This window comes from Carassius auratus, unplaced genomic scaffold (genome assembly GCF_003368295.1).
Source record: "Carassius auratus strain Wakin unplaced genomic scaffold, ASM336829v1 scaf_tig00011645, whole genome shotgun sequence".
Taxonomy (NCBI): Eukaryota; Metazoa; Chordata; class Actinopteri; order Cypriniformes; family Cyprinidae; genus Carassius; species Carassius auratus.
In genome coordinates this window covers 16,883-82,028 of record NW_020524229.1, presented here as the reverse complement: position 1 = coordinate 82,028, position 65,146 = coordinate 16,883, and the positions used below count along the sequence as shown (strand labels likewise).

The 65,146-nt window shown below is 35.7% G+C and overlaps 2 protein-coding genes across 2 annotated transcripts; one reads left to right on the top strand and one right to left on the bottom strand.

Moving 5' to 3' along the window:
* Positions 1-5,101: 5,101 nt before the first annotated feature.
* On the bottom strand, positions 5,102-46,936 carry LOC113073234 (exostosin-1a-like). The gene is made up of 11 exons (XM_026246114.1): positions 45,345-46,936; positions 15,097-15,190; positions 13,355-13,462; positions 11,473-11,592; positions 10,533-10,665; positions 10,336-10,454; positions 9,405-9,500; positions 9,118-9,207; positions 8,012-8,172; positions 7,629-7,800; positions 5,102-6,153 (listed from the first exon to the last, which is right to left on the bottom strand). The coding sequence occupies exons 1-11, from the start codon at positions 46,256-46,258 to the stop codon at positions 5,968-5,970; spliced, it is 2,193 nt and encodes a 730-aa protein (XP_026101899.1). The 5' UTR covers positions 46,259-46,936; the 3' UTR covers positions 5,102-5,967.
* Positions 46,937-55,797: 8,861 nt separating this feature from the next.
* On the top strand, positions 55,798-63,485 carry LOC113073233 (double-strand-break repair protein rad21 homolog). Its single transcript, XM_026246113.1, has 14 exons — positions 55,798-55,943; positions 57,219-57,407; positions 57,494-57,623; positions 57,722-57,821; positions 58,083-58,189; positions 58,541-58,738; positions 58,817-58,921; positions 59,504-59,635; positions 59,774-59,997; positions 61,227-61,380; positions 62,109-62,254; positions 62,328-62,510; positions 62,632-62,715; positions 62,802-63,485. Exons 2-14 carry the CDS (start codon positions 57,264-57,266, stop codon positions 62,991-62,993), a joined length of 1,899 nt encoding a protein of 632 aa, XP_026101898.1. The 5' UTR covers positions 55,798-55,943; positions 57,219-57,263; the 3' UTR covers positions 62,994-63,485.
* The last annotated feature ends 1,661 nt before the right edge of the window (positions 63,486-65,146 follow it).

The window sequence follows — 65,146 nt, the reverse complement described above, 5'->3', positions numbered from 1 at the left end:
AGTCTTATCTGCTCTTGTTCTGAACAAAAGGACTCGCTCTGCAGCCTCATCCAAACCCGCTGCACGTTACATTCAGCAGTCCGATTCATCTGAGCGTATCTTCTGAAACCAAAAATAACTGTGTGGATTGTGCTCACGGTTCAGGAGGCTTTGTCAGACTCTTACAGCTGCTTCATGTTGCCTCACATAAAAATAAAGAATCTGTTGCAGGAAGATTAGATGGCCCTGAATGTGAGCACGCTTTCTGACAAAGCTTGCCAGCGGCAGATGTGTTTCCTGAACCAAATGTGATTATGATTTATTGTTGTATTTGAGTGAGATGAGGAAACATTGACTCAATATGGTTTCTTCTAAACAATGTCATTCGTTTTTGCATAAACACGAGAGCAACTAGTGAAATCCGACTTTTTACTTTCTGGTATGTCACATCATTGAACCCTTCTATATTTTAAACAATTAACAATAAATACAAATATATTATGCATTATATTAAATATAAATATATTATAATTACATATTAAATATTTATAAATATATTTAAATTAACTGGCAAAGAAATAGTTATAACAAACATTTCATTAAATTTGCCTGGGGGTAAAATTAAATATGTTTCTCTTAATGTGTAAATAAATGTATATTATTATAAGTTATATTATAATTAACAATTATAAATATTTCTGATACAAGGCAGAATTGTCAAAGTCCAGCCATTCATCTGAGATTGATCAATGTATCAGAAATATGTTTATATTTTTATGATTATTTTTGTGAGCTTTTTGATTATATTTCCTGCTGATATCCAGTCAGATTGCAAGCTGTTTTTCCTGAAATCCTCAGTCTGGCGCTCTGATGTCTGCATGGCTGACGGTGGCTGTGGTTCGGGTTATTGTCGGCTCTCTGTGTCAAAGCCACACAGTAAATCTGCAGAAATGAAAGCTCTTGCTGCTTATTTACATGTCTCTGAACTGATCACAGGCAGATTTATGTCAACCCAGCTGCTGATTTATTGCAGCATGAACGCCCGAGATATTTTCTCTGCTGTAGTCTGAATGCAGCATAAACCAGCGGTGTGAGAATGACTTTAAAATCCCCATTCATTTTCTGAACTTGTGACATAAATTTATATAACTACATATTGTTAGTAATTTTGAATATATATATATATATATATATATATATATATATATATATATATATATATATATATATATATATATTAAAATACAACAAATGGCTTATTTAAAAATTATCAGAAGATATTAATATCTGAAATATAATTTTGTGTTTAACTTATAAACTTTTATTATACGGCTGAAATAATTTATCCCAAATATATTGCATATATATATATATATATATATATATATATATATATATATATATATATATATATATAAATATTGCATTTTTTTTACAATATTTATTAACATCTGTTGACGTGAGTTAATAATTGTTAGTTTAGGTACATTAAATAATACTGACAGGTAATTTTTTTTAAATTATTATAATAAAGTATTAGTAGATGTTGAAATTAACATGAACAAAGATTAATAAATGCTTTAGAATTTTTTTTTTTATCTTTGATAGTTTATGTAAGTGTTACCTAATAATATATATCAAATGTATTAAATGTAAACACATTATATTTAATTAACAAACATTTTATTGATCTAATTTAACCCATAATCTGCCTATATATATTAAATGTGACAATTTGTGCTCTATGGCAAAATTACATATCAGTTTAAAAATCTAATCTAATACTAAGCTAAGAGACGTATGTCTAATCTGTTGAGAAATGATTCTAAAAGAATAATGAGAGTATATAGGCATTATTAATGATGTATTTATCTTAATAAAATAACCATTTTAATAATTTTTTTTTTTTAAATTCAAACTCCACTTGAGTATCATGCAGCAACACCAATTTAACTCCAACAGCCTCAGGAATGGAAAGAAAGCCAGTTGTTAAATTCAGTAAGTATTATGTGTGTTTGAGGGGATGAAGCGCTCCAGAGATTCAGTGCTCCATGGAAGAAGAATCCAGCACAACGAGCGTCCCACTCGCCCGAGCTGTCAATGATTTATGAATGAGAAGCCTTCGCTTGGCTCTCTGTAATTCCCTCCAGAACGGCTGGAAGAGAACTGAGCTTTCATTACAGCAGCCGTCTGAGAACCATTTCAAAGTGAAAGGTGTCGTTTTTATGATGGTAAAGGAATCGTATACCCAAAATGTCCATTAATACACACTGCAAATTATTTTTAGAAGAACACTGGAGCACATTTGTTGAGAAAATACTATTTTCAGTCTTTCAGTCTACTTTAATTAATGTTTAATTCAGCGTGTTACTTGCCGTCTCTTTCAAATTATTTGGAAATTGGGAATTTCTGAGCAAAAATTTATTCTACACAATATTTCTCAGTACATCCTTATGGGATGTTAAGTTTAGATGGTGTTTTCTTTTGATCTTGCCTCTGTATGATGCATTAAAAGCAGTGTTTATAAAAACCTTAGTTTGTTTATATGAAGAGATTTATTTATATTGTTTATTTATTTGATTTGGGATTCGTTTTAAAATTTCTGTTTAGTTTTGTTATTTGACCTATTTCAGTTTTACAAAGAAATTTTGTACAAGACACAATAATACAACAATTCATGATTTGTTACATCCCTATATGACACAGTTTGATATCACTTGAGATAAACAAAACAGCACATACAGATTTATCAAATATCATTTATTTCGTTTTTATAAAATCACTTTTCATATCTTAAAAAAAATTCTACATTTATTTTATTGTTTGTAATGATGTAAAATAAAGTCAGAGGAGAAAAGAATCAAAACTGAAATACATGAATCCTCATGTGTGTTAAATACACATACAGACATGAGGCCGAGTGAAAGAGCGACTGAGATGTGTTTCCTACAAAACAGGAAGGAATGTCAGTACTGAACAAATCACAAAAACTCCAGTGTTTGACAGAGAAAACTAAACCGAGTGAACAAGACCAGAGAGATGCATGAAACCCATGTATGATCAACACTATAGAGGAGATTATGAGGCGAAGTGTCTTGAGAAAAGGCACATTTACTTGAGACAAAAAAAAAAGTGTGACTAGAACCTCATAATAACAATGTCTTATTTGGAGAGACGTTTGCCAGAGTTTTGGCCCAATTCATGCACATCATTCTACATTCCTAAATGTTTTTCCTCATCGTATAATATTTGGGACACATTCTGTTCTGTATTGTCACATTATTCCTTGTTTCTTTCTTGAGTAAAGAAAATAAAGCAGTCCAATCAGATGATCGCCATGCAAATATATTAACAGTCAAACAAAAGTTCACACATTTCTATCCTCACATGATCCAAACCATCAATAATATTAAACCCTTTTGTCTTTAAAAGAGAAAATACTCTTACAAAAGTACTCTACAAGGTACTTTTTTGTAATTGTATGGACATTAAACCTTAAATCTGTTTAGATTATTTTATTATAAATTATATTTAATTAACAGTTGGTTAAATACAGTAGATTGTACTGTCTTAAGGTGCCATATCACGTTTTGAAAACAATAGTTTTTTTTTGTTGTTATTTTTTGCAAAGACGTATTTTTATTGACAACAAAACCCATTGAACAAACTATAGGTCCGTCCCTCAAAGTCGTGTTTTCATTCATGCAACATTAAATATGGCATCTACTCTGACTTAGAGGGATAGTTCACTCAAAAAAATAAAAATTCTGTCAACATTTACTCCCCCTTTATGTCGTTCCAAACATATATGGGTTGCTTTTCTTTTGTTGAACATAAAAGAAGATATTTTGAAGACTCCTTGTAACCAAACAGTTGGTGGTTGGAAGTCAATGGTAATGAACCAACTGTTTGAAAACCAGCAATCTTCAAAATATCTTCTTTTGAGTTCAACATAAGAAAGCAACCAACTGTTTGGAACGACATAAAGGGGTGAGTAAATGATGACAGAATTAGTATTTTTGGGTGAACTACCCCTTTAAGACCATGTTTAAGTATATGGATTTCCATCAAATGTACTTTTGAATCGGTCTTCCACTGAGACAGTCAGCTCTATCCATCCCAATCTGAGAAAAACAGGATTGATAATGAGTTAATAGTTCTTTCTTAACAGAAAATCAATTGAAGACATTCTCAAAACTCAACCTGAAGCTCTAAATGAATGACGTCCTCTTGTAATCAAGCATTTCCAGACGTTTCATTGATTTGCGAGAGTAAAGCAAAACTAGTGTTAAATATCTCTTTACAACCACATATCCTGTGCTTAGAGCGAGTGATTCTAGAAACTTCTACATACTAGCCACGTACACACTGAAACAACATAGGGATTATTGAATGTAGTTTTCTGAAATGGAACAATGTTGAAGTTATAAATAGATTTAAATGGATAGATTGGAACATCCATATAAAGAAATATTAGCCATACAAAGATGTTTTCAGTCCCTCCATGTTTGCCATTAGACAAGTGATTTCTGCATAAACTATTTGTTATTATTAGGTTGTCACGATCTAATGTTTCCAGATGAAAAACACATTTGTCTCAAATTACCAGATAACAGCAAGTGGAGTGAAAACTGAATTTGTTCCAGTGTGAACGTGGTCTCATATGACATTACACTCGTAAAAAACCAAGACAGTAAATGATTGTGGCATTGGTTCGAAAACATAAAAAAATACTAAAATGTCGTCAGTTTGTCAATTTCTATAAAAAGAAAGAAAAACCTAAATTTTGGGGCCAATTTATTGAAAACCTACATATTAGTCTCATGCACACTGACTGACTATTCAAGAAAACGGATTGCAGTATTGATTTAAAATGTTTGGTCATTAGCACGTTACGTCACTGCATTAACAACATGTTATTAAAAGACTGATTTGTAAAAGTGGTTGTCATTACACTCCTGAACAAAATCTTAAGACCAGGGGATGCATCGCGAAATGTGTCAAACTTGCAATGCATCCCCTGGTCTTAAGATTTTGTTCAGGAGTGTATATGAATATTTTTTATGTTAAAATGCGTCACTTTCAAAATAAAAAAAGAGAGACAAGAAGTGGAGTGGACATCTGAATTAGCTGCAGTGTGAACTTCTGATATGGCATGTTGTAAGACTTGTAAGAAAACCTAACAAGGAACGAGATAATTGTGGCATTGGATCTAAATCATCAAAAATTATGTCAGTTTGACAAAACACACCAAAAGGCTTGTATAGAAAAAAAGGAAAAGGAAACCTTTGGGCAAGTTTGTGGAACACCTACATTTGAATCCAAATATAAGCAGCATGAACAAGGTGTTTTTGCATTCATACAAAACCCCTTTGGGCTCCCAGATATGGTCCATCTGAAAGCTCAGGCACTGTGACGTTGTGCGCGGTGTTTCACACGCTCGACTTCTCTGCGGGACGTCGTCCTAAGTCTTCGAGAGTGACGTAACGCTTGCAGAAGGCAAACTGAATAAACATGCACTGCTGGATCGCGGGCGAGCCTTCCAGCCAGGAGTATTGCACATCTAACATGAAGAGGACTGATCCAGAAGTGAAACCGATGGATAGTAGTCTATATTCTGACTGCATGTGCATGTGTGTGTGGCTGCCTGGCTTTGGCAAAGTTGCCATGTCACCATTGTCATTGGCAAAGCATTTCAAGAGGGGGTTTGGAAGACAGAAAGCTGCCAATATTGGCTTGTCTTTGTGTTGCGCTAAACTCTGCCAAATAACGTCAACGTGGTCTCGAATCAAACCTCTTGCTGTCATATATTAATAGTGACAATCTCTAACAGATGGATCTTCATCGTCCCCCAATCTCGATGCGCTTCCTCCCTGAATGTTTCCATGCCCCCGTTTTTATCCCTGTTGATCTGGTTTCTCAGGGTTCTGGGGGGTTTTCGGATGCCGTTTTCTATCCCCGTTCAGAAGGAAAGGTTTCTCAGCTTCGTCAGAGTCTCTCGATGTCCCTGTACTTCTTGCGCAGTATTGATACCTGGTCTTTAAACAGAACAGGATCCAGTCTCATCTGCGAATGGACCAGGGGCATGGTGCCAAACCAGCTGGCAAATTTGTTCATGCACGTCTGCCGCTGGGCAAAGTGGTCAGGATCTGCCCAACGTGATGCCCGGGACGTCTGTGGATGAAAGAGACGGTTAGTTAGCTGCCATATCCACCTTATTAAAGACTGGATGCGTTATGTGTAACTTAAATGTGCAAGACATCTTTGCTTCTAGATATTGTACCTGCACAAACCCATTATGCAGCTTGAAATTAGTTTATATTATCATAATCATGAACACAGTGGTCTGTATTAAACAGTTTTACTGCAATGTTATTCTTCTAGTTATCTACTATAGCGGCCATTGAATCAGAAAATGCCTTGCTGTGGTGTTGAAAAACTATGTGGATAACAGACTCTCTCTCTATGCTTGTATCAGTTAGCCAGATCAATGCAACTGCATATTATGCATAATGGATAAAAGTACAAATTCTAATTCAAACAAAATTAGATTGTACTTTGCTTTCAAACTAAATTTTATTTGTAAACAACAACAGCTTCATCAAAAATACATAATATTTGGACACTGGCTATTCAAGCTATTGGCTATTAAAAAGACGTTAATGCTTTAATGATTTTACAAATAAATATTTCATTGCATATTATTTTACATGTAAAATAAAATATTTTGATGTTGATGTGAACTATAATCCAGGCATGATCTTGACAGAGTTACTATAGTTAACTATAAAAAATTAAAAAAAATTAAACAAATAATTTTTAATTAAATAAAATTAGCATTACCAGAAATAAAATATAAAACACTTATTTTAGCAACATTTCTCACTTTTATCTAGTTTAATTAATTAAAACTGAAATTTAAATAACATTTAAACATAAAATGTTTTGTAAAACTAATTCATAAAAAAAAATGAATATTTAAAAATGCAATTTAATTCAAAATATTTATAAAAATCAAAATTGTACCTCAATGATACTAAAGTAACACTGGTTCTTGACAGGTATCGTGAGATCTTGGATTTGCAAAAAAAAGTGCTGAGGGAATTCACTGAACACATTCAAAATAACAGACAGATCTTAATATGAGAATAGCAGAAGCTGCTGGAGGAAGCTGAAGTATTTCCTCAAGTCATTATAAGCTATTTTTGGGAGAGGAAAACGGTATCGCACTTGTCTCAACCCTTCCCCAGAATTCCAGATTGAACTCTGAAAATACTAGCACTCAGACGGCTGAACATATGAGGTGAATACCTGAAACACTGACATTGATTTAGGTCTGTATGCACTAGTGCATTTTCGTTTTAAAACAGTGTTTTAGAATTAAACTGATCCACGTTTACACTGGTGTTTCAGAAACGATCTCCGTCTACACTACCGTTCATGATATGGTTACACGGTTGCACCCACGGCATCGTTTACGAAAGTCTCTGTTTTGGTCCATTTAGACTGAAACCCAACCTCAGAGTCTTCAAACTAAAACAGGGTCAGCAGCGTTTTAAAAAGTCGACGTTTTCGAATGTGGAAAATGTTGGAGTAGTGTAAACCATAGGCGTAACCGTAGCAAAACAGGTCATTAATGCAGTTTGTACCTGTCCCATCATTGTCTCCTTGTACTGCTTCTTTTGGGTGACCTTGATAGGAGGCATCTTAGTGACAGCAGACACCAGGAAGTTCATGAGGATGTCTTCACAGTTCGAGAGCTGGTCAACCATACTCTTCAAGCTGCTGGGCAGGTAGTGTGTATACAAGTAGTTATAATACCTGCAGTAAGAAGAGATGGCCTGTTAAACCTTTATAGAACTTGTCAACCATGATGAATCACTAATAGTAGTAAGCTACCCGCCTAGGGAACATGACATAGTCTTGACAGTTTCAGCAGTACAGGGGGTTAGCAGCTCATTCCACCACAGATGAGCAGAGAGGGTGAAGGTTCTGGAAAGTGACTTTGTGCCTCCTTGTAAAGGAAACTTACCTGTGGTAGAAAGCAGCTCCAGTCAGCACCATGGAGTAGTCATTGGTCCACTTGGAGGTGTAGCCCCAGCGCTCCTTGTTGGAGTCCCAGAAATGGCTCCGTGCAGGGTATCCCACAATCCTCTCTGGGAAACTTTGCCAAACTGTAAAGGCAAAATCCACCTGCGGAAACAAGTATTCTACAATAAGTACTTACTCAACCATTCACACATGAACCCTAAGATTTGTCACTGTGTTTCAACTGTTTCCAAAAGACAAAAACAAGATTTCAGAAATATATAACTCAGAATTAGTGGTCATCCAATGCAGCAGATATTGATATTTAGAGAGCAGGATGACTAATAACCAATTTACTGGTGAAAATACAATTTAAAGCTCGTTTTTTGTTTGAAATTAAAGTGTAAAAACTGTTGTTAAAAAATTCATCAACATAGCTTGCATAGCACTGCATTGTTACAATGCAAATTTTGAGTAACAACTTCAACGTATTTGCCAATACATAAAAGTTTTCATCGTTATCTGATATGAATAGCATTTGCTTTGTCTGATGTCAGAGCTGCCACAATTTGAGATATTTTTCTTAAAACTATTGATTTCAGCAAGTCAAAATAACAGCATGCGTTTAGAAGCTCGCTTCCAGCAAGGGATAAAAAGAAAAGAAACGAAAAACGTAATTGATTTTTTATTTCACAATGAATTGTGAGACATAAAGTCATAATTACCCAGTTTATTTTTACTACTGTGGTGGAAGCAAATAAACCGAATTGTGAGACGCAAACTCGGAATCCTGGGGGAAATTCCAGAAAAAAGCAGAATTGAGAAATTGTGAGAAAACAAGCTTCCATAAAGAAATCTTGTTAATAAGATTTTCCAGATATCCTTCTTTGGTTATCTTGATGTTATTACATGTGACATTCACACTGATGAGGCAATAATCTAGGTGATCATTACCAAGTAATGTGGATTTATGCTTTAACCACTAGTGAATAAAAAGTTACATAGTGTAACCCTATTGAGCAAACGTATACACTTTTTCTGAAATAAAATGGGCACTTGTTTTATACAACACGCATGAAAAACTAGAACCTTTCTGATTTGTTGACTCACCTCTGTAGTCGAGAGCACAGTGTCTTCATCCAGACTTAAGACTGCATCAGTTTTGATGTTTTCATAGGGCAGAAATCGGCTACTCATCACCTAAACGTAATCAATGCATGAAATCTCTAGAAAATGCTCAATATCTTTAACTTAAGTATGATAAACATTCAAGGCAGAGCGCAAAATCACGGCACTAGCACAGCTATGCACCATCCATCATTTGTCATCCAGACGAGTAACACCAGGCCCTTCAAAAGATCTGATGAGAATATAAAGACAGTGGTGTGGAGACTGACCTTGCTCTCGCCCTCGATTACGATGACTGGAACAGAGGTGGCGGGCCAGCGGTGTTTCGCTGGGAGAGGCTTGTCACAGTTCCACAGGACAATGATCTGACACAAGCACATAGTGAGAACATCAGATGCCGTCCCAGGGTCATTTCTACTATACAGGACATTTTATATCATATACACTATCACACACAAGTTTAGGGCCTCTTGAGTTTCGTGAATGTTTTTGAAAACATAACAGAACATCCCCCAAGCTGCATTTATTTGATCTGATATACAGTAAAGACAGTAATATTGTGAATATTTTTATTTTAAAATGTCATTTATTTCTTTGATGCGCAGCTGTATTTTCAGCATCATTCCTCCAGTCTCACTCCAGTCTCACATGATCTTCAGAATTCATGAAAATATACTGATTTGCTGCTCAAGAAACATTTCTTATTATCAATGTTGAAAAGAATTAAAGTTTTTATAGTCACTTTTGATAAATTTAATTCCTTTCCGTACTCCCCACTCCCCCCCAAAAAAATCCTACTTTTGAATGTGAGTGAATTCAAACTTAAGAACATAAACTCACAATATTTAAAGATTATAATTACAGTAGTTTATTTTGTTTCCATTTTATTGCAGTTGTTTAAATAATGAAGTTAGACTTCATGAATGGTTTGAGCTTGACCAGAGCATATTTCTGAAAGCCTGATATTGGGCTAATTAACTGAAATAAAATGAGATTATGTTGAAGTATTAAAACTGAGAAAAATAATCTAAATTCAAATTACATTAAGCAAAAAAGAAATATTACTAAAAACTTATAAAAATGACAAAGGCACTTAACAAAATGACTAAAACCTAAACTAAAATTAAATGAAAATATAAAAATAAAAGCTATTTCAAAACACTATAATAGCACTTATAGTAATACTAAAATTACACTGACCTGGGCACAGTACTGGGATTTGGCCACAGCCACGAGCAACTTGAAAATGGGTTGAGATTGAGATACAAGAGGCGTGACGGCGTGAATGACGGCTGTGAACTTCTGCTGTGGTTTAACACCTGTGGAGATGATCGATATATCTAATCTAGACAACTCATATATACCACAAACATAATAACATGCGGTGGCCTGCTTACCGAGTACAGAATAGAAGAAAGGGAAGTCGCCCAGGTAGGGTGAGTATTGGGGCAGAGTGAAAAGTCCACCTGGCAACCGATTCCACATCAATGTGCTGCGGGCGTTGTGTTGCAACACACGGTCCTGGATGATCTGCAAAAGGAAGAGTTCTGAATGACCACCACTAGATCCATCAGACTCACTTTAACATTAACAAGCCTCAAATCTCACAAGCGTTTAACTTTGACAAACATGAGGCCATCTGGACTGTAGCCATGTTTATTTGGCTGCGTATCAATGCTCAGTCTCACAGATCCACCCCTCAAGAGCTGACCGGGGTGTCCTCTTACACACCAACGCTTCCTCCAGGGAGAAGTGTGTGAAACCAGAGCCTGAGACCGGCCTGATGTTGCTCCGTACGCCTTCAGGAATAGCTCCCGACATGACTGATCACATGCCTTTCAGTCAAGTGGGAGGGTAAAAGAGTTTGTGCACAACCAGAAATTACACTTTCACAATTAAAAGAAATGAAGCATGCTTTAGGACCATTTCGTTTGCTGTTGTTGCTAGATTTAATTTACATTATGAGTTATTTAAATAGTAGAATATTTAAACATAACACGTATTTATGCTAACTTTACTAAATAAATCATTGCGTCTGAATGATTCTCATACATTTTTTCACCATTCAATCATTAAAAAAACTTATAATTACAAACTCATAACTACATCTGATTGTGGCTGCATTATAGCATTGAGAACTGTGCTGTGAAAATGTGCATAATAATCATGAAAATCACAATGCAAAAATTTTAATGCTCCTAAAACGAGCTTCATTTTCTGCTAAATATATTTTCCCATTTTTCCCTGTTCATTCTTAGGCTGAAATGCGACTCGGTCCAGATTTGGAGGGTCTTGATGGCTGCATGACTTGTTTTAATCGATCAGGAAGTTGCTTACCTCCAATGTAGTGAGCACAATTTTCTCCACAGAAGAGAAATACGCTTCCCATAAGAACTGCGTCTGCTGGCGGAGAGACAGAATGTGGTCTTGATGGATGGAGCGAACCGTCGATGGAATCTGAGGAGACGGGAGCAGTGTGATAATGTGTTTTCTACTTGACAGGCCTTTTCAATTGGGGGCACCAGTAAAAATAACTCAGATTTCTCCCTGAGGACAGAGCACTCTGAGGGGGATTTCACACTTGGTTCAATTGGCTGGTCCCAACTAGAGTTCGATTGATTGAAGTGAACAGAAATGATGCACAGCTCTCTGCTTCTCAGGAAAGCGGACGGACAGACAGACAGATAGATAGCGAGTACATTAAACACACTGGAAACAGCCTGAGGTCTTGCTCAGTCTTTCAGTGCTTCTGTTCCAGTATTTACTGAGAGGAGAAGTGAGTCACAGCAGGTGTGAGTGATTATTAAAGTCTCTCATCACTGTAAACACAAACGGCCCTTGAGGTAGATTTCCATTACAATTATATCACAGGCCGATTAGTCTCACCTTTTGTTGAGCCGGTCAGTGCCACAGGGGCACGAGAGCATATTAAAAGCTACTGCGGCCTGACAGAAGCTGTCACTCCTCTCACCAGAGACTGTCTTCCTGCCGCAGGCCGCTAATCGGCCGGGCAAGAGGACTCATTTCAATTACAAAGGCACATGCACTTGCTTTCACTGAGGGGGTCTCCAAAGGTCTGCAGACTGTCACTGATAACTGCAAGCTTTTGCCCGGTAAATTAGCATGTGACATTAGAACGATTAATTAATGCATGATTAATGAAAGCATGGGGTTAAAACTAATTTCAACATATAAACATGTCTCAGTTCCAAAACCATTTGATTTGACTATGTAGGCATTATTTTAAGCATTTTCAAGGATTTTCAAATTCAGTTTTTTTTTCCATTTCAGTCTTTCTGGACTATATTTTAATAGTTAAATTAAGTTTGAGACCAAAGGCATTTCTAATTAATTGTGAAATTTAATGAAACTTAAAATTTGACATCATTTTATTTCATGTTTAAATTTTTATTTTACCAAATAGTGTGATTTCATTTTTGCATTGAAACAGTTTAATTAAATTTTAGCAAACATAAAGCATGTCTAATAAAAGGAATTCATAATTTACTGTTGTATGTATTTATTTTAAATAATAATAAGGCCCTATTAAATGTTTTCAGAAATTCAGTGTTATGTATTTAAAGGCATAAAATATGAACAATTTAATTAATCTCTTTAAAAAAAAGAAAATTCAACTATTTCATGTTTTTTTTTTTTTTTGGATTAAGTGCTCAACAGGGGCAGAGGAATAAAATAAAAAGACTAATTATTTATTTAAAAAGAGTTTAAAATATTATTATTATTATTAACAGAGTGTATATATATATAGAGAGAGAGAGAGAGAGAGAGAGAGAGAGAAGGGGGGGAGAAAGAAAAAGAAACAAACAAACAAATAAAGAAAGAAGGAAAGAAAGAAGACAGAGGCAGTAATATATTTATTTAGAACATATTTATATATACAAACCAAACTTTTATTCTGGTGGGTTGCTGTGATATATGATGATAGTATTTCTAAAATGAAACAGTAAAATGCTCATGAAGTGATATCTCAAACCAGTTCTGGAGGTGAAGTTCATGTGTTCTTGTCCTCATACAGTTTGACAGCAGACGCTGAAAACACATCTGCCTCATTCATTCACACAGACAGGCAGAACAAATACAAGTAGAATGTGTTTCAGGCAGCTCGCTGAATTTGGGAACAGAGCTGTTGTTTCAGACAGGAACAAGAAACAGAATGAGCTGAACTAGCTCCTATCCTGATCTATTCTGGAAGTCGTACCTGTAGAAGAAGTCTCTCATCCCCAATGACAGAGGCCATGCTCCAGTCGATGATCTCTGAGAAGGGAAGCTCCCAGCCGTTACTGAGCATGACGGGAACACAAGCGGCCTGCACACACACACACACACACACACACACAGAGAGAGAGAGGCACGTTAGAACAGGCTGACGAAACATAAAACAAGCGTCATGAAAATTTTATTAGCGTCTTCGAGTGGAAAGTCTAAAAGCAAGAGGAGCTCTGACTTCAGACTGAGAAATGAGGGAATCTTGGTTTATCAGATCAGTCATGTTTCTGAAATCTGGCAGCGACTGAGGGAAACACAAAGCGTGGCTCTGCCTGTCTGAACTCGGGCCTCACGGGTCATAACAATGAGATAATCATCAAGAATGGAGACAGAGACAAATGCACAAACCTACAGGGGGATAAAATCTTAATAATTAATAGTTATATATATATATATGCACACCAATTTGGCAATATACAGCAATGTGCAATATGGACAATGGCCAAATGAAACCAAGCACTTCCAAGCAGCTCTTCTTTGTATGTACACTGTCAGACATGTTCACTATTCAGCTACAAATGAGCTGTTGTGTCTTGTTTCTGAAGCAGCAGGTACCAACAGACAGATGGTGCATTGTTTATAATACCTGGTCTCCAATTTGCATATCAGCTGCAATTATTACTCATTAGAGCAGAGCTGCTTTTATTATTCAGGATGAAGTTACAGTTAAAACTATCCCAAAAGCTCAAAATAACTTTATAACCTTAGTACAGTGACTATATATACATATAATTTGCTCACAAAACATTAGCTTGATACCAAATCGTGTAAAATAAACTTTTTGGGTGTGTATAATATGTTTTTGTTCAAGTGTGGACATGCTACCATATACCAAGGTTTTTTGAACATGGTATAACAGTATTTCAATGTTTTCTGGCCATAAACCTCAGTTAAAAATACTGTATGCTTTTTGGACATGTATCATAGCACACAAAAGTGGTAATAATTCAGTATCATAGCTTGTATTAAACTCCTTATCAGCCATCACAGCATCGCAGTACCTCAACAGAAATTTCCTTTTTAGATCAAATGTAATATTTTCAAAGCATATCTATGTGTGTGTTTGCACAGGCTTGTTGTCCTGTCCCTGACCTCCCGTCATCTCTAATATCATCCTGCTGTTATGGACTAAACCTCGCAGTGTCATTAACCAGCGCTTCAATCTGCTGAAATACATACAGACCAATACAGCCCTTGAGAGCTGAAGACAGACACAAGTGCACATATGCAGCATTAAAGCCCTGCAAACCTCAGCTAGTCAATCCTCAACACCCACACAATTCAAAACACAATATATAATGGCCTGTTAAGCCTTATGTCTGCACAACAACAGACAACCTGAAAGAGCACAGCCACACTCCCACACAACAGACGCCACAGAATAGTGCTGGTTATGGATAAAAGTGGATTATTTATTTGACATAGGAATGAAATACCACAAATGAGATCTTTGGAATACCTCAATTTGCTTCTTATATGAAATATGAATATGTTATTTTAACTTAATACTGCTGTTTTTACTGTATTTTTTATCAAATGAATGCAGCTTTGGTGAGCATGAGGGATTTCATGGATAAAGTATGTGTGTGGGCATGTATAACATGCATGCAAACTGCTAAAGTGTCTTTCGTTGGCTAGCAGTACTGGCAATGGGAATGAACTGGAAAAATATACCTGCAGAGCCTCCAAGAAACGGAAAGAGCCCAGACGGCGTCCTCGAGGCACGAGACAAAAAGTGGAGTTATGCAGCATTTCTTTATAGTCGTACCTGTTGAGAAAAAGAAAACAAGGAAGCACATATTAAGAACCAAGGTCAGAAAACATCCTGGCGCAGGAAAACATGCGGTTAATGCTCATCACATCTGGCGCAACAGCCTGAAAACACATTCACTGTGGAAGAAAGCAACTGCATACTTTCCAGTTTACACAACCGTTTTGAGTCACAAATATTTCAACAAAACTACATAAAAACATGAGTGAAACAGAATTCCCCCAAATGTTGTCTCAACTAGTCAAACACAGAATTTCTACTATAACTACCACAAACTAGCACCCCAGAGCAACACCTGGCAAGTAACCAAAATATTCTACAATTTCATTTAACTAGCTAGAAGCCAACACTCAGCAACTCGTCAAAATACCAAAGCATCTATCTAGAGAACCCTAGCAATGGCTATTAACCAGCTACCAGGCTTTCAGAAAAATGTCTACCGACTGTCCAAATGCTAGTTTGATTTCGAGAACCAATACGAGAATCTAACCTGCTTCGTTTGCAGTGTAGAAAGGGTTACAGACATTTAACGTCATTATGTGAATCACACACAAGTGTGCACAGACAGTCAGAAGCGAGCTCTTAGAAATCTCCGTTCACGCTCTTGACCTCTCGACCTCTGCTTTGTAGGCTGCTCTTGCACTATGGTGGGATAAAAGCTTCAGCAAATGCTTTAAGCAGTGTTTCAGTCGGCACTTGGATTAAGGGGCTGTTTGGAATTCCGAATGCGACATTCCTGCTTTTTCGCCCGTCTCGCCCTCCCTTCTCCTCTCTTGCACATTCTCCATCACGTTCTCCGTTCCTTCTCCTCGCTCTCTCCATTGAGTAATCGGTGATGCTGTGCATTCCAATGTGAAGCCCCTGAGGTCTTCCTTCAGCTCTGCTCTTCAGCACGGATGAATGAACAGGTCAGGATGCCTGCGGACAGTGAGACAGAACCTGCCCGGGCTTCGGCCCTGATGTTCTCCGGGTTTGAGATGAAAGGTAAAGCTTGAGGTTGTGTTGTAGGATGCTGTATTAACTTCGGCTGACCTGTTGGCTCAGTGGGTAACCTGATATGGGGTGTCTGAAAATAGGACGGGATGATGCAATCGAAAGACTTCATGATTCGCCAACACCACAGGGTTTATCCTACCGGGTCATTGTGTGCAGACTAATATTTTTAATATGACTCAAGCAGATGTTTAAAAGGACTTTTTTCTGTGTATTTTCCAAATGGTTGTGGTGTCCTTAAAGGCTGAATGAAAGGCTGTCTGTTATTTATTATTGAGCAAAAAAGAACTTGGGTGGGACTTAATTTTATTCAACACAAATTAACTAGTTTTGGAAAAGTGAGCAAATACTATAATCAGGTAAATGCATGTGATAAAACAAGAAATGCACATTTAGAAAGTAAAAGTATAGACTAAGATAAAAGTAATGTACAAAAAAAATAATGTTACAAATAAATAAAATATATAAATAAAAAATTAGAAATACAAATTACATTTTAATATTTTCCTTTAAAATAATTTTACTTTGGTTCTTAAAAAAATTATAAAGAGCAAGACATAATTAAAATACATACTAATTGGAAAGTATTGGACAGTGATTTAAATTATGATTTGGCTTCAAAAATCTTTATCTCAGCGGTCGTTACGGTTAACAAACTGAATGAAGCTCAAATTAAATAAAATATAGATATCAGATAAATAAATTCCAACTTCAAAAATAAAAAATAGATAATTTCTATAACGATACACATTATATAAAAATGATACAAAATAAATTCAAAATTAGCTAATTACTAAAACTATTAAAGCTGAAATGAAAGGAATAAAATAAAACAGTATACAGCTAATAAGTCAAAAAGTTCCTAATTGGTGGTTTAATATGAAGCTTGTTTGTTATGTACAACTGTGTACAGATAAGCAGGGCCGTGAATTATAAGCCACAAGTCTATTTCTTCAAGCTGGACGGCAGGCGAGACAACAGCACAGCACAAACCACACGGCTCCTGTTCTAATGAACAGCAATGAGTTCACACGTGCAGGTCAGGAATAACTGCAACCCTGCACCATTACTCAAACACAAGCAGCCAGCCGAGCGCAGTGCAACCGGTTCTCATAACACACTCGGGCCGGGGCGAGGAAGTTCCCCGCATGCAGGAAGTGATGGAGTGGGCTGTGGAATAAACACATCCATAATTCAGCTGCACCTCGATGAGGAGTTGCTCCACAGGCCTCCACGCTGATGACCACACGCAACTCCACAACATAATACACTCTTACTAACAGCAAAACAAATGTAAATAAATGGACTGTGTGTGATAAGACCAGGAATGTACAGTTAGAAAGTAAATACTTGAAATGAATGCTGTGCGTTCAATGCAAGCATTTTTTTTAAGCATCTGTGGCATGTCCACAAATTTTTTTTTTAAATTATAATAAATAATAATAATAATAATAATAATAATAATAATAATAATAATAATAATAATAATATATATATATATATATATATATATATATATATATATATATATATATATATATAAACTTTACATTTTTAAAATAGCTTCAACCCTCTGTTTGTAAAAAATAAATAAATAAATAAAAAATTAAGTAAAAAGAAAAATAAATATATTACATAATAAAAATAAATTAAACGGGTAAATATAATAACTCAATTTATAATATAATATAATAAAAGCAATCATTAATCAAATAAAATAATTTTTTTGGCTATAAAATATTCATTTGATTTTAATTAAAAAAATGATTTGGTTTTAAATTAAAAAAAAAACTAACAAAAAAAAATACAACTGCTTCTAAAATAAAAAAGTTATGTTTTCTAAAACAAAACTATTTACTGCCAAATCTATCAACATCTATCACCACAGTGGTGTTACAGTTAACTATTGAAATGGTTTTCTTTAATTGAAATAAAACAAATACAAATTTCAGATGAAAAACAAAAACTGAAATAAAAAGTTTGTACTTATATTACTGAAAAAAAGCTAAAAAGAAATCTGAAAACTAAGAAAAATGCAACTTCTTCTCATGATGTTTCAAACGGTTGGCTGCTGAAAAGAAAGCGTGGCGTTGGAGTTAAAGGTGTGTCTTTAATCTGCCGTGGTGGGTTGGTGGATGACACTGAATCTACTCTATCAAGTTGACAAGCGTGCAAGATGCATGAGAAAAAACAGAGCACTACAACGTAGGCAGCCAAACTGTCTAAGTTTTCTTTGTTATGTTTATATTTGGCATTGTTGCCATAGCAGCCGGTTGGCATGCGTGGCATTTGTGCCTTAAATCAGATTAGTGGAAATCAGAGCTTGCATGGCAAATGCTGGTTTCACCAACGCTGCCAACCCGCTTGTAATGACGGTGTAATCAGAACAAGATTAAACCTGTACCAAATGCCCGTCCCGACACACTTACACAGAGAGAACTACAGCACGCACAACTTCATGAACGTGTTACAGCTGTTTGAACATCTGCGGGATCAAGTGAAGAACAGCCTCTAAAGATACTGAAGCAGATCTAGAGGAAAGCAGTTGATGCGAGTCTCTGGTGGATGATAGAAAATCCACGACGGCCATCTGAGAAGCAGCATGACAACATATGTGCTTATGATACAGATTTATGATGCTGCATCCTGTTCTATTAAATGGAGAGTTCACCCAAACGTGGAAATTACCCCATGATTTATTCACCCTCAAGCCATCCTAGGTTTATATGACTTGCTTCTTACAGACGAATACAGTCGGAGTTACATAAAAAATAAAAAATAAATGTCCCGGCTCTACCAAGCTTTATAATGGGAGTGAATGGGGGACGAGATTTTGAAGCCCAAAAAAGTTTGTCCATCCAAAAACACATTGCTTTGCTTCAGAAGGGCTTTATTAACCCCCCGGAGCCATGTGGGACACTTTTTTATGATGGATGGATGCACTTTATTGGGCTATTGAAAAATAACACCTATTCGCTGCCATTATAAAGCTTAAAAGAGCCAGATAATTTAAAAAATATATATAACTCTGATTGTATTCTTTTAAAATAAACAAGTCAAACACCCCTGGGATGGCTTGAGGGTAAGTAAATCATGTGGTAATTTTCATTTTTGGGTGAACTATCCCTTTAAAGTCCATCCAGATAATATAAAAAAGACACTCTGCTAATGACAAACTGCTAATGCACAATCCACACTGTCTATTTGTTAAATCCCACATTTTTCCTTGCTCCAAATGCAATACTATTGCAATGTGATCTGTTCTTTTATACCCAAAGATGACTTTGAAAATGCATGAAAAATTAAAACCACATCATTTAAGTCAAGTTAGTAAATCATAGATGGCCAAACGAGAAGAAAAGACATAGGTTCATGAGCATGTTTACATGTTTAAGCATGTACCATAGCAAAAATCAAATAAATAAACAACAACATGGCATTACTGAATTAGAAAATGAGACTGTGGTACAGTATAAAGTGTAGAGACTGTAGTAATTGCTTGTAATAGCTTGTTAAACTCAGTCTAATCTAATAGAGATGTTTTTATAGGAGTCACTACAGTGCCAACTACACGCTCCCATTTTGCTTGTTAAACAAAAGATGGCATTTGACTTCCACAAACAACAATGCATGCTTAGAGTAAAAGTGCAACGCTCGTCTCTGCTGTCTGTGCAATCAAGAAAATAAGACATTAATGGCTTAGGCACGACTGGTTTGCCAAAGTCCATTTATCCTGTAATCCCCCTCTGCTGACAGAGAAAAATCGCCATTTGTAGAGTACTGAAAAATAACTACTTAAAGTATGCAGTATAATGAGCATAATTATATTGCATGCGATTCTTTGCCACATAAATGGCAAAAAAAATAAAAAATAATAATGAACATCTTAAACCACACCATGCATCTTAACAACAAATGGTATTGCTAAACTAATGACAAGTTCAAACAGATCACTAAACTCACACCATTGGTTGAGCCAATCCTGAATAAGTCTGGCACTCAAAGCTGTGAAATTTTAAAAGCTTTTAATTGTCTTGAAAAAGTGGTTGCTAATAAATGGGAAAATTAAACAGCATAATGCTATTGCTAACTTCTGAGCTGGGCTAAAAAGTACACTGCAGCGATGTATTGAAAACAACCATCTGGATGGTTACATTTTCTACATCAAACACAGGGAATAAGCAGCATCCGAATGAACTAACTTTCTAACACAAAGCACATTTGCTAAAAACTAGGACACATCGTTGCAAGGCCTTCTGTCTCTCCAGAGTCAGAAAAACTTCCCTGCAGTCGTAACTTTTACTCGAGTTACTTTTGACTGGGGCTAAAGGCTAAAGGCTACTGGAAAGTTAATCTGCAATGCCATGCCAGATGGTCCAAAAGGATGTCTGGCCTCAAGGGCAAATACAGCTGATTAATTATCCACTGCAGACTGTGACATTAATCATAACGACTCGACTTGAGTTAATATCATCCTGTTCTGTCCTGTAATTACACTGGGATTTCACACTTGGAAACTTGGGATTTATTCTCCGAGCTGCCATTATCAAAACAACCTGCGTATACTCCACAAATCAACAACACAGGCAACAGCGGAATGAAAGCCCTGATATACCTGAAGCGAATCAAAGAAAAAAAATGGTCATTTCAAACAATGGTCATTTCAAAACAAAATTAGGCCAAACAAAGTTCATTTAGAGTTCATTTAGGAAGTTCAGGACAGCTTGCCAAAGCAAACTTTCCAAAAAAGCTCATTTCTGCCTGGTAAACATCTCTGAACTCTCTTTGGTCAGTGGAAATGACATAATAGGTAGATGTGCTTTGGGGCTCCGCCTTTTTTAATGTGGAAAATGTTTCCAGTTCATTACTTTTGTTCAGACAAAAACAAACACAGTTTTATAGTAGATATTGAAGTTGTAATCAAAAGTGACACTGACGCTGGTTTTCCATGTTTAAAACTGTAAAGCTGCTTGCTTTCAAGCAATCTGTTGTTAATAATCTAAAAAATAAAATAAGCAAAAATTTACATTTTAGTAAACAAATGGGCAAAGCACAAATAGAAAATAATACAAAAAGTAAAAAAAAAAAACATACAATACATATTATAAATAAAGCTAATATAAAAGCAAATACATTTAAATAAACTAAAAATAAAAAAAAACCATAAATAAACTAAGAATACATAAATTAAATTGTAATAAATAAATAAATAAAGTATCAAAACATGTACCTAAAGGGTCAGAAAGAAGACTTTAATACAGACTTTAATACAATGCTAATGTTATTTAAATAAGCAAACATTATATACATAGAAGACATTTAGTACCTTTTATACGGATTATCTTAACTTTTAAGCACTTAATAAATAAACAATGTGACTTTTCTCGATGAGTGCAAACATCCACATCACTATGATCAGATGCTTTCTTAACCGCTGGTTTCTCACCTCTATTTCTCACCATTATTAAGAGGAAAAGCTCAGCACATATTTACATATTCATCTGAACACCATTTGTAGCAGGATCAAGATGTCCACTAACAGTAGGTATATCACTATTCTAAACATATTTTTACTCCGAAGAACAAAATTTAGTATAGCCGTGACTAGGATAAAAGAAGAAACTTGAGGAAACTATATTAATACACACTCCAATGCTCCTGCTTTCTGTAGGAAACAGTGTGTCTCAGACCTAAGGGTGAAAACACAGCACGGGCCTGTCTTCAAGATTTCCCATCTTTAATAAAAGCCTGCGGGTGTAGAGCTTGAGAGGAAGGGGCAGGGAATCATAACCCCGACAGCGGCAGGTCTGCGGAGCCGCAGGGAGGTGAACGCAGTCACTAACGAGACTTGAGTTTCAAACAATGTCGTGGCTCATGTTGACCCTGGCCATCTGGTCAGCCTGTAAACATTACTCTCGTCCGTGGAGAAAGAGCTAGCAGCTGTCTGCATGTTCTCACTGGTTTTGCTCAACATGTAGTTCATGTGCATCCAGGGCAAGTGCGGTCTACAGTTTAATTGGACACATTTAATGAGAGAAAAGATCAAACTAGGACAAAGAACAGATAAATAGCACTGGAGACTACAAATATCAATGAGATACTGAAATGGATCAAACTTTCTATTCTTTAATCATCACTTTTCATGGGAAACCAGATATTCTTGCCGTTTTAAAATAAGAGTATATTATATTATATAGATTTACACTAACATTAACACGTTCACTCCTCAGTGAATTTATGAGCCATGCAGAAATGGACTGTCCATATTTAAATATAAAAATATTGAAATTAATAAACATATAATATTTAAATATGTAAAAGACTTTGTAGGCCTAAATTAATAAAAAAATAAAAATGTGAATGAGTAATGTATGTAAGCGAAAAGACAAGCACATTAAATAAAACAAATGATAAAAATATATATATATATATATATATATATATATATATATATATATATATATATATATATATATATATATATATATATATATACATAAAGTAAATAAACATTTAAATAACCAAAAAATAAATACAATTATAATTGTATTTAAAAACATCAAATAAGAGATGTAAACGAACACAGATACATACACACACATACACTAAATGAACAAAACCATTAACTCAAATAAATAAAATTAACTAATAAAAATTTACTATAAAATAAATACAACTATAAACAAACAAACAAATAAATATGAAAAATATTATTTTCCCTGTATTTTAACAGTATAAAATAACTGTACCACATGATGACTATCATGATAGCATAATTTAAATCAGCACAAATTGAATACAGTGTAAGCTAAAACATCAAGATGATACACTGCTTGCAACCATTTTATTTTCCAACGCTGCATCGATGAATCATGTAAAATAAGACCAATCTTGCATTAAGCTGCTTATGCTTAACAGCGGTTTGTGTAGAATTTGAAAATGTATGTGTTACATTTTGATATTATCCACCCTCACGTATTCGATTAGAATGAAAATGAGAGATGTGAGCAAATCTTCTGTAATCCATCATGTACCTCTCTAGAGAAAACATGAAGTCCATTACAGTAAGGTAACAGAATGGGACGCAAACCACATCTTGTAGACGAGAGAAATCAGAAGAGGAGGCTGCAGAGGTTCGACTCACACGAGATGCGACGTGTCATTTTAAATACGCTTTTACTAGGTTGTCGTGACACTGTCATTGGGCTCCACTTTGAATTAGGAGACAGTTGGGAAGCTAAAAATAAACCAAGCTGGAGCTGAAAGACATTATCATAAATAAAAAAAAATAAAAAAAAGGACAGGCGCTCTAGAAAAAGTTGCTGTGGCTGTGTCAGACTCCCACTGTCTTTAATCTCTCGTGGAGAGTTATGCGTCGCTAAGCACGAGTTCAAGCCAAAGGAATGCCAATCTATGAGACGAACACACACACACACACACACACACACACACTCCACACCAACAATCACACTCCATGTCTTTTGCTTTCAGCATGCATCTGAGATCCAAACGCCCCCTTCAACCCTGTTGGAAACAACCAGGCTCATTTCCTCACAGCTATGCACTAGTTTTAGCTTGCAGGGCCAACGCTGACTGCGGAGAAGATCAGCATTTCCAAAGGTCATAAAAGATCACATCATGAGACAAGACGTCCTTTGAAGCAAGCATTAACAGGCATCTGTCTCCGTCTCCCATTAAAAACTAGTGCATGAAAAAACAAGGAGACGGCCTGGAAAAATTCAGGCATGAGAAAATAAAAACATTTTTCATCTAGAAAATGACATATAGTAAATCTGCACTCCTTATAGCACTTCAAACACGCATTATAAACCTATTTAATGTCATAAGAAACCAAATGCATTGATATTAATAAATGCAATAGACAACATAAGCACAGCAAAATGACTTCCACGGTGCATTATTAATTCTGTGCATAAAACAATAGTCTCATTGGCTCCATGCTGCTATTATGTGTATGGAGGAGTGGGTGGAGAAACTCCACAGTCGAATCTCTATCATTTCCTTAAGCCTTTGGAAAGGATGGGTCACCACTGATGAAAAACCATCATTGAGCATTTTGTTCCTATTTATTCTCCTTTCTATTAGACATTTATTCTCTTTGCTGCTCCTTCTTACTCTTACTAGAGACATTTACTATACATAGTTATAAACAATATTGGCACAGCTTACTTTTGATAGAGCACCAAAATATAAAAAATAAAACATGCAAATATGCTTCAAAATGTTAGTGCCTTCAAAGAATAATTCACCAAAACAAAAAAAAATGGTCATCGGTTGTTCATGTCTTTCCAAAGTTTGCTTTCTCTGTATAACACACAGAAAAAAGCTACTTTGAAGAACGTCCATGCAATGAAAGTCAGTGGAGTCCAATGTTGTTTGAGCTCCAATGTTTTTGTATCTTCTTTCTTTATTCCACAGAAGATGAAGAACAGGAAGAACACAAACTATATAGAACAAACATCATGTTCCTGGTGAAAATGGGTTTTTTAGTTACTAAGTGGACACAGTTATTGGTTGATACTGATAACTTTTACAATTCTGTCATTTAAATTTAAATTCTGTTATTATTTACTTGCTCCCAAATTGGGCTGATAATACAAGTGATTTGGAACAATAATAAAATGAAGAATCAAGATCATCAGTGAACAACAGCAACCTAAACTTTAGTCAAAACTATCTTAGGACTTGAGAAGACTTTGAATCATGGGTGTCAGAACAGAAGCACTGTGTGTGGGCGGTTCAAAACCCACCAGACCAATGGTTGGACCCTCTAACTTTTACCATCTTGAAGAATGACCTAAAATTAAACTCCAGTCCACGTTTTAGCTACAGCCTTGACTTCCACAGTGCTGCTTCTTCAAATCCATTCCACTTGGTTCATTCAGTTCATATTAATTGAACTACATTCCGTGTCTGCTGCCCTCCAGTATAAATTCCTCATCTTAATAAAAGAAACAAGGATTGAGCTGACATTATTGTGGTAATCAAGAATATGCCACAACACCTGACAATTCTTTATAATTATTTGTCAAACTGACTAGTAATTTCTGAGAAAAAAAAAAAAACCCACACCAAATCTTGTGTACAATAAATGTGCAAAAAAATGCATGAAAGATATTCGTTGGTTTACAAAGGAGCCAGAAGTGTTAAGAAAATTCAAGGTAAATAATCAAACTTTTTTATGAAGTGTTATTTCCAATCGTATAATTAATTGTTAAAATATTAATTTAATCATATGGCTTGCTATGAAATTAGCCATAGCAAGATAAAAACATATATTGCAAAAGTTACACTGTAAAATATATTAAAACATCAGTCAATTTAAATCATAATTATATTTACAACATTTACTGTTTTTTTTAATCAAATAAATGCATTCTTGTGAGCAAAAGCCAAAACTGTCAACAAAGAAAAATTCACAATTAAATTTATTTTATGAAGCGTCTTTTCCAATAAAGCAGTCAAATTCTTTGTGAAAATATTCATTTAATTCTTTATGTTGCTATAAAACAAACCATAGCAAGATAAAGGCATTTTATTGCAAAAATACTGGAAAAAGTCAGACCTAAAAAGAAATTTATCAAATAAGTAAATAATATGTAAATTAATATGTAGTAACTTGTCGTCAATTACTGGAGATTTTTAGCAGCCAAATAAAAGTGTAAAAAGTCATTTTAAAGCCAAAAGTGAAGAACCAGTTGCCTGTAGCTTTTAAAATAAAGTTGGATATACAGGTATGTCCAGTTTTATCCTCATATATGTACAGTACATTATCGCCCTGCTCTGATCTGCTAAATGCAAGTATAAACACACATGAAACAGTGTGTGTTCTGAAAAGTGCAATACAAATACATTTGACTTGACATATTTAAAGAAACATTCAGTAATATACTCTTTGTATACTAACAGCCGCTCAACAGAATACATCAGACTGAGTCACAGAAAGCCAAGAACAGCAGCTTGTGTGGTTTGTGTTCGGCTCATGTGTCAGTGAGACACACAGGGTCAGCGCTGAAGGCTGATGGAGTGATCGGTGAGGTCACCGCTGGGATAAAGCTCATTCTGCCCTCTCTGGTCAGCACTACAACTGCTACAGTCCCTGGATGAACCGGCCGCATGCATAATTCACCACAAAGGAAACCGTGTTGAGAAAGAGACAAGCCAAGACATGCAAATATTGATTCCACTGTCCTGTAGCACACAAGACGCTCACTCGACTGCTTAATTCACTTCGCCAAACTGTACAAGAAACGAAATGAACTAGGGCTTAGGGCACAAATGCTAACAAAAATGACAGAAATACCTTTTAATATAAAGTGCTGGTTATGAGATTATGACATCTTGTGCATTGTACATTGCATTTGTGCTTTCTTAACTTGCTTTTGAATATAAACAGCAGTAATTATTCAGAAAGAAAATTATAATGATGTTAAAACTAATTGATTAAATTAAATTATGGAACACAGATGGATGGCATACTGTGCATTTTTATACGATTAAAGGAAATAGCCCAAAATTATCTTCATATACACACACACACACACACACACATAGCCAATCAGATATTAGAATGATTTCTGAAGGATAATGTGACACTGAAGAATGGAGTAATGATGCTGAAAATTATATTTAATAATATTTGACTCTTTTACTGTACTGTTTGTTTGTTTGTTTGTTTGTTTGTTGTAAAATTTATGTAAACTTTGTGAGCATAAAAGACTTTGTTCAAAAACAATTAAAAAATGTATTTGTCATTGACATATTATTATAGTTAATTAATATTATTATTCAACTATTTAAGTTGAAGTTTAAGTAATTGTATTCTTTCTGACATGTTTATTAGTTTTTTTGTTTGTTTGTTTAAAAAAAAAGATTTAGTTATTTTAGTATCGAGTAAAACTAAATGAAAATCAGAAATGTTGCCTTGACAATTAGCTGAAATAAAAATGTTTTTTATATATATTTTATTTAGTTCATTTTATTTCAAGTAAAACAATTATGGTTTTAGTTTTAGTTAACAATAAAAACTATAATTTCAGATCTATTTATTTGTTTACTTTATAAGAACATATGGAGACAGCCAGAATAAAACTACAATTTTCGTATCAACACATGGATGCGTTACTACACCCCTTACACCCATTAACCTATTCAACCAGTAATCAACCACCATCCAGATCATAATAGCTACAGGTTATATCGAGTTTCTGACCTACCAGGGATGAAAAAGCACCACATTAGAAGTGGGCAAAGAGATCTCGAGGAACACATTCACACTGATGCTATAATCCTCTCGGGTCAGGGAGAGGCCATTGGGTTTAATGAGGGATGAGGGGAACACAGGGGTCCTGTCGGGTGGAAAATAATGACGAGTTCCCAGTTCTCCAGAGCAGGAAGTGCACAAGCTCACATCCACATCCAACCGGGAACCAACTGCTTCAACACCCGGAGAGAGTGAATCTCCAACAGAGAGGACGGTGAAAGCAGGAGCACGGGGACTAATGCCAGACTGGATTTCTAATTGCATTTGATTTCACTTGGACTCCTAATGAGCCACGCTCAATGAAGCCCATTCCCACTAATTCCTGAACAAAAACAGCAAAATGCGGCCTGCATATCATGCCAAGTAAGCCTGGTTAACACTTTCCCCGGCCAAAACTGTGGGCAGGTAATTAGTTGAACAGCGGGTGGGATAAAAAGCGAGCTTCCAGTCGAGGTCTTTGGTTATAGCCTCACACAGGGGAGTGTGCAGCGGAGCTGGCAGAAGAAACACATTGTTTGTATGAAGCACGGCCAAATGGAGAGCAGGATCCGAGCCTCGCATTAAGGGCAGGTGCTGAAACCACCTGGTTCTCTTCAGTCTAACAGCGACTACTAGAAAAAAGATCATATTTCGTTTTTAGAGAAACTCACTTGCTTATAATTGTGATGTCCACAAAGCCACACATTTTAAAACTTATAATGAATTCATAATTAAACCTAAACCCAGACAGCAGACGAAACAATATATAATGAATTATACATGTATTAAAATGTAGGTTCTGTAAAAATGTTTTTCAGTTTTTGAAAGAAGTATGATTTTATTTATGATCAAAAATATAGTAAAAACAGTAATATTGTTTAAAATGTGAAGAATTATTATTATTAATGTTGAAAACATTTGTACTGCTTAATATTTTTGTGTAAACGATACACAAAACATTTTTTTCCAAAATTCTTTGATGATTAGAAAGTTCAAAAGAACAGTGTTTATTTGAAATAAAACATTTTGTAGCATTATAAATGTCTTTACTCTCACTTTAGGTCAGTTTAATCTGTCCTTGCTGAATAAAAGTATTAATTACTCTAAAAAAAGATAAATATATAAATAAATGCATTAATTAATAAATTAATCGTACTGCGTTTTGCATGGTAGTGTATATAATTCATACCTAGAAAATACTGATTAAAAAAGGTCAATCAAATTCAATTTGGACTATTTGACGTATTATATGTGCGTGCTTTGTATTTATGTGCTTTCTAGAACTTAATTGTGAAACTCTGTTGAAGTCTGTTGAAGTAGTTCTCTTGTTGGTCTGACTGCTTCTATTGTTCTCATTTGTAAGTTGCTTTGGATAAAAGCGTCTGCTAAATGATTAAGGGCCCTATCTTGCACCCAGCGCAATTGACTTTGTACACCGACGCATGTGTCATTCCTATTTTGCACCTGCGCAAAGCGCGCTTTTCCCTCCACAGAGGCACGTCGCTAAACTAGTGAATGAACTTGCGCTCCCTGGGCGGTTCAGCGCAAAAAAGGAGGCGTGTTCCGGCGCAAACAATCCCTGGTGCTATTTTGCTGTTCCATTAAACAATTGCGCCACTGACCAGAAAAAAACCTAGTCTAAAGTCAGTGGCGCGTTGCGCGTTGTTCCTTATGCTATTTTAAGGGCGCATGCTTGACCATAACGTATAGCGTGCACAACGCGCATACACTTTGCTCATGTAATCTACACAGATGCAACAGTTATTTTTGCAAATCATAAATTGTTACACTTAAAAAAATATTAACACATGAGATGACGGAAATCATTGTGGTGTGCCACGAAGATGTGAAAAAAATAGGCATAAATCTAGCTTACAAATTATTCAGGCTAATTGTAGTAATTAAGGATCAGACATGTTTGAGGTCATATATGTATATAAGGACATCTGACAAATTGGTTTGTCCGTCAAGAACCAGGAAAAAAAAATCGATGAAACAATTGTGGCTTTTCCTCCCACGCCTGTTTAACCGACGCTATTTTGGGTGGGTTTCTCCCATCCCCATACAACACAACTTCTCTGTCTTTCATTGCTCTTACAAGAACATCAGTCTCCTCGGCTGTGAACCGCTCCTGGCGTGCGCCTGGTAAATACGTCATAATAATAGCAATCCATAATGGAACTTGCGCATCTGCTTTTAAAGGCAATATTGGATGACGCTCTGATTGGTTTATTTCACGTTACGCCCAAACCACACCTATGAATAATGAAGCTACTTCAGACCAACCCATTTTAGATTTGCGCCGGGCGCAAGAGCCATTTATCCCGCCGGGAAAATAGCAACAGCGCCGAGACCCGCCCACAAACTTACTTGCGCTTCGCGCTTTGACACTTGCATTTCAGATCGTTAAAATAGGGCCCTAAATGGTAAATGTTAAAGTCAAGTGTGGGTTTCCTGTAAATTTCATCAATGGATGGTTATCGTCCATTTCTAAATAAGTTCTATTTCAGTTGGTTCCCTGCCTCAGTTTCTAGTTTCTAGCCAGTGTAGGCTGCTCACGTTACTAGGTTTTGGAAAATATTTGCAATGTTTATATATATATATATATATATATATATATATATATATATATATATATATATGCCACTAAAAGGTTTTTGCTCCTGGTTTAGAATCACAGGCTAAGAAATTGTACTTTGAATTAGAAATAAACACACAGCACTATACTAAATGACTTATATTATATTATTAAATGCAATGATCAATTACATTTTCATTCATTGTAAGATCAACATATGAACAAACTGTGAACCACTAAAACCCCACCCAAAAATGTTCCATCTGCATCAGAACATGATATTTGATATCACACATGAGTGGGTTTTCTGCCTGTGGCATTGTGGTGATGTTGAGACAGGTTTGAGAGAAACACCAAGTTGCCAAAGCGCCAGACAAACTGGAAACGTGCAACCTGATCTCCAGCAATCACCAGCATCACCAGAAAGTGGACAAAGGCCAAGACAAGCCCAGGCAAAAGGCAATAAAACTCCAGCGTTGGGATGCGAGGTTATCAGAGAAAAGGTAGACATCTTGATTTAAAAAAAATAAAATAAAAAATGAAGTAACTATGCATGCAATTCACCCTCCAAATAAGATTTTTTAAAGGAATAGTTCATCCAAAAAAGAAACAACTGTTGTCATTTATCTTAGTGTTGTTATTGTTAACCAAAACTAAAACTGCTAAAAATAAATAAATAAATAAAATTTGGAACTGAAATAAAGCCAAAATAAAACATTTATATTACATGAAAATTTTCAACAACAAAAAAACACTGATGAAAATCAGTTAAATCTTAAAAACATAAGTAAGCAAATAAAAATGATAAATATAAACCTGAATATATAAAATAAAAGCTAATACAAATTATTAATACATACTATATAAATAATACAGAAATATCACTGAATGCCTCGACTGTTGCTCTCTAAACAATGACATTTAATGTGATTGACCATCAAAAGCTATTAAATCATTTCAGAAGACATTTAATATAACACAAAATTCCTATACTTTTACAATATTACTGTGTCTCTTTATGGAGCTTGACATCACTCACACAGCAATTCACATTCATTCAGAATATGTCTTCAATTCATTTCAGGTTTGGAACGACATGAGGGTTTAATTGTTCTGTGAACTATTCCATTTAAATATGAACAATAATTGGCATTATATGGCTAAAGAATCCATTACTACACTCTTAACACCTTTAATGCCTTAGATCATCCGTTATTGGTTCTCCAACAAACCTTTCAGTGATCAGTTCTTCTGTGGCATGAAGAGTTTCCATGGATGTTAAATGTTCTTCATGCAACCAGAGATGCAAATAAAGAACCTTTATTTGTAAGCATGCATGGCATTGCAGTATGATTTTCTACATTTTTCGGATGTGCATATCTGCGGGCCAGGATGCATCAGCCAACACCGACGTGTTTTATGGCTGCCCACATGTGAACAGGCACAGAACCCTCATAGGCTCTTATCTCAGCAGATGAAGTGAAGCCTCTGAGAGAGCAGATAAGTGTATTTTCAAGAGTGCAGAAGTGTCTATCTTCAGAGCGGTCAAAGCTTTTACCACGCAAAGGCCAGGCTTTGGGCACCGGGTTATCATGACACCTTTATTTTCTGTAGAAGCTGCTGCCATTATCACAGTATGCCAACTCTTTGTCTATGAAACCAAGAGATCCCTGTGGGTGAGCATGAAAATGGCCTGTTGTATTACTTTCAAAGACTGACTAAAGCGCACGTGAAAGTGTGTGCATGTGAATCAGAGGGAATGATTCAGTGCCACTGAATCTGAATGATTCTGATTCAAAAGAGTCAAATAACTAAATCAAAACCACTATTTTTGGGTAAACGATTCCTCTACCCAGCCTCATTTCAGCTGAAGCACACTCAGCCAAATGTATGATGCCTTCAGGCTTCTTGTAACCTATTAGTAATTAAAGCACATAATTGCCTTTGGCATGTAAAGTCATTTTTTAACTTGACAATAAGCAATTCAGAGGCACTCATAATGTAGTATTTGATTAAAACTCAAAACTATCTAATAGCATGATGATATTAATTTCAAAATCCTAATACTTCTCTCAGCGGGAGACAAGGAAGAGCTTGAGGCAGGATCATTATCAAATATTTTTGGAACATGCGCTGAAGCTCATTTTGAATGCTGCACAGAAACTGGCAGTGATGAGTCCAATCGGGTCAGAATGACTCAAATGGATTCTAAATCCGCGTACAGAATCAGCAGCTGTGTTTGCAAATGAATGACTGGGATTTGCTCTATCCTGGCCGTTCTATGTAGTTCTTCTTGTAGCTTTCAGAACATATTTCATAGTACAAGTAGAAAATATTGCAAATGCCTTGTCATACCAAGAAAGCAAGTCATCACTGGCTCCAGAGCGCCGACAGAAGCGAGATTCGTGGTCACAGCGCAGGACAAGCCCAAAGCACACTGGAAATATCTGCTCTCAGCATTCCTCGTCGAATATATCACCTGCACAGCACTGCCAAGGTCTACAAATACATCATCCTGTCAGAACACCTGGAACGCTTGCTAAATAAATGACAATGGCCTGCAGCCCAAAGGAGTGCCAGTCCGAGCAGGAGGAAAATATTCACTGGATTTTGGGAAGGGGTGTAGGAAACATATACAGTCTAAAACTTAATCAAACCATGAAACAGCACTAGTTTGCTTTAACCGGTTTGTTTCAAGAAAGCATTCAAGACAATGGTGTCAGAAATTACCTTTGAATGCTTGGAGTTCATTTTTGTAGGCATTTCTACTTTCAAGTACAAGGGTGTCGATTTGGTGGGATGAAAATATATGAAATGCAATTTTTCCAATAAAAATTGTGATTGCAATCAAAAAAAATCCAGTTGTTTGCCAGGCTGCATAGTTTGACCAATAATTAAATAAATAATAATGATAAAATACTAAATAAAACAAAATAATAAATACAGAAGGTGTACTATTTTACTGAAAAATGAAGAAAATCTAATATATTTTGTTGATTTTGATTGCATTGTCCTCATTTGTAAGTCTCTTTGGATAAAAGCGTCTGCTAAATGACTAAATGCAAATGTATTTATTATTATTATAAACTATATTATTATTTTATTATATAAACAATAAAATACAAAAAAACTAAGCAATTGTAATATTTGCAATTGTAGTTTTATAGGCTAATTGTAATATTTCAAGACTTGTATCGCCAATTTCATTACAGTAAAAAAATGTAATGCAACAGCTGAAAATATGCAAATAATATATAAAATAAAATAATAATATGCAAATAAATAAATATGTTGTTCATCATGTACACAGCTGAGGAACATTATAACCTTCTCTCTTCATTAATGTGCATCAGCTGCACACAATTGGTCCATTATTCAGAGTTGGCAGTCTGTTAATCCATATATTATCTTAAAGGTATGCTTGTTCACCAATCATCCATTTATCCTCCTGCGCATATAGAAAATGTTAATTTAGCTTACATTAAAAAAAGTTGAAAAACTCTAAATATTCAAATGACTTAGAAACAAATGCATAATGCAGAAGCTGAGATGGACTGACATGAGTCGGGTTAAACATTTTTAGCTCACATAACCACTATCATGTCACTGACACTCCATGGGCCTCCAAGTACACTCCAAGTACTTAACAAAAAAAAACATTGGCTACATTGCTTTTTTCTCACAGTCCACTTTAGTCTTTAAAGTCCAAAAAAGTCTTTAAAAAATGACACTTTAAAGTCATAATTCAGTATTTCATGACTATTTGACACTGTCACTCTGACACTTTGGCACAAATCGGAACAAATTTATTGGAACAAATTTGGAGAAATTTAGCATTTCATCACTTGGATCATCAATGGATCCTCTTCAGTGAATGGGTGCCATCAGAATGAGTCCAAACAGCTAATAAAAACATCTCAATAACCCTCGAGTTATCCACACCACTCCAGTCTATCAGTTAACATCTTGTGAAGTACAACACAACACATGTTGAGTGAACAATTCCACCCAAGTGAAAGCAAAAGGTATAATTTAAATCATGCATTACTTTATTCTGAAATACACTAACTGTAATTCATAATAGTGAAAAAAAAATGCATTATAGTGGATATTAACAAAAAAGCTCTTCTAGTCAATGCAATGCTTGAGCAAATAAAATGATCTCAATTGAATTCAACTGTTGAAACATTTACACCAACGCGTCTGAATGAGTCTGTATTTAATTCTAGATTAAATCTGAGGTTTGTCTGATTCCCACCCCAGCATGTTTGCATCATGTTGACCAAGCATTTGCATCTGCATACTTGCATTGAGTTTATTTCTGCATGTTTTTGCTACTGTAAATGATTGTCTGACCTCTTTGCTTGCAAAATGAGTTGTTACAATTTCACTAAGTTGGTAAATATTGAATTTTCATTATGGAAATGTGGTGGTATTATGTTAATATTCTGCAATTGGAAACTTGAAAAAAATGGCATTATAAGCATTTAGTATGTGAGGCACAACTATTTGCCCGACTATTAAAAGAACATCAAAAAATGCTTTTCGAGCCTTTAACCTAGTCTTGTTCCATTCCTCATGTCACAAGAACAAGAACAACTGTTCACTCCCACAGCTTCTTTCCATCAGCAAGAAATATGGCTATTAAGCTGCATCTGGAAAACCCACCTCAGTTTCAAGCAACCAAAAGCAAAGTAAAGCAACTTTAGGACAATGTTTCCCTTTTCAGAAGAGATGGCTTATTAAAACAATAAAATAGTAACATTTCTATTGCAATGCTGTGATATAACATTAAATGGAAGTGGATTTAGTTTTGCATTTAACATAAAATTTCAAGCATTTGTTTAGCATTTGTTGCATGTTACTTGGCGCAGAAAATAATTAACATTACTAAAAAATTAATAGTTGATAGGATTGCACTAATATGAAAATTCTGCACCGAAACCAAAACTGAAAATGCTTTGTAATAATAATTTATTATTTTATTAAATAATATAAAGTAATTTTGTAAGACTTTTTAAATTTACATAAATTTTGCTTCTACATTACGGTTCAAAAGTTTGGGATCAGTAAGGAAAGAAATTATTACTTCTATTCAGCAAGAATGCATTAAACATATCAAAAGTGACAGAAAAGACATTTATAATTTTACAAAAGATTTCAAATAAATGTTGTTATTTTTATTTTATTTATTTTTTTCAAATTTTTCATAAAAAAAATGTCAACATGAATAATAATCAGAAATATCTTGAGCAGTAATATTAGAATGATTTCTGAAGGATCATGTGACACTAAATAATGGAGAAATGATGCTGAAAATTCAGCTTTGATCACAGAAATAAATTACATATTAAAATACATGTAAATAGACAACCTTTTAAAAAGTAAATATTTCACAATATTACTGTTTTACTGTGCAGAAGAGACTTCTTCCAAAAAATCTTATTGACCCCAAACTTTTGAAGAGTATTTGTGTTGACAGGAGAATAGTGTGACAAAATCTCTTACTAACCTCGTCTGTGGAAAGTTATATGCAATCTTTTCACTTTAAAGTGGTAACATCACCAGAAATTCATTAACCTAGTAAAGTATTCCTACTTTCTACTATCCATAGCCCTGTTAAGAAAGATGTGCAGCTCAAAGAATAAATGAGTTTTGCTGAATAATTCATGCAAATGCTTTAACAAAAATACAAGCTTTAAAACAGCCCACAACGCTGACACAGTTTATTTCTATTCAAAGAGTATTCAGTCATACTTGGAGGAAAAAAAAACACCAAAAAAAACTAGGTCGATATTATATTCTGTAACAACTTACATATCACAAATACTAGAAAAGCTGAACTTTTCTAAACATTCAAATCTGCAAAACTTTTCTTTATATGAGTTTTAAACTTGGTCTCATAAATATTAGATTACTGTGATGTAAAACTTGCTTATTATGCTGACCTTTGTTTCATACCATGCTAAAAAGGAGATCCAGAATTCAATTGAAAAACTTTTAAAGTTATGAACTGGAGCTGGCACAGTAACACATGTCGTTACCAAATGTTGATCAAGAAACCAAACAGGCCATGGGGGAACCCCAGAACATTTAATGTGCCAAGGAAAAATATGTTTTATTGGGAAACATCTGTATGGTCTGTAATTAAAGATGTTGACTAATATCACACTTCAAAACGCCAGAAGAACCCTTGATAAACCGAGGCTATCGGACCACATCAGACAGAAACCGAAATAAACGAGTCAACATTTTGCCATCTCTACTTGTTTTTTGATGTTTCCAGGACCTATAGAAACACCCCTCCCCCATTTGACACTTGTATAAACAGCTCAAATCATTAAAAAACATCATAGACAATATCCTCTCTGAGATTCAGAAAACCAAACTGCTTCCAGAAAATGAATATTAATCTGCAAAATAAATAAAAGCTGTATGATCCCAAGCGCTATAGTTCAAACGGCGTCAGTGTTGTAGCATAAATCTAGTGTGAAACCACCGAACTCAACCAGCAGCAGCCGCCGCTCTGACAGAGATGTATAGTAACGAACTTCACTACTGTACTTAAGTACTAAAAGGCGGTATCTGTACTTTACTAGAGTATTATTTTTTTCTCCTACTTCCACTTTTTCAGTACATATTTTCGCTGAGTTTAATACTTTTACTCCGATATTTTTTTTTATGTGCTGCATCGTTACTCGTTACAATTATAAAAATGTTACGAATCATTTCATTACAAACCACTGCCAGAACTGTAGATGGGAGGTTTGATGAAGCTGCCACATCATTGAGCGAATCAAGCGAGACTGCGCTGCTGTGAAGAGAGAGATGAACACCGAGCCGAGCCAGATAATGACTCGTTCACGAGTCAAGAACCGGTTGCATTGGTTCTCGGATGACCAGTAGTTCTTTCGGACAGTTCTATTCAATAAACCAGTTGAAGAAAACAGTTCACCGATTCTTTTGCGCTCGATGTAATGGCGTCATTGGCGTTGACTGCACCTGGGCTCATAACATTAACACAGAATCAGTTCAGAATCAATCACCAAAAGAATCAGTTCGGTTCAGACGCTCTGTGTGTTGGTTTGCTTCACGCTAAATCACACATGCGCAGTATCATCAGCTCCTCGGTTCACGAATCGGACGCGTCTGACAGAAACGGTTCTTGACTCGTGAACGAGTCATTATCTGGCTCGGCTCGGTGTTCATCTTCAGTTCTCTCTTCACATCAGTTCAGTGTACTGTTTGAGTAAATGAATTACTCCGGGATATTGGTTTGTTTGAACTCAGAGGGAGTTTCAGACACATTAAACAAGTTAACAGCTTAATTCATCTGTGGATTAATGCGTATTGGAGATGTGAACCGTTTAAAACGATTCAGTTCGATTTGGTGAACTGTTTCAAAAAGATCCGGTTACATTCGTTCGCGTGTCTTACAACAGACACGGAAGAGAAGACAATGCTGAATAAAGTCGTAGTTTTTAGCTATTTTTGGACCAAAATGTATTTTCGATGCTTCAAAAAATTCTAAATGACCCTCTGATGTCTTACGGGTTTGAAACAACATGAGGGTAAGTTATTAATGACATAATTTTGCAAATTGGGCTAACTGACCCTAGTAACCGTTTTTTGTTTACAAGAAGTTACAGTCAAAGGAATTGTGATTTGTCCTTTAGGTTAATCATTTGAAATAGTAAAAACAATATGTTCAAACTTTTGACTACTTTCTTTAACTACATAACACAATACTTCTACTTTTACTTTCAGTACTTGAGTAGTAAATTAAAAAATAGACTACTTGCAATACTTTAGTACTTCTACTTAAGTGTGGTGCTTAAAGAGCACTTCAACTTCTACTCAAGTCACTTTTTTGATAGAGCACTTGTACTTTTACTCAAGTATGGGACTCTTGTACTTTATACATCTCTGCGCTCTGAACGGTCAGAGACTTTCTACCACGGCCAGAAGGGATCACATGCTCACCCTAAAACCGAAAGCTCACGTCACACTTCTAATTAAGAAGCGGTGCCAAACGAGAGATGAGCAGAACACATGCTAGCCGTATGATGTGAGGAGAGCCTGACGTCGACGGAGAGATGTATTTATAGAGAGGCAAGCCAACACGTTCTCTCGAACCCACTCCCAGTAACTGTAGGGAACGAGACAAGACAACGACATGCAAAACAACACGGGAAACACATTTGGTTACTGTCCCATGTTATTCATTAGACATCGTCTTGTCCAAAGCAAACTATCGTTGGGTTTATAATCAACAATTCTTCGAATCAATGCCATGTACAGTTTAATGAATGAATAAACTTACCAAGTGACCTTATTTTCTCTGTATATGCTTTCATATTTGTATGAAAGCAAAAATTGTACATACCCTTTGGGTCTTTTTTTAGAACTAAAAATCAATTTCTACTACAAAAGTTTTATTTAAATTTTTAAAAAGGCTTAAACTCACTCAAGTTGTCTTAAATTCTCTTTGAAGAAACGTTCTGTTGACTTTGTCTTTGACTGACTCTTCATACATTAGCATTCTGCTCTATGGGCTCAATGCTGTTTGAACAAACAGATAACATTTCATCTAAATGAAAACCGATAAAACCAGCCATTTCTACATGGTTGTTTGACTGTAAAACATCTATCAATATTCCTTGAATTAAAGCTTTGAATCAATTCACTGTAATGAACCGTTTGAACTGATTCACATAATGAATCAAACTAGAGTGAATCAACAACTCCGTTTTAACTATTTCATATTGCAAAATCTAAGAAATGTAGCCTTTGGGTCTTTTTTGCAACTCAAATCAATTTCAACAGCAAAAGTCTAATTTTAACTTAAAAAAAAAAAAGCTTAAAGTCACTAAATAAAGTTATACTGATTCTGAACCAACATCAGACTGACCCTGGTATGTCGTTTGACTCATTAGCATTCTCCTCTACTGGCTGATAACATCTAATCTATAGGAAAACTGCTAAAAACAGACATTTCTACATGGTGGTTTAACCGTACAGCACTCACACTCAACTCACTGCTTGTGGAAAGAACATTCCTAAAACACCAATGTTAACACTGCAGATGATATGCATGTAAACAGTGATATGGCATGTTTATTTGTGGGCACTTAGATCACCACTTGGTCAGTGGAAATGTGGGCAGATCAGAGAATCACAGATCCCTCCCGAACATTTCGGAAGAAAAAGGGGGGAAAACTAATTTTGGGAATGTGATTATTTGACTTGGGTCAGCAAGCAACCACCTAGAAACCACATAGCAACATGTTAAACTAGGCAACACACTAGCAGGCAGTTGGGACGTTTTGCATTGAAGAGCACCACATAATATATGTCAGTGAAAAAACAAAAACATTGTAAGGCATTCCACAAAAAAAAGTCCATTCTGAAAAGGAGATTCTGTGTCCCAGCGTGTTTTCCCACACATCTGAATGGCATTTCCCCATCTGGTCTCCACATACATGGTGTGAAACAGTGTGAACTATCATTACATCCGACTCACACATTAGCTGAACACTTGACCCAGGACACATCAGCCTGAGAATATACTATGTTCATGTTACCATTTCATGGCAACACCACGAACAGAGCTGATCCAACACATTAATCATAAAGTCCTTCAAACTTAACTTCGGCAAGTGAAAAAGAAACACATCAGGCTGGATTTTTGTTATGTTTGCCCATGGAAAACTCATCTACACAAGCCTAGGGTGTTGTGGGTGGTTTACATTTAAGTTTTAAGGAGATGCATCAAATGGACATTTTCTCATCTGCCAGGCAAAAACAGTAGGTCCAATTGTTTAGAAAAGTAGCATCTTTTATTAAATAAGAGCAACAGTAATATTCCTCAATGACAGGAATTGATAAAGCTATTCCACTTTACTGAATAAGCTGTCTGAGACACAAATGTGAACTACCAATGACTAACTAAATAAAAAAGCTCTTATAAGAACTTATGACACAAGAATTCATTAAATCCAATTCGACTTCAGTCATGACTGACAGCAAAAACTACAATACGAGAGGCTACAATGAGCCCAATAGTGCAGTTTACAGACTTATTGAGTTTAGGGTCTAATTTGAGAGTTTATAATCACGGCATGTAGATACAAGCCCTTAAAGACACTTTGCAATGTTCTTATCAACAGGGCTTTGATTAATAAAAGTGAATGTTTTATCATTATTATCGCCAAATGAATGCTCTCACCACTGTATTATAATCTCCAGAGCTTGTGAGATACTTGGGTTGTAATTGAGCAGCGTGGAAGAAGTGGAGAAGCCATTGATTTGTGAACAGTCTGCTGTCTGCTGAAGTGTGCGATCTTATTAAAGCTGCTGCACAGCTGGAGCACATAATTAGAGCAGCTCATGCGGGCGAAAGTAGTCAAATCTGCATTACAGAAGTGAGACAAGAGCCTTCAGATGAGCACTTCCTTTATAGAGAACACAATAACATGGGTAAAGCTGGTGAAGAGCCACAGATCCTCTGTGAGAAAGCAAAAAAATGTGACCATCTGAGATGATATATTCAGACAAATTCGATAAATGTAAAACAAATTTTTACTTGTAAAATTCTTAAATACAAAAGTCAAAAATATCAGACAATATGATGTTATATACATTTTAAATTGCAGGTCATACACTTGACTAACTGCATTCATCGATATTAAATCAAAAGATGTAAAAACAGTAGTTAAAATAAATAAAAATCATAGCAAATTATAATTTGTGGCACTCTGATAGTAATATATGAATCCATCGTTCATCACACAAACACTGTACAAAAAAAAAAAAAACTGAAAATAGTCTCACAAAGAAAACTAATATGGAGCTCAAAAATTCAGACTTTATTCAGGTGATAAAGAGTCTAAATAGAGTTAAATCAAAGCTGTGTGAACAGAAGTTATGAATGAGTCAAATCTCAACAGTGTTGAGAACAGACTCGTGATGTTTTGCACTGCTGGTGTTTTCAGAGGCTGAATCGAGACGACCACCACTTCCTTGTTATTAGTGACAGATAATGTCTGGATTTTCCACATAACAGGCAGAGGAAAACTGGGAGACGATTACTTCCACCTTATTTAACCGCACTGTACATTTTGGGCATTTTTGAAGGCTCATATTCTAGAAATGTTCATTAGGGGTCGCCCAGGGTGGTTAAGTAAATGTCCAACAAATGTTTAGAGATGCAGAAGTGCTAAAAAGAGTTTGTCATTTTGCACTTGAGCATGCTTACAGTAACTGCTAGATTGTCAGTATGCTAAAACTTTGAGAAGTTGCAGTTTTAAATTCATCCTCTATCAACTACCGGTAGTCAACTTCAGACAACCCATCAACTAATCGATTCTTAAGTTAACACAACATAACAAAACAATGTTTGTAACACTTTATTCCAAGTCTTTATAAATAATGCATTTTGAAAGTATATTTAAAGCATTGAAATGCACCTTATGATGCAATGTGTCATTTTATGAATAACTGTTACCACAGTTAAATATGATTTTAAATCTAATGCACATAACAACTCTTAGTGCAGTGCATTCAATGCTTCAAGTAAAACATTACAATTGTTTTTTTTTTTTTATTAAAAAAAACTCAAGAAACACATGAAATAGCCCCAACCAACAAGAAGCAGCAGACGAGCTGGCCGATGCCCGGTGTCATTTTCTTGTCAATGACAGCATATAAACCACTTCCTCAGAGCCCCAATTAAGCAGCAGCCTAATAATAGATTGGGATTGGTTTGAGATGATTAGATGTGTTAACATGGCACCAGAGTAAATCCAAGATTATGTAACCTAACAGACATTGTCATCAGCCAGTGTCCAAGTTCCTCTGAAACGAGCACTCGCCAATCAGTTTATAGTGTGCGGTCCAACAGACATACGGCCTGAGCAAGCCATCGGACACACTACAAATGCTTCAGGGCAGATCATCAACAATTTTGTGGGCTTTGTTTCTTCAATAGAATTCATTTAGAAAAAAAAAAAAACATTTCTTTTTTTAAGGGTGCAACATGTGATTCTAGATGTCTTTAATCACAATTGAGAGTCCAAACAGCTGATAAAAACATCACAATAATCCACACCACTCATATATTTGGAAGCAAAAAGTTGCATGTTACGCTTCATGCATAGCACTTCCTCTATTAACTTAGTCCATCTCCTGCTATCACATCAAAGCTCACTCACATATGCTTAAAGCTGTTTTGGATTGTTTCCACTGGTAAACTGGGTTTGATATGCACAATATTTCTCTCATGATTCAGACAAGATTACTTTTTCACTGGAGAAAGCAGAATTAGGGGTACATAACTCTTATTTGGACCCCAAATCTGTTCCTATGAAGAATCAAACTCATTTCTATCTGGGATGGCCTGAGGGTGAGTACATAATTTTTTCATAATAATTTTTTGGTGAACTATTCTTTTAAGGCCTTATTCGCACAATAATTACTTAAAAATACCTTTAAAAAATCAATAAAACCCATGCAGTTCAATTTGGTCAGGCTATTATTTTTGTTTCATAGTCTTTCGTGAGCAAATCTGAAATGTTGGACAGGAATGATGCAGATGATTTTGTGCTCATGAATAATTCATGAACACCCTGAAATTTTCAAGTGGAGAAAAAAAAAACATAACATGAATAAAACACATCTGATCAATTATTCAGCACCACAGCCATCAGCATTTCACATTCACAAAAACGGTTATGTTCAACAACTTCATCATCCGCTCCTTGTAGAGCGCGAGCAGAGGGAAGGCCTATGGCTACAACAGGAAATGAGAAGGGAACGAACATCCGCCTCCAATGGAAATATGCCATGCATTTTCAAAATTGTCATACAGCGCTTTGAGGAAAACGGTCCTTACTGAGAGCTTCAGTGCAACCAAGTGCATTCAAATCAGAAGTTTACTACATCTTAACTCCATAATCAAATTGAATTTGGTTCATATTAATATATTAATGTCACAATTTATAGTTTTAAACAAGTTTGTGTGGATTTCAATTTCAATTCTGAAAGCAAAGCTAGGAGCAACATGCCATCATCAACATGAAATGTCTGCATTAAACATTCCTAGATTAAACATCATAAAAACACCACACAAATAATGTAAATCCAAAAAAAACCTTTCCACCACTGCTTTTGCACCCAAAATCAAAACTGAAAAAATTATTCTGAAACTGTCACTTTAAGCTAAACACTTTAAGCAAAAACCATAACATAAACTGATGCATCAATATATATTTATACATATACTATAAATGGTAACAATTTATGAACACAGGTGTCTTTATAAAACGTAAGCAATAAGCCATTAAAGGCCATGTACTAAAATGATTTCAACCAAGGTAAAGGTAATTTTAGGCATTGAGCTTCTTGTGCCTTAAAGACGTCATGATGCAAAATCATTGCAACCTGGGATGACTGAGACGAAAAGGAACATTTACTATTTTTGTTTTTCTGATGAAGATGAACTTCAAAAAGTGACTAAATAAATTTGACAATTACAGAAATATTTAGTTTTCAAATGCTGGTAGACGAATTAATCACTGATTAGATAAATTCATTTCTTTTACTTCAAAATTTCATGTTTATTTCAGTGTGTTACCTGCCATTTATTTGTATTTTTCTGTAAAACTTCTAAGTGTACATCAGCCACCCTGCCATTTAGATATCAACATCAAACCATAAAAAAACCTATAAGTCAACCACCATCCACGTCAGACTCAAAGGGGAATCATATTTCAGCGATGTCTCATTGTTAAGCACACAGTTGTGTTTCTGAGGGGTTGTGTTATTAACCGTGTGAGTGGCATGTGAGTACCTCTTCAGATCACCCAGTATAGCTTGTCAGTAGGCGGGTTGACACTGAGGTCACGCTGCCAGAGACAAGGGGTCACGCGGGACACAGGCATTCCTGGGTGATGGAGTGGGGTCTGAGAACTGTTTAAACAGAGGGGAGGCTGCTTACCCCCACTGGCACCAGGGGCATTGTTTCTACTAATCCTTCAGAGACCCTCGTGACGTCCCCATCCCACCGAGTGCCGCAGCCACCGGGGGAAAAAAAAGCTGTGGCCCGAAGCACCCACAACAGAGATGGAGATAACTGTTTGTTTAACAGCGAAGAAAAGGGGATGCAAAAGTTTGACTTCTTCACACCTACCACTCAGCTGAAAAGGGCATCATAACAATCAAGGGGGGAAATTATAGCATAATGTTTAGTGCAATCCTAGTTCAGATGCAGACAGATAAAGCAGCATGACACAGACGTACTGACAAACGCATCTGGAATATATCTTGATTGTGTGCGGTAGATATTCCGGGAGCATTCAGGGTTATGTGATACATATTGAAAGCTTTTGCTTCCTACGAATGGTACATTGTTATGCATTAATGCCAAAGCAGCTTTTTCGTGTGCACTTCAATTGGAAATGATGCATTATGATAAAAATCAGCTTAGGGTTTTAAAAACCAATGCTTTAAAAAAAAAAAAAAAGGTTTTTAAATCATCATTTGAAACAATCTCAACATGAAACAAACTGATATCAAGATGTTCAGGATGTATTAACACAATTTTCAGTGCCTTCTCCACCAGAAAGTGTTTTCTCCAGGCGGCAGATATGTTAAAAGATCATTAAAGTCAATTAAAATAATTAAGAGATTCATTTTCAATTATTACAGTGGCACCAAAAAGTATTTTGGCACAGCATTTGATAACAATATATCAAACCAAAACACTTATTTGAAAGAAAGAGCACATTGCACACTGTTCACAAAAATAATTATTCCACTATAAATCATCATGACACCAGTTGCTTAAGGTAAATGCAAACACATCAGAAAAGTGAAGTTCAGCATTATTTTTTGCAGTTTCTTTAATATTTCATTAACTAATGCAATGGCATTTACAAGTTTAAAAGTCTAATGTTTTGATCACGACAAATCTAAAAAGAACATCTTTTGCAAAACGGTTTGGCCTAAAACAAACACATCTTTAAAACATCTTCAATACATCTGTAATAGAACGGACGTCATAAAAAAAATGTCTTTTGTGAAATGTTTTGGTTTAATAACATGAAATATCAATTCAAATTAATTAAAACTTTTTAATTTAAATTAATATGAATTGCTAATGATATTTTGTTATTTACTCCAATGTCACTCCCAGTGTGCAAACACTTTTTTGGTGCCACTTTACTGATCTGCATAATATAATAATAGGTCTATTTAGGATTCACTCATTTGAGTTATTATATAAGTTTTTTTGACAGAAGAAATCCATCTGTTCTTACCTCTCATATTCAGCATTGTCCTTGTCACAACGAGCATCTTTATGCTTCTGCCAGTCTTTGCCATGTTTGCATGTGGTGAGGAGAACCACGTCTTCAGCATTATGGACGTGATGAAGCGCATTCCTGGTATCAGATCCAATTCCAGTCAGATAGCGTTTGCCTTTAAAAACCAGCACATATTTCCTAAAGGGAGGGATGGTGTTGTATTTTAAATACCCCTTTTCTCCTCCAGTCCGGGGGTGATCTTTAGAGAACAAGGGGATGGAGATGTCAAAATTGGGTCTGAAGTTCTCTGTGCTGATGCTGGCTTTGGCCAGCATGGCTTGTCCGGTATCAAACCCCAGATCCTCTGTGTAATCCGGCCATGTGCCCGAATACAGGTTAAAGATCAGGTGGTTCTTTCCGTTATTCCACAGGTTCAGGTTCTGGATCTTAGTTTTGAGGTTGTGGACGTACTGAGGAGACAGCTGGTCTCGGTCCAGAGTGTCGAGGTTCAAAACAAAGAGACAAGCCTGTCCCGGGTCAGACGTGTAGAATCTGGAGCCCTCGATGGAGGACAAGATGTTTTGGTAGCTTTCTGAGATCTTCTCACCTTTCTGTTGAGGATAGATGTAGACTTTGAAGCCGTTCCTCCTGCACAAAGAGAAATCAAAGCAGGAGTCCATTCTGCACTTGGAAGCTCCAGAATTGTCATCTCTTTTGTGTCTCGGAGAAGCACGGTCATTGTAGTCCTCCGTTTCAGTCTGATCCCACGGAATAAAAGCTTGTAAGGGGTCTGAGAAGTGGGGCCAGTGTGGATGGGGGTCATCCCCTCGGTTTGGACTCCTTCTGGAAGCTGGTCCCTGAAGGTAAAAGAGGAGAATGAGGCTCACACCTGCAGAGAACAGAATTAAATAGCGTTTTTTGGCCTGCATGTGTCCTTAGATCCAGATGGAGCTGGTTGCTGATGAATGCAAAGGTCTCAACTCCTGCTGGACAGCATCTTCCACAGACCTGCAGGGATTTGATGCTCTCAACTTCCACCTTGTGATTCCAATCCCAAATCCAGAGCATGTGGGCGACTTAACCTGAAACCCTTTTTATGGATCTACCTCTCTGCTCTCCGGTGCCTGGTTCACATTAGACAGCATCTAAACTCCTGACAGATGACACCTGAACCCTGCTGGCCATCGGGATTGTTCGGAATAAATGGAAACCATCAGAAAGTTATTTCAGAGAAGAATTCTTGAAATCCAGCATGGAGAAATCACAAACATCTCCCGGTGATGGATCTCACGAGGTGCATGTGAGTCAGAAAGACCCTGTCCGAAACTTCCTAAGCGGATAAATCCCCACCAATCCATGAATTCTCACATATTTCTCTCCGATAAATCATCCAAACGTTGGTTGTCTTTGTTATGGTGCAGTTGCTGCTTTGGAAGCTCTCGTACAAACATTACAAACCGACACGGCTTTCTATTCCTTCTTACATTCGAACGGCGTTGTATCGACGGCGACGATACAACGTAACATTCCAGCAGCGCTTTAATCTGGAGCGTCCAGTTGCGATTGTTACATTGTAGCATTCCAATCCCCGCACGACGTCTGCTGACGTCACGCGCCTCCGCCGTACACCGCGCGCTGTGATTGGGTGGAGTCATTTCCGGGCGGGCCGACGGAACTGTAACCCTTTCACGCCCACAGTCGAGCGTGACGGTTTTTTAAAGCAACAACAGCAAATGTAGTCTCTCAGAATCTAGTGACAAACAGAATTATTTAGACACTTAAGCTACTCTTAAAAATGGCTGAGCGTCATTGTATTTGATAACAGAATATCAAAGCAAGTGGGATTTATGTTAAACAAAGATAGCATACTTTTCAATGAAAGGAAAAGCTTTTGTACTATGAGGCAATAAAACAGTGCTATTCAAAACGAAGGCAGTGTAAACTTTTTTCTTGTCAAACATTTGAATATTACAATTAAAACATGGCTTTTTTCTAGGTTTTTTTATTTTTAGGTTCTGCAGAATAGATATGGTAAAATGTGATTATTTAAAGTAATGGCGATGACACTGGACTTGATTCGATTTTTATATTAAGATACATATCTTTCAATACATTGTGCAGCTTCATAATAGAAATATAAAATATTTAATTCAATGTTTATCTCCATTTTATCTACAAGTGACATCTGAGTTTGATCCATTGATCTTACAGGGAGATTTATTTAAGTTTTTTTCAATAAAGATGTGACTAGATTTTGATTATAAAATCACATGCTGCACAAAAGGAACAAATCAATGACTGACTTAGGTGAGAGACTTTTAGGAGTGAAATAAATAGTTCCAAGGAAGCATTAAATTGTTAAAAGGTAATAGTCAAAACATTTATAATGTTACATATAATGTAATATGGAAATATATATATATATATCATTTATAATCCCAACATTGATAATCATATTAAATGTTTCGCAAATCTGGATTGCGTGACACTGTGGACTGAAGTAATAGAGCTGAAAATTCAGCTCTGCATTACAGGAATAAATTACATTTTAAAATATTTTCAAATAGAAAAAAGTTAATTTAAACTGTAATTATATTTCACAATATTTTTGATTAAATAAATGCAGTCTTAGTGAGCATAAGGTACTTATGTTAAGAACATTTTAACATTTAACCAACCCCAAACTTTTGAATGACATTCAACCATTGAAATTCAGTGCAATGACATTCAGTGTATATTATGTTTTTTATGAACTCTCAAGCATAAATATCAATGTTAACAATTATTTCTGAAAACTTAACCCTGCAGATTTATTTATCATGCACAGACTGACTGTTTGGAAGATTGAGAAGATTCTGTTTTTGTTTGTTTAGACTAGAGAAAGTTAATGTAATGGTGTATCAATAATTAAATGAAGCCCTTTGTTGAGCAGAATGCAGGCTCAGAATGAATCTCTGCAGGTCTGAAAGTTATCCTCAAAACAACATGACCAATGCAGGGTCATTTAAATTCCCCGACAGCCTCCACAGAATCTAAAAAGCTATTATATCCAGTGGCGGCCTCATCATTAAGTATCATTAGCATGCTTTTGCCACTCTGGGCTGTTGACATGACTTGTAGATTTTAGTTTCAGCCTCACACCCACAGACCACCACAATCCATTTACTGACCGTCTGATGAACACAAAACACCCCAAAACCCCACCCTCAGGCCCTTTTACTTTTGGATGAACAAAATTATTTCTGTGGAGGTTTATTATTGGGGAATCTATAGAGGTTCCAAAAGGATGTTTTTGCAAATATGCCATTGAAGAACCATTTTTGGTTCCCCAAATAACTTTTCAGTGAACAGCTCTACCGTTATTTGTATTCGTATGAAGAACATTTTAATAATCTAAAGAAACTTTTTTCCATTATAAAGAACCTTTTGAGGAAAAGAAGGTCACATGATAAAGGTTCTTCATTGATTCATTAATGCCAATAAAGAACCTTTATTTTAAGAGTGTATTTCAACACTTAAAAAACTCAAAACCTCTTTGATGAACATGATAGAAGTTATTTGGACATGACTGAATTAAGTTTTATGTCTAATTGTAAAACAGCAACAAAACATAATAGAACGTTAAACATCAAATAGTGTCCCTATTTTCTAGTCTTAAGCTTTAAAAATCAAAACAAAAACAAAACACTTTATTTGCACATTTTCTCTCGCCACATCCAGCCCCGTGGAAAGATTGATGAAACTGTAAAATTATTTTGAGCTACTTAATTTTCTCTTCGTTTTCTTTTCTTTTCTTTACTTTTTTTTCAAAATGAAAACATTGAGTTGATCCAAAAATGAACCTGAACGAATCTACAAATTTGAATGAGAAACCTGATACAATGGTGTTAAATCAAAATGAATTTGTTTAAATAAAGTGAACAGCATAAAAAAAAAAAAAGAATTAAACGGGAATTAAAACAAAGCAAACTGATTGGTCCCACCCTGTCTAATAAGTTGTAAAGTGGTGCAATAAGTTCTGAAACGTTATTTCAACGCCTTATGTTGATTCTATTGATTATGTGAGGAGAAAAAACTTGAAGAAGCTAAATTATATCCTCTATCTTTACATATATGAACACAAAAAAAAAAAATCTTGCTCAGTACAAGTGTATATTGGAATGCTTTCTCATGTTTTCCCCTCCAGGAATATTTAGCAGTTTGTTGAGTTCATTTGCTTTCCATTACTGAGAATGTTCAGTATTGGTGTAGAGTTCATGGTAAATTGAGTATTATTGAGTGTGAACCATAAAAATGGGTTTATATCAACTTTACTATTCCTGGATCAATTATCACGCAGAAACACACAGGACTCCAGCAGATATATGGTAAGGGGAAACAATGACTAATGTAACATACGGATCATCAGTTGACAGATTGTCTGAAATCTGATAATATTGCTGAAGGAACACAGATGACAAATACTTCATCAGATATTCTTTGACTTACAGTGAAAGAGTCTGTCATTAATAATATAGCAAATGAGCCAGAACAAAAATAAGTGTCAAACTCAGAGTGAATGCTGATGGGATGGTTGCTATGTTACAATATGAGTTAATATTTCCTCATACTTCACCTGAATGTTGAGACAAGGAATGAAGCAGGTTACTGGACTGCAAACATAAAAGATGTTCAGAGGTAATCATTTTCATTTTATTTTTTTAAATGCAATGCAATTCAGTTAGCTTCAATATGCTTGAGTTTTCGATGAGCTGAGATAAGAGGAAATCTATTTAATGTGTGTGTGTGTGAGCTTGTTTATGTGGTTAACAAGGACACAAATTTGTATAATGACATAGGTATGACACAGGTATTACAATGAGGAGGTGACGAAAAACACTTATAAATCATACAGAATTAGTTATTTTGAAAATCCAAAAATGCACAAAGTTTCCTGTGAGGGTTAGGTTTAGGTGTAGGGTTGGGGTAGGGCAATAGAAAATACAGTTTGTACAGAATAAAACCCGTTATGCCTATGGAGAGTCCCCATAAACCACATATACCAACATGTGTGTGTGTGTGTGTGTGTGCAAGACAAGTGTGGGATGAGAAATGCTGTTTTATACATAGATTCTTAGAAATTATTTGCATTAAATACTTAGAAACACATCTGGGGACATAGTTGGATATCTTAATGTTGAATATGAATATGCATGAGTGTCATTCAGGGCTGCACTCTGTCACCATTTCTTGCAAGAAAATAACTATTCAAAAAACGTGTTTTTTTTTTTGAGGTTTAATTTATTTATTGAGTTGTACTCAAACCTCGGCTTATTTTCTTTCAGTTTATTTACCAAGGCAATATTTTTTATTTTAATTTAAGTTTCTTAAGTTCATGTTTTTCATCTAATATTTATATTTTGCTTTCCAGCTTTATTTAAATACCAAAAAATTATAGGTATAATTTTAGTTTTAGTTAACGATAACAACACATGTCCCAATTTTTGTTTGTTCACAACTTTACTTGTGAATCAATGTGAGTTTGAAATTCACTTGTTGCTAAACTAGTGTAGTGCTACCCCAATGTATAGCACACATAGATGTTCTGTAAAATAGTTAATTTTATCTTAATTGAACTTCATTGAACTTTTACTGAGCTCTTTACAAGACATTCTGGGATTGCATAGCCTACTTTAAGTTGCTGTTATAGGCACCTCAGAGCTCACTGTAGCTTTGGCAGCAGAAAGCCTTTTAAAAAGCGAGTATATCAACACTTAAGAGCACGGGTTTGTCAAAGCATTTCACAGAGTTTGCTGATATTTATGGAGTGATGAATAGTCTGCATTGATGCTCCAACTGCTTTACAAAGAGGCAGATCTGATGTGAAAATTTGCCATAACACTTCGCTTGAGTTGACATTCATATTCAATGGTTGTTTAATGTTTACACAAGTGCATGTCATTCATTTTCAACCGATGTTCAACCTATTGCCAAAGTGCATTACATGGTGCCATGAGCACATCAAAACAACTGAAACGAGATACAATTAACAAGCAAACACCTGCAATGATCTATACTACGCTGTGTGAACAATCCCTCCTAGATATGATTGACTGCATAAGCAAATAGAAAGATGTAAAGACAACGTGCCTTTGTGTTACAGTCCTCTGACATCTAGGATGTTCTAGAGCTTTCCGTAGATAAAATCTATTGCAGATTCTTTTTCACAGTCTCCCGTCAATACGAAGGTTTAATTGATTTAGAAATAATCTGACTGTTAAAGGCGTGTTAATAACATCTTCCATAGTTGCTTACTTGACAGCATCATATCAACAGTGCTGAATTCCTAAAGGCTTCATCTAATCTCTATGTGCTGTTTGCATTCGGAGGTTGCAGAATGAACAGGCTGATACACGTAGCGACTCCAATGACAAGACAATGAGGGATCTGATAGGATCTGAGTCAGACGTGGTTAAACCACTGTAGAAGCGAGTAAATCTCAACCAAAATATAATAAAAATTTTACTTTTTGTCCGGAAAATGTAGTATTGCTCATGTAAAATTCACTGCCAGTATGACATAGTGGTCGCCAGAGTGTCGCTATCCGAATAGTAAGGGCCTTCTGATTGGTTGTTTTCATTTTCAAGTGAAAATTGTAATTGTGATTGCTAAGAAAAGTAACAGCATCCCTCTTCTCAACAATCGTCCTGAAGTCAGTTGGGTTTTTGTTTAAATAAAATAAGCTCTTTGTTTAACAAATGCTCAATATATTTATTCTACAACAAAATACATTGGAAATTCTTGTACTTGTCTTGAAAAAAAAAGGTCACTAAGTGCTTAAAGGGGACTATGAAGTGCTTTATCGTATTAAGAATGCTTGACTTACGAAAAACACTCTTAATGACAAATGTTTTGTTCAATGCCAATAAAAAGGTATTCTGAAATGCTACATACATAATAAAATAGAAAAGAAATGAGCTGTTTTCAGCCTTGCCATCAGGTCTGCCAGCCCTGCGGTCCCACAGCAGGCCATGGAGACCATTTATATGCAAATACATCTGACAATTTCAATGTGTTCACATAATAAAAGACAGACGTTTGATCAAGACGAATTTCAGATCAGAGTGTTGAGGTCTCCAGTTGCGTCTTTTCATCTGACATAAACGCTCAGAACCTCCTCTCTCCTTTTCTGTCTCCTTTCTTATGCTTCGCGCACTTTGAGCTTCATTTATATTGCGCTGAGATTCACACAGCTCCTTTAACTTACATTTTCTACTGAGAAAATGACCAAAGGCTGAAACTAAAGGTCTCACTAATGAACATTTGGAATTAAATTCTCCTAAAACCAAATAATCTGAGCCACATTTCTTGCAAAGCTCTCTCAGTCAGATATTTCCAAATATTCACACTTCTCCCTGGCAATAATGAAATTCCTGACTCGCAATGTGCCATTTGTAGGGGGGAAAAAAGATAATGTGTCGTATTTTTTTTTCTAATATATTGTCTCAGGTTCATGTCATATAACATCTCAAATCATATCAGTTTTTTTTTATGAAATTCAAACATTAAAAATATAATTTTGTCACTAATGCTGCCTCAGTTCAAACAGCAAAATGGAGCCTGAGTGATGGGATTGATCATGTTTTCCATTAGATATAGCACAGAATAAATATTAAAAAGTACACATTTAAAATATGAAATACAACTAGTGAAATGTAAGCTCTCTGATGTAATCGCACGATCAGTGTTTCAACCATAGAAAATGATAATAAATCAGCTTAAAATTGTTAGATGCGCCAGATCATAAATGCATTTAATTAATAAATATTTTATTAACTTTCTACACTTTTAAATTATTTGCAATCTTTAGAGTAGATTTTTTTCAAAAACAAAAAATTAAACCATTTAAAATGATTTTCTAGAGGCTTTCCCCCATCTTATTCATGTCATGTGACTCAGAATCATGGATCAGCCAGTTAATGTATATGTTCATGTATGGCCTTACTACAAAGTCAGTTTGACAATATATTTATTCATGAGTAAAGACATATTTGATGCCGACAAACACGTTCAAATTCAGTGTTTGAAAATGGAAAATGTACGACAGAGATTTTACATTTAATAGCTAAAAATGCAGACCATGTGTTATGCTGATATCTTGCACCTTTTTAAATATGAGATTGTGGACCCTATGGTGGCTCGCACATCTTTCAATTGAACCTGAGCCTGTTTGGAATTTCAATTGGATAAAATGGAATCAATTCACTGGGAGTGTTAATTTGCACATTTTGATTAGTCCCATTTCTCAGAGCTGTTCCCAATGAATACAAACCACGTCTGAAATGCTAAGTAATGCCATCACCTTTTCTCATTACCATACCAAACAGACATGAGAGGAGGGTAAGGGGTTTGTACACATCGACCTGTAGCACTTAAGGGTTTTGTTAACTCTGAGGAATACCAAAGGCCATTTTAGGTGAGTCAGTTCTCTCTGCGGCAATCTTGGTCAGTTGTTGTCAAGCCTCTGTCCCAAATGCTGTCCTAAAATATGCTAATTTCTTAAAGGAATAGATGACCAAAACATGAAAGACTGCTGAAAATTTACTCTCCCTCAGGCCATGCAAGATGTAGAAGAGTTTGTTCCTTCATCAGAACAGATTTGGAGAAATGTAGCATTCCATCACTTGCTCACCAATGAATCCTTTACGGTGAATGGGTGCCGTCAGAATGAGAGTTCAAATAGCTGATTAAAACATGACAGTTAAAACATGACAGAAATCCATAAATAGTCCACACGACTCCAGTCCATCAGTTAACGTCTTGTGAAGCTGTGAGAAAAGCTACGTGAATGTAAAAAATTATAATGATAATAAACCCATCATTAAGGCATTTTAGTTGTCTCTTCTGGACAAAATTCTCTCTTTTTTTTTGATGAACTATTCCTTTAATACTGAGAATACAATGCATGAAATCAAACTTGTGTAGCTAGAAGAGTCTACGTTCACATTATGTTTTAGGGCATACACATTTAAATGTTCAAGACTATTATGCAAATACACATTATGGTGCTTCAATAAAGCATTGAATTCCCAATGCATTTCTAATGTGAAGCAGGGCCTTCTACAGTGAAATCTAAAATAGCTTCCTCTGAAAATTCCAGTGTGCTTTAGCAAGACCTAAATTCATTAAGTCTCTGTATCAAAGGCCAAGTAGATCAATGGCAGAGAATAGCTTCGGGTGTGTACGGCGAATGCTCCTTAATCACCTCTCCCAGTTTAAATCAACTTAGCACCATGAAAGAGACTCAGGCCTTTAATGACTAGACTTTGGTAACCGAGTCAAATCTTTCTTAAGAGAAGCCAATCAAAGCCTCCGGCAAACTGCACACAAATCAGTTATTCCTGACAACACATCAATCAGTTTAAATATAGTTAGAGGGTCACCCTCATATGTTGATGACGAGAATAGACTTATGATATGTATTTTTCATTTTCTTTTGCTTATTTCCTTGTTCAAGCTCGTTTTATCCAGACTACACTATTGCCTTTACCTGAATTATGTGCCAGCTAGAAGCTTGTGTTCTGCCAGTGTACTGCACATTATAGTGCCATCTCAAAGAGGCACAAAATCACTTTCACAGACTTTTACATGAACTGTTCCCTCCTGGTGGAATGACCTGCCCAACTCAATCCCATCTTCAAGAATCGGCTAAAACGCATCACTTCCATCTTCATTTGACCCTCTAACTGTTACACTCTTTATTTTAATTCTAAGAAAAAGAAGAAAAATAAGATGAAAAACACTATAGCCTCAAATACTTGCACTTTCTATTCTTTTTCTATTCTTACATGTTTTCTCTGTGAAGAAAGAGCATCTAACAGCGGCATTCCTTAATATTTTTCTATTCAATTCTTTTTTCTTTTTTTTTTGGCTATTATAAAAAAAGATTTTAGCACTAGCATTTATGTTTTCTTTTTATTTGTTATAAAACTTATATTTACGGAGTTAGGCTAACCAAGATTTTTCACAGCACTTATTGCCCTTTCGTTGATTTTGATTGCATCTATTGTCCTCATTTGTAAGTAGCTTTGGATAAAAGACTAACTATAATTGATTTATGTATAAGGGAAAGCTGTAGGGTTATTTTGGGTTTTTAATATTTCCTATTTTATTTATATATATGTAAACATTTTATGAGAACGTTATGAAATGTACATCTATTCATCTGTTCATGCAAACAAAAGAGACTGAATTCTAGGAACTATAGAATCATTCGACTTCTTGTCGCTCACTGTTGTGACGCCTCAGCTAATAAACAAACCATAGAAACCCAGTACTGGTTTAGTAACACAACACCGCCCTCTGCCAGTCGCACAGCGCACTGTCATTGGGCTCTACTGCAGCCACGTCCTGTCAATCATCAGCTAAGCCCCTCCTACCGTCAGCCCCCCTGCACCACTTCCTCTCAATCACTAACCAAGCTCCTCCCACCCCCAAATTTTGACTGTAAACATCCCGCCGAGAGCGCGCGCCATCTTTGTCGGATTCAATGAGAGGAAACGGTTGCTAACTTCTCTCCACAGGAGGGGAGAGAATAGACTTACCGTAATCAACACGGATAACATATTTTGAATGGTACGTGTTGGAAAATGTGTGTTGTTCCGGATAAACATGCTTGTTAAGTGGAATATATGAGCGGGAGGGTGAAATTTGACGCTTGCGTGCTGTTGCTAATCAACAGTTGGCTAATGCTAATTGCTAACGATTGCTTGAAAATAATTCGGCTTTGCAGGTATCGCTAATATTGTAAGTATTATTGGTTTCTAGCTTGTTTTCGTTGTTCGTGAACCAGAAAAATAAACTCTGTCACTTGCAGCTTAGAAGTAATATAGTTATAGGTTATTTTATGGTTAAGTAGCGCAGCCTGCTAATCAACAACTTAGCCAAACGCTTGGGTGAAAAATTATGTAACTCTTCAATAATGCATTTTCTATATTTCGCGTGTATTCCACCTTTTTGAAAGCTTTGCATGAGATAATACAGCGTTTTGGTGGCGGGCAACTATGTTTTAACGTTACCTCGCTTTTTTACGTTTTAATGTTGATGTAAAGGCGGGCAATCCTTTTAAATGCTATTAATAGAGTAATACATCTGACTAGTAAGTTAACTCCGACTAAGTGAATAATTTTTACAGCTAAATCTAAACCTGTGTTTTTGGAGTCTTGCACACGATGGTTGGTTGTGCAGTATAAATTATGCATTATATCATTCTCGTGTATTCTGTATCTCAAAACTAATGAGCTGCCAATGGTTCTTAAAGGGTTAGTTCACCCAAAAATGAAAATTATGTCATTAATGACTCTCATACTGTTCCAAACCGGTAGGACCTCCGTTCATCTTTGGAACACATTTTAAGATATTTTAAGATTTAGTTTTAAGAGCTTTCTGTCCCTCCAACGAAAATGTATGTACGGTATAATGTCCATGTCCAGAAAGGTAGTAAAAACATCATCAAAGTAGTCCATGTGACATCAGAGAGTCAGTTAGAACTTGTTGAAGCATCTAAAATACATTTCGGTCCAAAAAAAAATTACAACTTTATTCGGCATTGGCTTCTCTTCCACAACACTGCAGTGACTGCATAGACAGTATACCGTACATAAATTTTTAATGGAAGGACAGAAAGCTTTCGGACTATATCTAAAATATCTTAAATTGTCTTCCGAAGATAAACGAAGGTCTTACGGGTTTGGAACGACATGAGGGTAAGTCAGTAATGACACAATTTTCTTTTTTTTGTGTGAACTAACCCTTTAAATTGCTGCCTAGGTGGTCATCTTCCGGCACATAGGTTTTGAGACATTACTATGGTCTTAAGTTTTGAACAAATGCTATTGTGTTTCTTTCCAGGTGTAGCAGAGCGATCTCAGGGAGCTTTGACCAGACACCAGGGCAATGTTTTACGCCCACTTTGTCCTCAGTAAACGTGGGCCGCTGGCCAAGATCTGGCTGGCGGCCCATTGGGACAAGAAGCTGACAAAAGCACACGTCTTTGAATGCAACCTGGAGAGCAGCGTGGAAAGCATCATTTCACCAAAGGTACGTCTTTAGCGCTGCTTCTTGTTTTCTTTTGGATAGTGTGTGTCAATGCATATGTGAATTCTGTTTTGTTGCTGTTAAAATAGGTGAAAATGGCTCTGCGTACATCTGGTCATCTTCTCTTGGGTGTGGTGAGGATCTACCATAGAAAAGCCAAATATCTTCTGGCTGATTGTAATGAAGCGTTTATCAAGATTAAAATGGCTTTCCGCCCAGGTAGTTTAATCTGAATGCACATTTCAGTGAAGTCTAGAGATTTCAAAGTCACCTGTGTTTGACTGTCTGTATTTATTAGAATGCACTGTGTTTTGTAGGAGTCGTTGATCTGCCAGAAGACAACCGTGAGGCTGCATACAACGCCATCACCTTACCAGAGGAGTTCCACGATTTTGACCAGCCCCTTCCTGATCTAGAGTAAGAAACGCTTGCCGTCTTCTCTTATTTTTAACACAAAATGTTAAGTGTATGTTAAGACCTAGGCAGTATATGAAATTTTTATAGTGCAATTGGTGTCACTTTGCTTGCTGTATAAAACTTCACAGTGGTCCTGGAATTTCCCCCCCAAAAAAAACTTAAAAAAAAAAAAACATCTATGTGAAATTCTTCTGTGGTAAATGACTCCTGCTTAGTGTGACTTTGCGTTTATGATTTATGGATATAATTCCTCTATTTCAGTGATATAGATGTAGCACAGCAGTTCACCCTGAACCAGAGCCGTGTTGAAGAGATCACCATGAGGGAAGAAGTAGGAAACATCAGTCTCATGGCCGACAATGACTTTGGTAAAAACTCAAAAGATTTTCGTTTTTATCAATGTTTCCCAACAGGTCTGAAATATATTTGTGTTGGTTTATTTTCTTTTTTTGTGCACTTCGATTCAAATACATTAATTAGCCATTTTCTATATTAAAACTAGGGGTGCTCTGATAATGATTTTGAGGCCGATCACAAAAAGCTGTAACATGCAGCTTTTCACTTCACAAGTTAACTGATGAACTGTAGTCTTGTGGATTATTGTGATACTTGGATGCCCCATCTGAGCAGTCCGTGTACTAATTCTAGTGTATTTATTCATTCTAGTGAGTCACCTGATCAATGTTCTACTTATCTTAATGTTGGTAATGTCATATCAGGTGACTTTGGCATGGATGACCGTGAGATAATGAGAGAAGAGAATGCTTTCGAGGTGGACATCATCCATGGATCCTCTGCTGCCACCCTTCTTATGGAAGCTGAGCCTGGTCCCGCTCACCTCCCTGAGAAATCAACCAACCTTGACTATGATGACTTTGGGGACAACAACCTGGAAAACAGTGATGGTGGAATTCTGAGTAAGTTCCAATTAATTTGACTTGTGTAGTGTTTCAAATGATGATGTGATGCTAAACTTTGTGTCTGCTCAATCTCAGTGGAGGATGGTGGTGGTATATTCGATGATCCTCCTACTATCACAGACAGTGTGATGATGCCTCAAGACCACGGCGATGATGACGACGACTTTGATGCTTTTTCTCGTACGTAAATCTGACACAGTTTCTTAGTTATAGCTTGTCTCTATAAAATAACTAGAAATGTGAATTATGCCATATCAGGTTTTTATTGAAATATACAAATCAAGAATTTTTGTGTCTGTGTTAATTGCCTACGTTACAAAATCAAATTTCCTGGAAAATATTTGATATCATCACTGATAACTAAGTAATTTGTTTAATCCAAATCAAATATTTAATATTTCTTCAAAACTTCAAAACATTACTTAATCCTACAATTTTCAAGCACTTTTTTCAAGATTGTAAAATATTTGGTTACATTTAATGTAAATATTTTAAATTTACATTAAGTTAGTGTTTGGCTAAGGGTTAGTTGCGTGTAATTATACATTTTGTACTGTTATTATTATAGTAAGAAAGTAACAAGGATATTGTAAAATAGTGTAATAAACTGGTGTAAGTAACTTATTCTATGATGAATTATTGAGCAAGAAATAAGTATTTGAAATGCATTTAGTTTTTTTGTTGCATTTTTAAACAAATATGAACAGCAAATACAAGTGTGAAGTCTTTTAATCTCATAACGTGTCTAAATGATAATTTCAGCTGCTGTCGGCCCTGACAGTCCAGACTCTGGACCAGTGGAGCCTCTTCCCAACACCACAGACCAGACAGAACAGACCACTCTGGTGCCTAATGAAGACGAAGCTTTTGCTCTTGAACCCATCGACATTACTGGTAAAAATGAACAAAAACATTACATTGAATTGAATGATCAAATTTCAAATCTCAGTCTAACAGCTTGTTTCAGTTATCTATATTTAGATTTTTGTGGCCTGAATATCTATTAATGCAACACTTGTGATCTGTTCTCAGTGAAAGAGACCAAGGCTAAGAGAAAGAGAAAGCTCATTGTGGACAGTCTGAAGGAGTTGGACAGTAAGACCATCCGCGCTCAGTTGAGTGACTACTCTGATATCGTCACCACGCTGGATTTGGCTCCTCCTACTAAGAAACTGATGATGTGGAAGGAAACTGGGGGTGTAGAGAAGCTGTTCTCATTGCCTGCACAGCCTCTCTGGAACGGCCGACTGCTGAAGGTGATGGTTGGTTTTACGTCACTGTAACATCAGTTTCAGGGCTAAAATAAAGGGAAATAAAGGCATAAAGTTCTCTGGCACCGGTATGCAGCGTTTGGATCCTGGAAAAATATAGTCCTACATAAAAAAAAAAAGCTGCGAGGCGAAATGGCCAAAAATATGTTTAACGCATATTTACATAGAAAAAACTAATTAAAAGCAGTGGCGCTTTGTAAACAGCTCAGAGTAATCACGTCATCACCAAAAGAACAATATGATCGCCAGACCAAATTTACTGGGATTTTTTAAAGCGCCCTATTCACACATGATCTCTTGGTAACTTATCTGTAATTTAATGTTCATCTGGGAAAGCAGTGTGCATTATCTCACCAGATTTATGTAAATCATTTATAAACCTTTGCCAACACAGGAAAATACATGAACCTGTTTCTAAATGTGACATTTACTATACATCGTGATTTCAAAATAAGTTTCTGAGCTTGCATGTGGCCAAATATTAAGATTAAATTGATTTAAACATAGTTTAATCACACTGTAAAGTGAAACGTCACCAGGCCATTAGCAGCCTCTGCAGGGATTTGTTATAATACTTGATAACTTCAGTTGGTTATGTTCATATTATGTATTGGCATATTTTAACAGTTGTTCAAGAAAACCATGTAATTACTTGGTTTTAATGTTTTATTTGAGCTAATTATTATTGCCTCATCGTTAGTTTACATATAAATAGTCATACTAAAGACTGGCTTTCACTTAGGTATGTTTGTTACAAAAAATATCAGACTACTCAGTTGTTAAAAATAATCAGTAGTTTACTTGATTTCCCAAAATATTAATTAGATACAGCCCTAGATTAATTCTATTTTTTATTTGTTATTAAAAGACAAATATTTTGTCATTCAAAATTTCTGAAAAGTAGTATTAAAGTATTGCCTCGTTTTAGGGAAACATTTCTTTATTTATATAAGTGTATTGTCACACCCCTAGTGTCGATAAGCAGTGATATAGCTCCTATTTTCCTATTTAATGTCTGAAATAGCTTTCAATCTTCAGGTCAACTATATATTCATGGGGAAAAAATCAGTTTGAATAAAGAAAGTGACAACTTTGCCAAAGTATCCTTTCAAATGTTAAAGATGTCACAGTCATTGTGATATCAATGTGTTGCCCTGCCCCTGGAAATACGTTTTTTTTTTTTGCTTTAACCCCTGGAAATGTGTCTGTTGTAGTTATTTACTCGCTGCTTGACTCCTCTGGTGCCTGATGAACTGAGGAAGAGGAGGAAGGGAGGAGAGGCCGACAGCCTGGAAGACTTCCTGAAGGAGCTGGAGAACCCAGAAGTGCCTAGAGAGGAGGTGCTGGGTCACAGGAGTGACATCATTGGTAAGCTATTTAAGAAAGACTGCTGTAGCTTAACAGACGGGTTTTCAACTGGGCTCTGGGGACCACACGTGAGTGAGAGGTGTGAACAAGTAAAATACGTTTAACTGAATAAAAAGTATTCAAGTAATACGGATGTAAAATAGATCTAATAGTACAGTACTGTAGTAATTAGAGAACATGATAATGCAATTGAAAATAGAAGTGGGTGAAAATGTTAAATTAAAAAGATTTAAAAATGTTTACAGTGGATAATAACGATATTTTTAAACATATAAAAAACAAAAATAGATTTCAAATACATCTACCTGTAAAGTACGGAGTCGAAAACACATAATGAAATATTTCCCCAAATAATATCTGCTCTGCGTGTGTGTCCACGCTGCGTGTGTGTGAGCACTTTGGATGGGACAAATGCACATCACTAATTCAGAGTATGTGTCACCTTACTTGGCCACATGCCACGTCACTTTCATATTGATGTGTGTTTGTAATTTTGTAATTTATTTAAATATCCATATAGTATTTATTAAAATGTTCTAGTTTTAGTACAACTTAAGCTTAACAAAAATGGCAATTAGCTGAAATAAGTTTTTTTATTATTATTATTATATACAGTTAACATTACATTTTATTTCAAGTAACAAAAACTCAATATTTTTTCTTGGTTTTATGGTTTGTCACAGTCATTTGAAAGCCTCAAGTGAAAGTCTCCTACTTGTGCCCTACAGATCAGACCATCATGGAGGAGCCCAGTATGCTGCAGGCTTCCTCTATGGAGGGCAGCAGAACTGCTCTGGATGAGTCCATGATGCCGCCTCCATCTCGCCCGCGTGGAGCCAAGCGCAAGACACTTGAGAAGGATGCAGCTTTGCCTGTAAGACAACCAGACAATCATTCTGCTTTAAGGGTGTGGAATGAAGCCTAATGGTGCTCAATTGTCATTCCAGCAAATGGGAGTGTTGGATCAGACGCTTCAACCCGTGGATCAGTCAATACTTTCCCAACAGCTCGACATGCCCCAGGTGGATCTTCCTCCTGAGGACAGCACTAACCTCTCGACACTGGTACCAGAGCTGGACCTATTAGATGACAAAAACAAGGAGAAAGACAAGGAAGACAGTGATGAAGAGGTGAGACGTTTGTCACTGACAGGTGGAAGAAAATTCTGCAATTACTATCACAATAAAAATAAAAAAAAAGTTTCTTCTTTCATATGTTATTGATAATTGTTCAATGTGCTTTCATCAACAGGGTGAGGAGGGACAAGGAGGAGACCAGGATCAAGAGGAGCGTCGGTGGAACAAGAGAACTCAGCAGATGCTTCACGGTCTTCAGGTTTGTATTTGGACCATGAGATATGTATATGTTCATAAGAAAAGTGTTCAAAGCATGTTTCCTCATTTTCTTCTTTGTTTTGGCAGCGCGTGGTGGCTAAAACTGGAGCCCAGTCCATCAGTCTGCTTGAGCTGTGCAAAAACAACAACAACAAACAGGCTGCGGCCAAGTTTTACAGCTTCCTGGTGCTGAAGAAACAGCAGGCCATCGAGCTGACGCAGACCGAGCCGTACAGTGACATTATCGCCACGCCAGGACCGCGGTTCCATATTGTATAGATGCATACTCTTTATTATTTTATTTTTTTGTAGTTGTATTTAATAGTTCTGTTTTGCTACTGTTGCTTTTTGTATCAGTTTTGTCCTTCGGGGCCAATTTTAAAGGAGATCATGAAGACATTGTACCTACAAAGGTGTTATTTGGTAGTACATGTTGGACCTCCATATTGTCAAAACCATTGGGATTTTTCAGTTTCACTAATTGCTTTTTTTTCTTCCATTGTTCTGTTTTTATTTTCCTTCATAAGCGTTATCCCAGTAAGTTTACATTTGTAGTAGAGTTAGTTATGTGTACATTTTAACTTTTTAATAATGTTACATTTAAGAGACAAAGGTTTATTTTTTTGAAACCCAAGTGGATTTAACAACACAATAGTTCAATGTTTTGTATCTCTCTTTTAATGGCAATTATGATTTTTAAAGATTTGTTAAACTCCTGCATACAATTGGAATTTTTATGCACTTGTGATTAAATTTTGATACTGATTTGAATGTTTTTCATCTGACCATTTTTCTTTAGTATTTTTATTGATTGGGATCTATGGTGTTTAACAAAAACCATAGAGCCTTTTTTATTTATTTTTTTAAAGCGTTTTTCAGAAAGAGCCACAGAAAAAATATTTTTTTTAATTGACGACAACAAATGAACAAATAACAAGCTGCAATATGGAATTAACTGTACTGTGAGGTTGAGTTACCACCTGAAGAGCATACATAATTTTTTTTTGGTGTGTGTGTGTGTGTGTGTTTGAGAGTGAACAATGGACAGTTCATATGTAGACTGTTTAAGTGAATACTAATTAAGTTGGCCATATTTCACTCACACAGTGAATCGCTTATTTACATCATGTCTATGCTTGTTTACTACGTTATAATGAGAGGATTCGTGAGTTTGTGGAACTGGAAAAAAGAAAACCTGGAAGATTCCTCTGATTAGCTGCAAGAACACTTTCTAAATCTGAAACCCGGTCTTGTGGTGTGTAGGCACAATGCAAATGGGTTTTGTGTTATTAATTAGTTTATCTAAAATGTTAAATTCTTTATTGGTGTCATGGTTCAAACGAAGTTTGTAAAAGTATGGAATTTGATTTAAGTGGTTTCCAGGTCTGGAAAAATATGAGTGGAATAAGAAATATTAGTAGGAGTATTGAAAAATATTAGTCTTTCCAGATTGCTGTGCCTATTTGGTTTTCTATAAATCAAAATATTTTATTGTACAATAAGTTTAATCACGGCAGCTGTTTAGTGATTCTTTAGTGATTGTCAAAGGTGCACTTTTTCATTTAGCAAATATGCAGGTTATATTGCATTTTTTTTTTTTTTCGCAGGATCAGTGGCGGCTCTAGACAAATTTTACTAGGGGGGCCAGTGTTTAACCAAAGGGGCACATTAAAAATGGCAACATATTTTATTTAAATGTAATGCAAATAAATACAAAAAGTAATTCTTGAAAAAATCTACACAGTAATTTTACACAATCTAAACATGTTAATAAAAACAAATTACTGTTAGTACTCTTATAAAATTCAATCAGGCAATCATACATTTCACAATTTAATATTTATATATGAATGTCAAGAATTCAGAAGTGTATATATTTATAATGCTTACACTACACAGAAATAATATACAATTAAATTATGTTTATTTTAAATGTATTGTGCAGGCTAAAAATATAATAAGCTTTTAATAATCTTTCAGTGCGCAAAACCATGAAAATATGAAACGCTTCAAAACTGAGCTCACAAAGTGATTTTAAGCATTCATAGTCAAATCCATGTTGAAGTGTTCAATGGATTTTTGTTGCAGTGTGTCTTTCCAGTAAAACAAAAAAAGCATGATGCAAATGCAAAAACAAAGTCCTCAAGACGTTGAACCAGAAGAGTTGGGCTTTTTGCTCCACGATTGTTTATTTACAGCACAGCAGACAAATGTGAACCACACACCAAACAAGGTATTGTAAGTACATGGCCATGTACTTACACTCTGAATTTAACTCACACAATGATCGGAAATGTTTGCTTTTCTACAGATCAAGAAAAAAATAACTATAAAATTAGAGCTCTCTTTCATAATACCTAATTGGAATAGCGTTGTGGAGAATATACCTTGGGAGAAAGTATGGACCTTGTCTCATAGATAACTGCTTACCA

Excerpts from the sequence above, each read along its gene's own strand:
- LOC113073234 (XM_026246114.1), bottom strand. The coding sequence starts at position 46,258 with ATGCAGGCCAAAAAACGCTATTTAATTCTGTTCTCTGCAGGTGTGAGC. Across the intron at positions 15,191-45,344 it reads GACAATGCTGAATATGAGAG|GTACGACTATAAAGAAATGC; the intron begins GTAAGAACAGAT and ends TTTTCTCAACAG. Across the intron at positions 6,154-7,628 it reads AGGAGACAATGATGGGACAG|ACGTCCCGGGCATCACGTTG; the intron begins GTACAAACTGCA and ends TTTCATCCACAG.
- LOC113073233 (XM_026246113.1), top strand. The coding sequence starts at position 57,264 with ATGTTTTACGCCCACTTTGTCCTCAGTAAACGTGGGCCGCTGGCCAAG. Across the intron at positions 58,739-58,816 it reads CAGTGATGGTGGAATTCTGA|TGGAGGATGGTGGTGGTATA; the intron begins GTAAGTTCCAAT and ends GCTCAATCTCAG. Across the intron at positions 62,255-62,327 it reads AGAAGGATGCAGCTTTGCCT|CAAATGGGAGTGTTGGATCA; the intron begins GTAAGACAACCA and ends TTGTCATTCCAG.